The following is a 63,861-nucleotide window of genomic DNA, read 5'->3' on the forward strand; positions in this document are numbered from 1 at the left end:
TCCCAGAAATATGTAAACTAGATGTGCCATATTCTCATTCCTGATTCTGAAGGTACCACATGCAAATTACAATTTCTTTCATCTCATGTGCGTTTTGTGACAGTATAGGTACTTGCATCAATAGGTAGGTATGCTACAAAATTTCTTTTGCGCCGTGTTGATTCTCTGGTTCAAAGTTGTTTTGCATCAAAGTGGGTTAGAATATCATATTAGTCGTAATTGTATTTCTAGGTTTATCAGCACCGTACCCGTGCTCGTGGGTTTCACTAAAGTAGTAAACGTCCTCATCAAATATCCACATACCGTGACATAACTGTCAAACTGTTTAGAGTTTGTTAATCAAATCTCACTCACACTAGATACTGAATCGTCATCGTCTTCAAGCAAATGGGTATTTTAGAAGCACTCATAAAATCTAACGTCATATCCGAGTTGAGATCTGCCATGACATGTTTGATAACTGCAAACAAGTTTTACAATGCCTCAGACCCGTGAAGATCAGATTAGAATAGGTCTTCAGCAATCAATTCTTGCCATAAAAGAGGCGACTAACCTGATCGCCATTCCAAAAGATGTTAAAAGATGGTACTTGTTGTTACCCTGTCTGGTGCTCGGCATTAAGGGGATTAAGGGGCTCAGAGTCAGTATACTGTGTCTGAGTAGGGTATTCATGTTAAACTGCGGCATGGTATCTCAATGAGCTAGCACTATAAAATCGGCATTAGCCCGGACTAGTACACACACACACACACACACATGCATGTCGCTATAGAAGTGTAATAATCTTGGACGTGTCGTTAAACCCCATTTCACCTCACTTCATTTGCGTGGATCCTTGCTCGTGAAGTCATTCACTGGATTGTCTTGTCCAGACGAGGCCGCAGTCATATAGCTGGAATATTGCTGAGAGCGGCGTTAACTCAACAACAAACAAGCAAGCAAACCATGCCGCAGCGTAACAGGATAGATACCCAACTCAAAGTTAGACGAAGTGTCACCGAACCGACCATGTGAACACGTGTTATATCTTATGACACATTGTAACAGAACCCGTGAAGGTCCGGGGTAGACTAGGTCTTCAGCAACCCATGCTTGCCGTAAAAGGCGACTATGCTTGTCGTAAGAGGCAACTAACGGGATTGGGTGGTCAGGCTGGCTGACTTGGTTGATGCATGTCATCGATCCCAATTGCGTGGATAAAAGCTCATGATATCAATCACTGGATTGTCTCGTCTAGACTCGATTATTTACAGACCGCCGTCACATAGCTGGAATATTGCTGAGTGCGGCGTTAAACAACAAACAAACATGATAACAGTCATGCGCAGTCGCCGCTTCTTTCTTCCCAAACAAGTGAGTGGGTGACTGTATATTCTTCCTGCTCAAACGTACAATGTATCTTCTAAATCGGCAGGGGCGTCGGGTACTCTAGTGCTTAAAGCGTTCGCTCGTCACGTCGAAGAACCGGTTTCGATTCCCGACGTGTGTACAATGTGTGAAGCCCATTTCGGGTGATCCCCCGCCGTGATATTGCTGGAATATTGCTAAAAGCAGCGTAAACAATACTCACTCACTCACTCACTCTAAATCGATAAATGTTCAGTCATAAAGTTCTTCCATATAAGGATCATAGGTTTGACAGCTATGTTTATCGCGATTACACACGCCTTGACGGGGGGTTAGCATCAAACAGAAATTTAAATACTCAAACGATGGCTTGTTTTAAGAGAAGTTGTCTTTTAGAAGTGAACGAGATGTTTTACAGTTGTTACATTAGAGAGAAATCACGATTGTTTCTTAAGCGTCCGAAAACCCAAACACTTTGTACTATTTAACCATGTTAACAATAAAAGTAACAATAAAACAGTATGGCAAAAAAATTTATGTTTAGAAAATGTATGTATGAAACAATGTGCCGGAATGTGGGCATGGTCTGAGAAAGATATCGTATACAAATATATGTCACCACAGGAAAGTTACATTACGCGACAAATTGCCAGACAATAATTAATTGCATTGCCTGACTTTATAATTACATTTACATGTAGGACAGTTTGAAGACAGAAAACACACCTTAGGCTATTTTCTTATTAGTTTTATATCACGAAAGCCCTTTCATCTTCTCAATGCAGCCTTCTATATTGATTTACATGTTTTACTTCGCGCTGGTGCTTCAAAGAATGTTTGTTGTTCGGCGATAGGCAATGGTTAATCAATTGAATGATAATTAAGACCATTATTTTGATGAAGCGCTTGACAGTTTTCTGTGTAACAAGGTTCAATATGAATGATTTGTGGTACAGCGATCGATGCTGGGGTTTAAAGGGGCCTGTCGCACCTGCTCGGATTAACCACGTGACCAAACCCAAACTGGATTACTAAACGAACAGCGTATGTGAGAGCGGAAGTGAATCACAGGTGGGCCTAGCTTTGCCCGCTTTTGCAGTGCATCTGTGGATTTAGATGAAGAAAATGATATTTTGGACGTTGACTGCAAGGTAAGTGGTTTCATAGTTATTTGCTTCAAAAACGAAATTAAGATTCTGTTTGGTTTGTGAATGACAATATATCGAGAGCATCGCAGTCGTTATGGCCGCACATCGGCTTGACTACATTGGAGGGAAATGTTTTGACAGGAAGAATAAACAATACGGTGGCAAGCGTGCTTGAACAGACAGCAGCCGACACTCGAAACACACCTTGTCAGTAGTACATGGCCAAGGTTGAATTAAGAGACTTGATTCCATTTGTTAAGAAATGTAGCCTGTGCACGAGCAGGTCCCGAGTTCGCTAGATCTAGACCTAGTGGTGTAGCACTACTGGCGAGACAAGTGAATGAGATGCTGTCTGTATCTTCTAGGCCTATATTTTCCACAGCGTTGAAATATCTCGTTTAATCCTTGTTCCTATGAGGATTTGTTGCTAAGGAAAACCTTTTGTAATTTTTATTCAGTTTTATTAAATCATAACCTACTTTTTACCTTGGCGCATCTCATCTGTGGTGGAGTATGATGTCACTTCAAGCTCACATTTCTTAAACAAGAAATTTGCTTAATTCAGCAAACTACACCGCATCTAGTAGACAGGCCATGGGGTAGCCTTGTGGTTAAAGTATTTGCTCGTCATGCCCGGGTTAGATTCCCCACATGGGTACAATATGTGAAGCCCATTTCTGGTGTCCCCTGCCGTGATATTTTTAAAAGCGGCGTAAAACAATACTCACTCATATAGTAGACATTTTAGTATTCTATGAAATCGACATTCCAACATCGTCTGGTGGTTGAATCACATACAGTGAGATATTAGCATTGGTATCAACAGCCTCTATATTCCACACTATGAAGGAAGTGTTATAGTATCTAATTTAGTAATTGGTGGAAAATCATTCATAAAGGTTAAAAACTCGCATAGTGATAAGGAAGTGATTGTGGGGATTGAAAAGAATCTCTGTTTGTTCTTTTCAATCAACCACATTCACCCCTTTTTTGCATTGTCATTATTTTCCCAGATTTTCCATGACAACAGTAACTTCCATGTGTGCTTACATCCTTGTTATTTCATTACATTAGGCCCTACTTAAGGTCGAGCATCAGTGGTCCGGCTTGGGGACTTTGTCGAATGTGAGTCATCATTTCCCAATGATTTGGATCATTGCTCATGTGGGACCCGTGAAGGTCCGGGGTAGAACAGGTCTTCAGCAACCCATGCTTGCCCTAAAAGGCGACTATGCTTGTCGTAAGAGGCGTCTATCGGGATCAGGTAGTCAGGCTTGCTGACTTGATCAATGCATGTCATCATATCCCATTTGCGTTGATCAATGCTTGTGATGTCAATCACTGGATTGTCTGGTCCAGACTGGATTATATACCGCCATCATATAGGTGGAATATTGCTGTGTGTTGCACTAAACAACAAACAAACAGTCGCAATGGTTTGCTGGCACCAGGCTGGAATATATACAGGCTGTGATGGGGCTGTGATGCTGCTGACAAGATGACAGCTAGATCATTATTCTTTGAAATGACAGTATAATTCCATGTTTGAAAATATCCTATGATTATTCAGAGTTTTACCATCATAATGAATGCACCTTAATGATTGGTCAGTTTCCCTGTACTGATGCTGGTTATTGATTGTAAGTATCTAAAATCAACAATGATCAAGTGTGGAGAAAAATGCTATTTTATGCACAATTTTTATTGAAAATTTAAATTATTACAGGTAAACATATTCAGTTTCAATATGCAATCAAACAATGTTTGCATCTGTGGAATTAGATTACTGCATTCGATGTAATAAGCACCCTGCGTTATTAAGTGCCCACGGCGATATATGCTAATATATTGGCAAGTGAACAATCCCAATTAGCACCCCTTCCGATTGATCAATATTCACAAGACTTGTTTATTTGTGTATAATACACACTCGTGTGATATCTTAATTATGGGCAAATCTGGAAAAATATATGTCGTATATAAACATTTCAGGCCTAGGCTGTTAGCATAAACCACGAAATTTACAATCTTTCAACTGTTTTTTATCATCAAAATTATATTCTAACAAGAGCCCCGTATTACTTTGAGAGTGCCCTGGACGCTTATTACGACAAATACGGTAACTGCATGTGAACATATTTGGCTTCAATATGCAATGAAACCATATCTGTGGAATTTGAATATTCATATTTCAAATCAAACTCTCATACAATTTCTGAAAGATATGGACGAGAACATGCATAACGGAATAGTTCATAAGACTTGGTGATATTTGCTCACATTCAGTGATCAGTGATAATCATTCTGAACTCTCTTGCTGATATATATAGGACTGTTTGTACCATATATTTTTTCTATGGACCTATTTCCTGTAATAATCATTCATGGATTATTTATTTCATACTCTTTTCATATCGACTTAGTTAAAGGGGGCAGGTCACCCAGTTGTCCAAGGCGCCAAATTGGGCGGTGCAGTGGTGCATCCCATAGGCCTGCCAAGAACCCATCGCAGGTTCAAATCCCCATTTGACTTGATTATGTTTCTAAGTTTGGCTACACCAAACCTGTGCCCAGGGGGGCAGAGGGGTAGCCTACTGATTAAAACATTAGCTCATCACACCAAAGACCCAAGTTCAATTCCCCACATGGGTACAATGTGTCAAACTCATGTCTGCAGTCCCCAGCCGTGATATTGCTGGAATATTGCTAAGAGCGGCATAAAACCATACTCACTCACTCACTGTGCCCGTGGGTTTCTCCAAACTTGTTATTATGTTAACGTCAAACACCTGCATCACTTCTGGCTGTCCTGCCACATGTGCCATGATATAACTTCTTATATGCCTAAAATACAATTCAAAGGAAAATTAATCCAAATCCACTCTCTCTCACTCACTCACTCACTCACTCACTCACTCACTCACTCACTCACTCACCTATATAATTGATCCCCTGTGAACATGTGGGTTAGAATTGGTCTACTGCAATCCAGGTGTGGTTGGTGGATCGAAGGGTCAGACTTGCTGACTTGGTTGATGCATGTCATTGTATACCAATTACGTAAATCAATGCTCACAATGTCTATCACTTGATTGTCTTCTTCAGACTCAATTATTTACAGACCATCATCATGTAGCTAGAATATAGCTAAGTGATAATTGTGAAGGTTTGAGAGTAAATAAAACAAAGCAAAAAAAATTATAATTGAATGAAAAATGATTACAATACCGTATTCAACATAATAAGCGCCCAGGGCGCTCTCAAAATTAGAAATAGGGGGCCCTTATTAGAATATTATTTTGGTGAAAAACAACAGGGTTAAAAGATCGTAAATTTCGTGGTTTATGCTGACAGCCTGAAATGTTTATATACGACAGATATATTTTTCCAGAATCTAATTTCCCACAATTAAGGATGCATATAACACACGTATTATACACGAATAAATAAGTCTTGTGTACATTGATCAATCGGAAGGGGTGCTAATTGGAATTTTTCACTAGCCAATATATTAGCAAATATCTCCAGGGGCGCTTATTAGAGCGGGGCGCTTATTACGTCGAATACGGTAATGATCTTTCAGTATTGTCCAGCATTATCCAGTATCCCTTCTGCCTGTATCATTCCACAATATACATGCACAACAATCATGGCAACACACTTAATTTGATAAAAACATGGACACAAGCAGCCTTTCCCCTCACAGCCTCATTATGTGTGCCCAGATGCCTTCCTTACCTCAGTTGACCCTTGCTTCACAGTGGGTGATGTTGCAGTCATTGATTGGACATTGTTATCACAGTTGGTGCCTAGCTATGTGTACATGGTGTAACTGAGAATGTATCTCCTGGTACTAACAGGGATATTTCTAGGGTGGAGCCTGGTCCTTTTAGACCGTAAATTTTTGAAAAAATCAAATACAATGGGTCATTATAACATTGTGCTGTATGTAAGTGTGGGCGTACCTCTGGAATATTTGAAATTTTCACATACAGGCCCCATGTCAGAAAATTCCTAGAGTGAACCATGTAATCAATGGTAATTAGAGTACCATATTCACCATACTTGGCACCCCATTCCAACAAGTGCCCCTGACCAACTTCTAGACCACTCTGGTAAGTAAACTCTATAAGTGCACCTTCTAAGATTGAAAATTTACATGACAGTCCATATTTTCTGGTGTGCATTTCTGATGTTTATTTACAGAAAACAGCAGTGTAGAATGAGTATAAATATTGCCATGTTACTATTATGATTGTCTAAAACGTTTTAGTTTCATTAGCGTTTGAACTTAGTTTGTTCACCGCCACTTGATCTGTTCAAACAAATTGAATTTGTTGTGTATGGATTAATAGACACCCCCTTTGTCAATTTTCTAAGTGCACGGGGTGTTTATTACAGTGAATGCAGTAACCATTAACTGCTAGATTTGTAAATGTATGTGTAAATAATTTTGAGGAAGGAGAAATGAAGAGGCTGCTTGAGGAAGTTACATCAAACTTGCTAGGAAGGGCAAATGGCCCATTAGAAGTGTTATTAAACCTTGTCAGGGCAAGCATACTCACTCCCCTGACCTCTATCGGTCGTAAATCGTATCATGTATAACATTTATGACAAGTTTATTAGAATTTTTTTGATGACGATCTTATTTTCACCTGTCTGTGAACATTACCTGCTACAGAACAGCCATCTGCCTCATCATGTTAATGATAAAACAGTGGTCTGCAAGGTAACGTCACTTGTCCCAGCAGATTTATGTTAATTTCAAACACTGATAATATCAGTTGTAGCAGGATCATGAGGTGTACATGGGGTTTTATGTGTACCACGAGCCAAGGGCATAAAACCCCATGTACCCCGAGGACAATGATTTTATCTTACCGACAATGTTTTAATGTGAAATTGTAAAATAATTAAAACAAATTCAAAATTGATAGAAAACAGCTGTTCGATTGAGCTGAGGTTAGCGTGTGCTATGTCACGTGACTTCCATTGACTCGGGAAAAGCGTGCAGCTTTTTGCTTAGCAGGGAAATAGGGATTTATTCTGCCTCTCAGAAATACATGTGCGGCCTGACTTGCTTGGAGCAGGGTATAACAGGTTTATTCCCCACTGAGAAATTTTACCCAGATCACATGGACCAATCAGATCTCATCATTCTGACATGGAGGTATGATAATCATGTAAATTGAACTTTACTTTCTGGTGGGGTAAAGGGGAAGTGGGGTAGCCTAGTGGTTAATGCGTTTGCCCATTACACCAAGGGCCCAGTTCAATTCCCAACATGGATACAATGTGTGAAGTCCATTTCTGGTGTCCCCAGATATTGCTGGAATATTGCTAAAAGCAGCTCTGGCATGGTACCCTGCATTATCCTTACACTGCCATGCATTGTATCGTGTTGTATTACAGAAGTTATTTTGAAAATTACAAACTGTGATGTTCTCCTCTTGCTTTAGAAATACTAAGCTCTAGTACAGTCATTATCGAACAGGTTTTCCTGTAAACATAGGGGGCATGGGTGGCCTAATCGTCTAATACACCGCAATTCGCTGTGCAGAGTTGCGTCCATTGGGCATGCAAGAAACCCATGATTGTGGGTTTCGAATCCCGGTCAAACTCATTAAAATCAGATCTTAGTTTTCGCTACCGCTAAGCAAAGATCTGAGGATATCCTATTACGGGTTGCATCAGAACGACCTTTCGCGAATTTTGACCGACAAATGAAATGACTGACAAGAAACTGACATTAGCCAATCAGAAGCCAGCTTTCTTGAGCTTTACGACAGTAGTTTCAAACTGGCGACTGCACTTCGAAACGTATTCTTGATTAAAATTTTTTAATACTGATATAAAGAACATTCTGGAATGAGTTATAGAATGCCTAGATTGTATGGATATAATCATAAAACCTGTAACTGTTGTTCAGAGTTCCCTCTGTTAAATATTTCGAGGTTGCATGATCAGAAAACACACTCCGACTGTCACTTTCATGATCTGGTAAGCCTTGCTCTGATTGGTGGATTAAAGGTCATTCTGATGTGATCCATAATGGGATGTCCACAGATCTATGTTTAATGGTAGCGAGAACTAAGAGATCTGATTTTAATGAGATTGGAATCCCGGTTTGCCCAAAGTATGTTTCTAGGTTTGTCAGCACCATACCCATGCTTGTGGGTTTCACCGAAGTGGTAAACATCTGAGACCTGCATCACTTTGGGCTTTCCTCCCACATTAAGCTGACACACTAAGATATGACTGGAATACTGTTAAAAGCAGCGTTAAACCCAACTAACTACACACTCCTGTAAACATGGTGAAACAAGCACTACTTTTCTTAATACTCAACATTTGATTGACAGATGATTGACAGCTACACTGTGGTAGGCATCTAGACATCAACATGTCGGAGTCTTCAAGGCCAAGGCCAAGGCCGTTCCACCCCAAGGCTGCATCAGCAGGTAGGTCAATTATTCATACTACCTTTCCTGAAGTTTCCATGTTAATCCCTAACAGACTGTGCTTGTCTACATTGTTGCCCTGAAACCATGGGATTCTGATCATAATGTCAATCAATGGACAGGGGGCTGTCGGGTAGCCTAGTGGTTAAAGCGTTTGCTCGTCACGTCGAAGACCCGGGTTTGAATCCTGACATGGGTACAATGTGTGAAGCCCATTTTTGGTGTGCCCAGCCGTGATATTGCTGGAATATTGGTAAAAGCGGCGTTAAACCATACTCACTCAATCAATGGATATCTGGTACATTTTCAATTATTTACAGGCCACTGTCAGAGTCCAAAATAACTGCCTGCCGGCCGCCCGTAGCACTTAACTTTTCTGTCGGGCTTCATGAACTTTTGCTCCACCTGCCTGACAGTCTGGCAGGTAATTTTAAGACCACTTACGTATTCAGTTTTAAACTAGCTGCTCGTAGATTCAAGTAATTGTTTGCGTTATTTCAAATGAATCCAGATTTCTCTCTTTTTTCACGATTTCTCAATATTGATAATGTCTGAATGTGGGCAGGCATCTTTGAAGATGGACAGGCAACATTAAAGGGAGACCTGCCTGAATGTTTTTCAAACACTGGCCACTGTCCTATGGCTGGGATATTGCTGGAATATTGCTTCAGCATTAAAAAACAAACAGTCAGACAATCATTTTCCTTGTCTCCTCATTGCCAATACTTTTAGGTCTTCTTTACAATACAATCGTCCATCACCCGGGCTGAAGTACAGTCAAACATCACTTATCCGGATACCTGTATTTTCTCAAATATTTTCAGGATAAACAAGTTTTCCTATATCCGAACTGACCATGATTACCTCCCCTTCCCAAACTCTACCTCAATGTCACATGACAAAGACTGCCCAAATATCGATGAAGACGTGACTAATTAACACAGTGATCGCGTGACACCAGGCTCTTTGATGTTTTGCAAATGATGATGGTGAAAACAAACATCGTCAAGAGGCAGTCGCTGTCTGGCAAGTGGGACACAATAGTCTGAGTTTTTACACTGTTGGTGTTCGAAGTTCACTGTCCGTTATCCAGAAAGAAGCATTCTATGTTAAGTGTGTATTTTGTTTCAATATAATTGATAAATTATCTTCCAGTAGGCAAGGTTCCTGGGATCTGAATAAGCAGGTACCAGTGATTTTGATGATAATGTCCCTTGTAAGGATTTAGAAGCAGCAGCTTTACAATTTTGAAAAAAATATTAAGACTAGTCCACATGTTACATTGGACTATTGTAAAACCTTATAAGACTAGTCCTCAGAGTTTGTAGCTAGTCCTTAAATTGAAGCAGTGAGAACTGGTTCAGAGTTATAGCCCTTAAATGATTCTAGTCAATGCGGGCTACCACCATTGCGTTTTAACTTGTCCTCAGCACAAATCAGTGGCTAGACCTTGCAAACTTAAGTAAATGTCAAAATCTGATCAGAATAGGCCTGAAAGACCTCTTACTACTGAGTTTCAAGAGCAGACAAATGAGTTCCTTGCTCATGCTGTCTGCCATTGGTTTACTGTGATATAGTTGTAATATAGCTGTATTAATGCGTATTTGTAATGTTGTGGCGGGAAAAAAACCTACCCTCTCTCACTGATCAGCAGAATAGAAAATGACTGCTATCATTGCTTATGTGGGGAGTGGAATACACAAGCCAAAAAAATGATACATTCAACACGTTTAAATATTTGTAAAATATATTAATATGTTTGTCCTTTCACCATGTTTACAAATAGTGAGACAGTAATGATCTTTAGGTTTATGGAACTGCTTTACAATGTCGACTTCAGCTGATACTCTACTTTGTCAGCACATGTATGTATTACTTGTTATAAATCATGTAGCTCTAGTAGCTATTTGTAAATATGCTATAAAAATGTTTTCAGTTCAATGTCAAATACAACCTGACACCAGATATGTGTCTGTTGATTGATGCTGTGTAAACATATTGGAGTGGCTGATATGTACATACATCAGTATGGTCAGTGTGCATCAGAGAGACTGCGTGACATCTAGATACCCCTCAATATGCATCTCAGCGGTTGTTATATATATATATTTATCATCCAAAACTGGCTCCCACAGGAGATATCGCTTGGATGAGATCAAGCGTTATCTACACTGTAGATATCGCTGCAATGAACTTACATCACAATGTTTTGCAGACCATTGTGACGTCACTGGTTACCATGACGTCACAATCAAATGACATCACTAATGGCTCTGCTACTGAAGCTGGTAGCAGTACTTTTTTCTCTAAAGACACTGCTAATTACTGTCTACAAATTCAAAAAGTTGGAAGAATGATGTTGGATGATAAATAAAATCTCACCCTCGTGTCTTTTGATATCAAATATATCAACACTCGTTGATAAAAGTGGCAAAAATCCTCGGCAAGCCTCGGAATTTTTCCACTTTTATCAACTCGTGTTGATATATTTGATATCAAAAGACACTTGGGTGAGATTCTCTATGTAAATACTTTAAAGTGATTAATATGCATCTCAGAGGTTGTTATATATATATATATGTAAATACTTTAAAGTGCTCAATATGCAACTCAGAGGTTGTTATGTATATGTAAATACCTTAAAGTGCTCAATATGCATCTCAGAGGTTGTTATATATATGTATGTAAATACCTTAAAGTGCTCAATATGCATCTCAGAGGTTGTTATGTATATGTAAATACCTTAAAGTGCTCAATATGCATCTCAGACGATTACTATTGATATTGAAAGAAACTATTGCGATAACTATTGATATTGCAAGCAACTATTGCGATAAATATCAATAGTTTTCAGTGTATCATTTTAGATGAGTTTTATTTTCTTTAACATAGTCAAAAGACTTCCAAACACTCGATTTACCACCCAAGTTTGTCACAAACTCCCTTTACTTGTTAACATCATGAATGCATGTTGTGTTTTGGAGAATGCTAAAGGTCAAGTATTCGGACCACAGCAACTTCGCAGATTTTAATGATTTAATGAAACATGGAAATAACATATTCAAGATGATAAAAAATGAAAGCCTAAATCATCACCAGCACAAAACAATTCGCCACTGGGGTTAAAACGTGTTCCCGGGGTTTTCGCACTGCGCAATTCCCATGATAAGGACTGTGTGCAGTCTGCCTACTTCCGCCTCAGATTTTTTAATCGCATTATGTGGCTTTTCTGTCTGCTCTTCCGTTTGATTACCGTGTCCACAACTTATGCCAAGATTAGTAACAGCATAGAAGATGCCTTCTGTTGCCTACTCAGGGGATTAATTCAATGTATCTAGGGAAAATGATATTCTCAACAAAATCACAATCATTTTTTTCTTTATATTTACCCCTTACAGACATCAAACTTGTTTCTAAATGAAAACGTTAAACAGTTGTGAATCTGTAGGACATATAATATTCTGGCGCTAATTCCAGAGCTCCATCAAGCATTGCTTGTTATTAAATACAAGTCGGTTGTTGCATGCACAGCAGCAATAAAGGACCCCTGGTTTATAGCAGTAATCCCATTGATTTCCTCAATCTCAAGTTTATTTATGACAGTAATAATAGAATAAATCCTCCACTTTGGCTCTAAATCATGTTACATTGTGTTCTGTGTTTCTTGACATGATATGGCGACAACTGTGTTAGAGATTGTCAGGAGGCTTGAATGGAGGAAATGTCTATTCTGGTGGCACAGTTAGGATTAGCATCGTCAGACTGTATCGTTGAGGAAGGTGAACCCTTGGTGCTGATATGATGACAGACTGTCTGTCAAGTTTTGGCGTTGTACTTTAAGCTCATTTATACAACTACTTATGTTTATAGGGGTTGGAACTACACATTGTCAGGCGTGTCGTGACCTACATTCAGTACATGCAAATATATCCACAGTCAACATTGAAAACAATTAGTGCCTAATACTTTGGAGTCTGCTCTGAATAAGGCTAAAAAAATCATTTTCAGTAGATTTTAGTGTTATTTTGTTGACTACTGTTAACAGCGATATGAGACGGAGCAGGATGTTACCAGACTTGGGCACTCAGACAAGTGGCTGAGGTCACAGCCTTGAGAAAATGTGCATTTTCCAAACTTTGAACTTATCCATGTTTATTCAATTTCTAAACATGCTGAACAAATGGTCTAGAATTTGTCTTTCTGACTTAATATTGTTTATGCTGAACAAACATTAAGTAAAGGTTTTGATGTTTATGAATCCCAACATGCAACATGTCTACAGTTTGTGAAGCCCACTCAGGCTCTCGCCAGCTGAACTAAACCCCCATTGTTCAAATCCTGCTTTGGAAATTCTTATGACAGCAAAAGTTGTATGAACTCTATATCTGTCAGCATAAGAGTGAGTATTGTTTTACGCCGCTTTTAGCAATATTCCAGGAATATCACGGTGGGGACACCAGAAATGGGCTTCACACATTGTGCCCATGAAGGGAATCAACCCAGGTATTTGGCATGACAGGCAAACGCTTTAACCACAACGCTACCCCCTGCCCCCATCAGTTTGAGATGCAGCATATAGTAGAAATACAAAGTGAGGAGGTATATAATTATTATTTTTGTTACTGATTATAGTTTTTTAAGTGGGTGACACATCAAACCCATGTGGCGAATCAAACCCAGGCATTCAGCATGATGAGCAAACACTGAAACCACTGGACTATGCGATCGCCCCAAGTACACATGAAGTATTCAGTGAACATGGTGAACTGTTGCTTCTTGTATATTCCACATTCCTTTTATATTTACAATTTTACCTGCACTTTTTGTATTGAAAGCACATGTTTCTTCCACAAGAAGGCCTTAAATATGGTGACTGAATTTAAGATTTTTGTATCATATGAATATGTACATAAGTTCAGATAAAATAAACAAAAACTGAATAATCATGATACACAATTAAATAAACAAATAAATAAACAAAATTCAACAGGATGTTGAGCAGAGTAAACAAATACCACATGCCAGCAGGCCAACAATAGGTAATACCAGGTTAGGGGACCACAGTGGGCTCACTCACCACAAGCAATTGATTAACCATGCATGGCCTACAATGATGAATTGCTGCTGGCTTGCTATCAGTGGTTGAGATTACTCTGTGTCCGGCTGGGAGAGAGTGGGATCGGTGAGCAGGTAATGGTGGCTGTGTTATGGCTGTGTTTGCCTTGTATTAACGCTAATGTAATGGCCGCCAGATGCTTGTCATGTCCGAGTGGAGGATCTGGAGGGAGGGGGAGACAAGCTGATTGGGACTTTACATCAGGAAGTACCGAGGGATCACCTGCAGAGTTTATTGTTGCTGTGTGTGTTGTTAAAGTTTGACAACCTTGGATCTTGAGGAATTTGACTTTCAGTTGATGCTCATTTGGTCACATGATAAACCGACTTAGGAGACATTGTGATTGTGTTTGGGGAGTTAGAACACTGGTGTATGGATTATTGTGGATTGACATTGAAAGTGGACTATTTGATGTGCCAGGGCCATGCTGACACAGTTGACAGTGGATATAGTTCTTGATCAGATTTATCTGTTGTGTATTGATCTGTGTACATTGATCTTTGGTAGACTTTCAAAACATTGATATATTGCTTTGAAGGAAGAAGAAAGTCAAGCCTTGGATAAGCAGGACTGAAACGTTCGGATTATTGATGAAACAGTCTGGTGATTGATGAGATTGATATGCTGAAGGTCATTGATCTGAAGCTGATTTTATGAAACACAACTCTGATGCATGTGTTGGATCAGATGAAGTGACACAATCGAGGAAATTCCTCACACAGTAAGCAGTGGACAACGGCCGCCATCTATAGAGCCACTGTGCTGGTGACTTGGGGGTCCTGATTGAGACCATATATTTGGGGGTCCTGGCTCTACAGAATGTGGGGGGCGTACTCCAGCACGGCCACTGTGGAGGAGGGGTGTGTCGTCCATCTCCGGTCTGACAGCGCTGTCACGGACACACCTGGTGAGTCTAGATTGATACTGTTAAAAAAGGATTGAGGATATGTATGTGCTGAGGTAAAATTGGGTTTAACATCACGTCCAGGATTATTGCACATATATCATATATATATGTGTGTGTGTCCACTGAGATATGATGCTGCATTTTTACATGAATATCACCCTCAACCACTCTGAGCCGACCAGTCCTTGTTTTATACCCTTAATGCCATGGCATGACAGATAAACTCAAAATATAAAAGAAACGGGTGTCCTTTACTTCTTTTTAGTAGTATATTCTAACCGATTCCACAACAACATAGTGGAAAGTACAAATTCTGTGTGAGTTCCACAACAAAACACCCTGAATAGTGAGTGTTTGTTTGTTTGTTTGTTGTTTAACGCCGCACTCAGCAGTATTCCAGCTATATGACGGCGGTCTGTAAATAATTGTGTCTGGACAACACATCCAGTGATTGACATCATGAGCATCGATCCACGCAATTGGGATCGATGACATGCATCAACCAAGTCAGCGAGCCTGACCACCTGATCCCGTTAGTCGCCTTTTAGTGAGTGAGTGAGTTTGGTTTAATGTCACCTTGAACAGAATTTCATTTATGTCACAGTGTTGCGTCTTGATGTGGGAGGAATTCCAGAATTGAAGCAGATCCTAGTTGTTAACTACATTTGATACCACAAACAGACCTAGAAATCAGGACAAATCTGGGATTCAAACCCATAATCATAGACTCCTGGCATGCCTAAGGGATGCAACTCTGCACAGCAGTTCCTTTGACAGGTGAAGAAAATCTGAGACAGTACATACTACTACTGTAGTAAAACATGTCTGCAGGTACTGATACTTCAGTGAATCATAGCCTATTTCAGGTACTGATACTTCAGTGAATCATAGCCTATTTCAGGTACTGATACTTCAGTGAATCATAGCCTATTTCAAGTACTGATACTTCAATGAATCATAGCCTATTTCAGGTACTGATACTTCAGTGAATCATAGCCTATTTCAGGTACTGATACTTCAGTGAATCATAGCCTATTTCAGGAACTGATACTTCAGTGAATCATAGCCTATTTCAGGTACTGATACTTCAGTGAATCATAGCCTATTTCAGGTACTGATACTTCAGTGAATCATAGCCTATTTCAGGTACTGATACTTCAGTGAATCATAGCCTATTTCAGGTACTGATACTTCAGTGAATCATAGCCTATTTCAGGTACTGATACTTCAGTGAATCATAGCCTATTTCAGGTACTGATACTTCAGTGAAAATTCATAGCCTATTTCAGGTACTGATACTTCAGTGAATCATAGCCTATTTATAGAAACAGTATTTATTTGATGTACAAAAGTAGGAACCACCAATAATTTATTTCAAGGGCCCCTACAGGAATTATGAGGGTCATGTAAAGTAATGAAATGGGTTTACTGTACTGAAAGATAAGACAATTACATTAATTACAGGACCTATATATATATATTGTTAAGAATTGGGTACAATTAGGAGATAAACATACTGTGTTTTCAATGTAGAGCTTGGTTACCTGTAGATTTAACCGCGCTAGAAAACAAAGCAAGCTTTGCCAGGCTTTCGCTCTACATTGCACATCACCATTATGACGTCATATCGTTTATTGTGACGTAAAAAGATATGACGTTAGTCGTACATAGAAAAGCGCCAAAATTCCAATCTCTGTCGTCTCCAAAACGTAAATACATTCCCTTTATAGATTACTATCATGTTTTTTGCACGAAATGTATTGCCACACATCCTTTGATTATTGTAGTAACCGCATCTGTGCATTTTGTAACCTGTAATTGTAGATATAATTATTAAATATGAAAAAAAACGTGCCTTATGCTGACAGCCTGAAATAATACAAAAGAAAGGTATGTGTGTATTATACACGACAGATATATTTTCCAGAATTTAATTGCCCATAATTAAGGGTGCATATAACACATGAGTGCGTATTATACACGAATAGATAAGTCTTGTGTACATTGATCAATCGGAAGGGGTGCTTATTTGGATTGTTCACTAGCCAATATATTAACAAATATCGCCGTGGGCGCTTAGCACAGCGGGTCACTTATTATGTCGAATACGGTACCTTGCCATGTTTATTGACGGCCACATTTTAGTATTGAAATTGCACCAAAAAGATCTAGATGCAGGTATTTATCACAGGATGTTAAAAAACATGCCCATGGCAGACAGACTAGGGGAAACATTACTTTGTAACTATTTGGGAATGCAGTAATCTTGATAGAAAATTAAGAATCGTTTTCAGGTGACATTACCATGGTTACTCCTGGATGGGGAGGTTATGAACTGGTTTCTAGACTAAATGTACTGAAAGTAATTGGACGAGACGTGTTGGACTCTAAGAAGTGGTTGCAGTCTCTATATTCTTCTACTGTACGCGACAACAAAGCAGTGTGTTTGCTGAACCTCTTATCAAGTACGACTGATAACCTGGGGTTATTTTTTGTTTTTTATCAAGACCATATGATTCATATGCACCTGCTTAATTAGAATGCTTCGTAAGAAGAAAAGATAGTGCACCAAGGAAATATCTCTGACCTCATCGTGATCTATGATAAGGAAGAACATACAGAGAAACATACCTTACTCATCATGGGAAACATTGATAACATAATTTAAATCTCCTGCCCAACACTGAAGCACATGTACCACATGTGGTGTCTCCTTAGGCAAGTGACTTTGTTCAAAATGTGGCTCTGTTCACCCGGCAGTGAGTGGGTACCCGGTCGTATGAGATGGTAATGTGTCTGTTAACCTTCTAGCACCTCACAGGCAGCTTGGGTTGTATACTCCCCAGGGAGCTGAGAATGTAAATCGAGTGCTCACTGATCCATTGACCGGGGTAATAATAGTGTAGCGCTATGAGCATCCACTTGGTAAATGGAATCTGGCGCATATAAATGCACTTATTATTATTAGGTAGGATAAGTATATAAATATACAATTTTTTGTAAAATTTTCAATTTCCATTGCTGAATGGTACCGGAAGTGTTTTATCATGTTTATGTCCAGGTTTCTCATCATGGGTTTCTAATTCCAGTGTTCTGGATTCAAAAGTAATTAGACCTGTGAATATCCAGGCGAGAAAGGTCTCCAGCAAACCATGCTTGCCGTAAAAGGCCACTATGCTTGTCATAAGAGGCGACTAACGGGATCGGGTGGTCAGGCTCACTGACTTGGTTGATCCATGTTATCGTATCCAAATTGCATGGATCGATGCTCATGGTGTCAATCACTGGATTGTCTGGTCCAGATTTAATTATTTACAGACTGAAACATATAGCTGGAATATTGCTGAGTGCGGCGTCGCCTTTTACAGCACGAATGGGTTGCTGAAGACCTATTTTACCCCGAATCTGCATGGGTCTATAAGTGTAATGTACTATGTCAATAGGGGTGGGTCACGAAGACAATACATGTTTCAAACTGTGAGTTGGTTAATGCTGCAGTCAGCAAGATTCCCACCATATCACCATGATCACGGTGGTTTGTAAATAATTGAATGTTTCAACACAAGGTCCCCACAGGTATGTTTCAACACAACATCCCCACAGGTATGTTTCAACTCAAGGTCCCCACAGGTATGTTTCAACACAAGGTCCCCACAGGTATGTTTCAACACAAGGTCCCCACAGGTGTGTTTCAACACAAGGTCCCAACAGGAATGTTTCAACACAAGGTCCCATCAGGTATGTTTCAACACAAGGTCCCCACAGGTATGTTTCAACATAAGGTCCCCACAGGTATGTTTCAACATAAGGTCCCAACAGGTGTGTTTCAACACAAGGTCCCATCAGGTATGTTTCAACACAAGGTCCCCACAGGTATGTTTCAACATAAGGTCTCAACAGGTGTGTTTCAACATAGGGTCCCCGCTGGTATGTTTCAACACAAGGTCCCCACAGGTATGTTTCAATACAGGGTCCCCACAGGTGTGTTTCAACATAGGGTCCCCACAGGTGTGTTTCAACACAAGGTCCCCACAGGTGTGTTTCAACACAAGGTCCCCACAGGTGTGTTTCAACACAAGGTCCCAACAGGTATGTTTCAAGATAAGGGCCCCACAGGTATGTGTCAACATAAGGGCCCCACAGGTATGTTTCAACATAAGGGCCCCACAGGTATGTTTCAACATAAGGTCCCCACAGGTATGTTTCAACACAAGGTCCCCGCAGGTATGTTTCAATATTAGGGCCCCACAGTTATGTTTCAACATAAGGGCCCCACAGGTATGTGTCAACATAAGGGCCCCACAGGTATGTTTCAACATAAGGGCCCCACAGGTATGTGTCAACATAAGGGCCCCACAGGTATGTTTCAACATAAGGGCCCCACAGGTATGTTTCAACATAAGGGCCCCACAGGTATGTTTCAACACAAGGTCCCCGCAGGTATGTTTCAATATTAGGGCCCCACAGGTATGTTTCAATATAAGGGCCCCACAGGTATGTTTCAACTCAAGGGTGTCACTATCTATATCAAAGTAAACCACCTGTATTCCTAACACAAACATGATTCTTGTCATACCAACAAGGTGATACCCTATAACACTGTAGTGCCCCAGGGACAAGCTGTACGTATCCATCCAAATACTTCTGTCACAAGATCCCCCGCAACCACACAGTCACTGCTATCAAGTTTTATTTCAAATTAGGTTTAAACATGCAATTCAGTCTCTTTTGTACGGTATAATTGACCTCGCACAGCCTTATTATAGACAAAACATTCCTCAAGATAAAGACATTTGTAAACCCACTGTGTGTTCAGGGCTGTGTCGGTTTCTGTGAAGTCAGGGTCTAGATATGATCTATTGACTGATGAACTGGTAGCATATAGGGGGCGTCCTGCTCACACGGTCTCGTATCTCACCTGGGGGTTGTGGCAGTCACACCTGACCCAGGCTATATTGTCTATAATCAGGGTTTTATGTCTTGAATCGGGAGACAGAGCTTATACAGATTGGTTTTAGTGTTGGAAGCCGATATAAAACAAAGTGGGCTCACAGAGCATTCGATTGTTAGTAATTCTTGAGTTAACGGCATGTTTGTATATATTTTATTACCTTAACTTTCTCAGCGATTTGAGTAGGTTGGGGGTGTTTGGAGAAAGAAATGAAAACTGTGTTGAAAGCGTATTCACAATGTGTTTTGATTGGGATACACATGACAATACATCCCGGGGCCCCAAAACACTTTGTTATATATTTATTTGTTGTTTATATCTGGCTCGACGAGGTTTTGGAGGAGATTTGAGTGTGGAAGTGTATATATATTTGTACCGTTCAGAAAGTGAAATGAATTCAATTCTCTTTCTAAACCTCGTCAAACCAGATATAGACAACAAACACACAATGTGGCTTCCCCTGTGGAACTTGGCAACGTATTTACTCTGGATTGAAATTTACTTTACAAACCCTGTCACATCACGGGCTTGATCCATTTCATTTGATAAAACCATGCCAGTCCCTGACACAGTAAGATCTTACTGTAACATCTTACTGTAAGATACATGCATGTACCAGGTACCATCCATGCTTTTTGGTTCAGAACCATATTCGTCTCTGTGACGACATTTGTCTTGCAGCAAGACTGCCAACTCCTGACAACAGAAAATGATCATAACCATAATGCACAGGTTTGTTTGTTTGTTTGTTTGTTTGTTTGTTTGTTTGTTTGTTTGGGATCAGGTGGTCAGGCTCGCTGACTTGGTTGATGTATGTCATCAATCCCAATTGCGTGGATCGATGCTCATGATATCAATCACTGGGTTGTCTGGTCCAGACTTGATTATGTACACAGACCGCAGTCCTATAGTTGGAATATTGCTGAGTGCGGCGTTAAACAACAAACAAAATGTAATCAACATCTGGGTCATGAACTCCTGCGATGATTTCGGTGGATTGTAGGATTTGCAAAGCATCTGTACCATCATGAACATTAAGTCAGCGTAAAATGATATTTTCCAAATCTTTACATGTTTTTGATCAAGGTGATGCACTTCGCTACGTAAAACAATTTAATTACAATAAAGATCTTGATTGTTTTGGGGGTGGTCGGGTAGCCTAGTGCTTAAAGCGTTCGCTTGTCAAGCCGAAGACCTGGGTTTGATTCCCGACATGGGTACAATGTGTGAAGCCAATTTCTGGTGTCCCCCACCGTGATATTGCTGGAATATTGCTAAAAGCGGCGTAAAGCCATACTCACTCACTCACTCAGATTGTCTTGACTAGTCACCGACATTTTGCTTGAAGCAAGTGATATGAGAGATGGAATCTGATTGGTCAGTAGGAGGGACATAGAAGTGACATAACTCGTAATAGCGCCTGGTGGCGCTGCTAGAGCCCAGAAATTCCGGCTTAGTAAGGCAAGGGTGGCAACTGGACTTATATAGTCAGTTAACTCCATTACCTCCGGAAGATGGGATAATATAAAAATAATAATAATTATATTAATAGTCTTGTTGTAAAGCACATAAGAACATACACAATGTATGCTCAAAGCACTGCACATACACATTATTTTGTTACCTTGTTTGAATCCAGCAGATGGCAAGTATTGAATCATTCTTTCAAATCTACATAATTACGCTACAGGAAAAGGTCCAGCCAAACCCCAGTGTTCAGCACGAGCAGTGAACGTTTGGCCCAATTCATGGAAATCAATATGAAAGAAGACATGGGTGTAGGTAGACGGTGTTAACATTGGGCATTAGGGCATTGAAGCAGCTGTCTAATGAAATTACAGACAGGTCAATATGTGAAGGTGATAATGGCTCCCGACTGTTGCCTCTCCTGTAACAAGACACTCGTCTCTTGACTTTCTGACAACCATCAACCTCCATCACACTTCTGTGTAACACAGTCAATACAGCTATACACTGGGACTCCCATATGGCACATACTGGATTGATCTATGGAAATGTGTGGTTATTTTGTAAAGGATTCTTTATTGATATTCCAGTGACAGAATAGTTCCTGATTTGTGCAACGTTGTTGACCTTTATATATATGGTATAGTTTCAATGGAAACAATTATGATTTAGTCAAAATAGGAATTGTAACTTTATCTAGGGACTCGCTGACTTGGTTGATACATGTCATCAATCCCAATTGCATGGATCGATGCTCATGATATCAATCACTGGATTGTCTGGACCAGACTCGAATATTTACAGACCGTCATCATATAGCTGGAATATTGCTGAGTGCGGCGTTAAACAACAAACAAACAAACCAACCAGAAATTGCAAAATAGTGATGATAATTATCAGAGCATTGTGACATCAGAGCTCACTTGCACAAAGTGATCTTAGTGCTACTACTATTGTAAAGTATGGGAGTTACGATCATCTTAGCGCTAAGATTGCTTTGTGCAAGTGGGCCCTGGTGTTCAAGGAAGTAACATGTCATTATGTAAAACATAATCCTCACTTCACTGAGTTCAGCTGCACAATGCACACAAAGAAATTGTTCCCGTCCTTGCTGTATATAATTTATCTTATGACACTTGCATGATGTTTTTTATGTATTATTGGACGTTCTTTCTTTCAATTAATAACAAGGGGCACGTCTCAGGCGCTGCAATTCACTGTGCAGAGTTGCGTCCCTTGGGCATGACAGAAACCTATGATTGTGGGTTCGAATTCCGGTTTGCCCCGATTATGTTTCTAGGTTTGTCAGCACCATACCCGTGCTTGTGGGTTTCACCGAAGTGGTAAACATCTAAGACCTGCTTTCCTCCCACATTAAGCTGACACGCCGTGATATGACTAGAATAATGTTAAAAGCGGCGTTAAACCCAAAATCACTCACTCACTCACACTTAATAACATTTACAAAACGGTTGAGGACAATTTGGAAGCTTAACTGTCAGTGGCCTGAAATACAATCTCATTAAAATCAGATGTTTAGGTGCTCGCTACTACTACACAAAGATCGGAGGACAGCCCTGATAATTATGGGCCACGTCAGAATGACCTTTCATCCAACCATCCTCATCATCACTTACGAGATCCCGTTATCTAAATCATGCAACCTCGAAAAGGTTAAGACATGGCATTCTGAACTACAGTCATGTGCTGTCAATTGATACCGAATGCTAGACATCAAGTATTTCTCACTTTAATGGGATAAACATCTGATACGGAAGAGACTTTCCCTCGCCCGAGGGGAGGTCTGACATACAATCTCAGCCATCTATTAGACACCCAGAATTCAGTTCAGTTTTCAAATATTTAATTGAGAACTGCGTAAGAACTTCCTGAATGGAAGTTGTCATTGTGAAACTAGTGCAGTAAAATCAAGGAATCTGTATTCTGTCTGGTGATCATCACAATGATTGACGGAGCAATGAGGCAGCCTAGTGGTTAAAGCGTTCGCCCATCACGTCAAAGGCCCAGGTTTGATTCCCCACTTGGGTACAACATGTGAAGCCCATTTGTGGTGTGCCCGCCATGATATTGCTGGAATATTGCTAAAAGCGGTGTAAAATTCAACTCACTCTCAACATGCTCAAGGAATAACAACAAATAACTTTCTCCCTCACAGTGGGAATGCCAAGGCTGTGTTGACTCGGTCACCAGGATTCCGTTCCTCAAACGATCTTTATAAGATGGTCATAGGTCTGTTAAAGAATGGGAGTTACAACTGTAGACATCATAGATGGCTTTGGACCCAGAATCCAGTATTGACACCTGACAACAATGAGATGACAACTACTACCATGTGACGAAGTCATGTTCAGTGTGTCACGTTGCTGATGTATGTCATTGTAACCTGACTACAATCTGCTGCAGCTTGGCCAGAATCACAGGCCATCATGACATGGCTTAAATAGAACTAACCATGCTAAATAGAAGTTACTCACTAGGGCTGCAATGAATACACTATGAGGGGAATACAATTCGTATCATGAGTATAGGGTAACGAATATGAATATTTATTCATGAATACAATAACAAGTCAGCAGTTGATTTATTATTTGTTATATTCAGTGTAACAATAACAACATAAGTTATTTGACATGGTTTGTTAATTATTAATATATTAAACATTTACATGCTTCACTTGTCCAGGTACTAGTATCTGCTCAAATACGACAATGACCAGTGACAACAATACTGTCAAATTAAATATTATAAGAGTGCTGACTTTGAAGAAATCTGTGCATACAATGTTCTTATTGATATTATTAGGTACAGGGTATGTAAATGCACATGACTGCATATTCATAAATATTGGAATCTTGTGGCCATGAATAACGAATTCAATTCATGAATGGAAACATTTTGATTCACTGAATACACGAGTGAATCGTAACCCACCCAACAATTCAAATTACACTAACATGACAGCTTGGCAGTTTCTAGCACCTGCTGATCACGAAAACACATCAAATCACACCAACATATTACACATTTCTTTCTAATTGATCAGTTCAGCCACACATCCCAGGTGTGAGGAGGCAAGTGCATCCCAGAGGTGTGAGAGGCGGTGGGGTAGCCTCGTGGTTAAAGCACCTGCTCGTCACACCTAAGTCGCGGGTTCGATTCCCCACATGGGTACAATGTGTGAAGCCTATTTCTGGTGTCCCCTGCCATGATATTGCTGGAATATAGCTAAAAGCAGCATAAAAACCATACTCCGGGAGTGAATGAGTGAGTGCGTGCGTGTATGTGTTTGTGTAAGTGTATGTGTGTGTGTGGGCGGGGGGGTGTTCAAACTGTTAGCAATGTTTAGACACCCCTTCAAAACTTCAATGCAGAGCCAATATCAATGCTCTCAACCTTAACAACAGACACTGAGGTTATCAGAGAGAGATTTCGATTGAGCTTATTGGGAAGTGATATTGTGGCTGTGTCCAGTGTCTGAGTGATAAGACCTGAATGGTACATGTCTCCCTGACCCCCATTGCTGTTGACCTTGTACATTACTCTAATGAAGGCGTAATACCCAGGTCAATATTTGATGGTCTCAGGCAATACTCTCATTGCTCCTCATTGCCGTCTCACAAAGTTTGTTTAAACTTGTTAATTTGTCTGTCAACATGTGGGGACAAAGATGATCTTGGAATACATTTGTAGAGCACACATTTTCAAAAAAGGGGATATTAAGGTGCATTGTTGTTGTGATCAAGCTGTGAATGCTGGTAATTAACAATGTAAAGAGAACATGGAAGTAGAATCTAAGTGAAATGACATTACGTAAAAGATCCAATAGTTTCAGATGTGTGAGTTGACCTGCTTACAGAAATACACTACAGTTTGTATAACAGACTTTCATCAAATCCGAATGCTGTCAGTCAGCATGGGCATTGATGCAAGAGAATATTCACTTTGAAATGGACCGATGAAGATCCGGGTTAGAACAGGTCTTCAGCAACCTATGCTTGCCACAAAAGGAAACTATGCTTGCCGTGAGAGGCGACTAACAGGATCGGGTTGGCAGGTTCGCTGACTTGGTTGATACATGTCATTGTATCCCAATTGTGTGGATCAATGCTCATATCAATCACTGGATTGTCTGGTCCAGACTCGATTATTTACAGACCGCCGTCATATAGCTGGAATATTGCTGAGTGCGGTGTTAAACAATAAACAAAGAAACAAAACTTTGAAATAACTTCCTTATGCAGCATGTAACCTAGGCCTATCCCACTATTTTGGGAGTGCTATGTCCTTGAGAGCTTCAGGACTATATCATCACAAATCGGAAATGAAACTGTATAACATTGTACATCACTGGGCATCACTATACAAGGGCTGGGAAAATAATTAGACAGTTGCCAACACAATTTGCCCAATGATATTGGTGTCCTTCGGCTGGTTCGGGCAGGTGATAATTTCTGTCTTGACAGTTTGCCTATATATTATCGTGATTACCATTATCCCAATATTTGGCTAGTGCTGATGGTACTATGAGGAACAGTGTTTTGCTTACATTCGCAATGAGATACAGCCTTCGAAGGTCAAACGTAGTCCGCTAGGCTGTGCTGATGACAAGTCAAAATCCAATGACGGTAGTCGTCATTGACTGAGTAAAGTATCATTTGAGGGCCATAATTCTAAAATAGTTCTGGATTCTTCAATTTTGCAACAAACTGGAACTGAATAAAACGGCAAATGTGAACCTAGTGACCATGTTTGTCTTGTTTTAGCTTGACATGGTACAACTTGGAGGACTCAGTATAATTGATAATTAATAATTGATAAGGTTTACTCTAGTCCTTAGGACTAGTCTTAAATAAATGAATTTCTAGGGCTAGAGATACATTGTATTTCACAGTTTGTAGTGTGGAAACTTGCAGTAACTAATTAATTCAAACCAGATCACCAGTAGATTACAATGATGAGTAAGTCAGCTGGCTACGTGTAATAGTTTTGAGTGAGTATGGCTTTACGCCGCTTTTAGCAATATTTCAGCAATATTACGGCGGGGGACATCAGAAATGGGCTTCACATATTGTACCCATGTTAGGGATCGAATCCGGGTCTTTGGCGTGACGATCAAACGCTTTAACCACGAGGCTACCCAACCGCCCCGTAATGGATTTGAAAACTGGCCTCTCGGCCATAAAGACAATTTTATTTATTTATTTCCCATGCACAAAGTTCACAGCATCAAGTAAATCACAATCCATCAAGAGAGTGGAGCATGTTTAAAATTAGTATCCTTCTCTTTTTAGTATTCCATGCTACTTTTAAAGTAAGAAAGTGCTCTGGTTCATGATCTAGCAATTTTGTCTGATGATTGACTTGAAACGTTCTTTTAAGTCTCTAATATTTGATATTAGATAAGGCCTTGAATTAAAAGGTCAATCATGTGTTTGTGAAGAGGGTTTGGCGTGAAGCATGAGACGTATCGTCTATACATTTGCCTGATACACACAACATTTGTTTGTATACATGGGGGTGTTGAAGCCACTGCTTCAGGTCGCCGGTGTTGATAGCACTGTGTTTGTAGCCGGTAACCTGGCCTTGTAACAACTGATGGGGCTGCTGACACAGATGGGGAATCAATTGATGATGGGGAAATGAAAGCCTCCGATAACATCTATTTCCAGAGGTGTGAGGAAATCAATGCATCTCTAATGAAATTCTCAACCTGTGTGAGCTTCAAGTTGCTGTACCGAATCCTTGCTTGGTTAACTAAAGGTACGCAAGGCCAACTGGAAGGAAATGTAGTGTTCGGCATCTTGTGGTTGCGCTAACTTACGGTATCGTGTTATGAATAACAGAGAGGTCCAGTTGCCTAGCACTGTGTGAAATGATCACCTCACCTAGGATGTCAGTACCACATGAACATTGTTAGCTAACTGTGTTAGGATTTCACCAATAAGTGTTTTTGGTTTTTTAATTTAAAGTATTGAGTGGAAAACTATTTTTGTAACAAAGAATTGTGTAGTTTAAAAAAGCTATGTCAAAATACCTGCTTACCGTATTTGACGTAATAAGCGCCCAGGGCGCTCTCAAAATTAAAAATAGTGGATCTTATTAGAATATTATTTGGGTGAAAAAAAGAGAGTTGAAAGATAAATTTCGTGGTTTATGCTGACAGCCTGAAATGTTTATGTACGACAGATATATTTTTCCTGAGTTTAATTGCCCATAATCAAGGGTGCATATAACACACAAGTGCATATTATACGGGAATAAGTCAGTGTGTTCATTGATCAATTGGAAGGGGTGCTAATTTGGATTTTTCACCAGCCAATATCTTAGCAAATGTCGCCATGGGGGGCTTATTAGAACGGCTAGCTTATTACGTCGTATACGGTATATGATGATTTGTATTTCTAAAATATTATTTACTCCCCAAAATGTCACATTGTTGTATTTGATGTTGAGAGTGTAAGTATGGAAAATTTGTTTTGTATAGTTAGGCTACACATTTTTTATTTTCCGTTTCACCGGTCTGCCGCCCCTACTGAAAAGCAGCTGGAAAAGAAATAAAAATTATGTCTCCTGCTTGTAATATAGACCCTCTTATACAATATAGAATGTTCCATATAAATTACATGTCTACGTCACGATTATGATTCAACAAGCCAGCAGCAATTTTAACTCCACGGCAGAATGACTTTCATATAAATAAATAATTAAATGACTGACATAGCTATTTATTTTTATTTCGACCGACCTTGTGTGGAGAAGCAGGTATAAATCTGCGAAACATAAAATTGAAAAAGTATATATCTGTTATCATCCTGATCATGTTATTTTGTATAATGAAGAAATCATAACAATCTGTTGATACCGGGAGTTGATTCTAATTTCTAAATCAACAAATTTGGGTGATTTCTCCCAACCATGTTATGGTTGATGAATGATTTCTCTAATTTTACATAATGACCTTTAGTTGCATCATTTGTTCAAACGCACGTTTAGAATGGCCAGTGAAATCCCGGCTCAGCATCACCTGCAAGAACAACTGCGTCATCATAATGGTTTGAATCATTTTATTGAATATGTCGGGATGATAGGAGTGGTTATAGCATGATGCATAGAGAAAGGTACCAGGGTTCCACGTGACGCAGTAATTCTGCATTTTTGATAATCATCCAAAATGCTCCTTATCATGTTTTCAGTGAGATGTTTGACCCAACCTATTTTCATCAGTCAGGTCAGGAAATGTTTGGTGTTACGTTCATTATGGCATGCTTCAATCGACAGGCTGTTCCATATCTTTCCGTCTTGCATTTCAAAACTCTTCATGGCAAACCAGTCGTGAGTTGTGTTTTGTTGCCGATATGTTGTTGACGAACCATTCTAAAGGTGATGCATTGTGCTGATGACTCGCAAAAAATTTGTTGTCATGGCGACTCCATTTTCAAGTAGGCTTGATGAAATGTTTTGTTTTTTTTGCAGAATACAATAAAATATTTATTTTGCTTTCATATATACTGGTGGTGGTAAGGCTCGCTGACTTGTATGATGCATGTTGTCGTATCCCAATTGTGTAGATAGATGCTCATGAATTTCATGCAAACCGACGGAAAATTTACCAAACATTGGCAGGCAGTTATTTCGACACTGCCAGTCACCCACAAAGATCAGAGACACTACGCCCAAATCTTCATATCCCAGCTAGGCTAATAAGACCCTACCCATAAAGATGCCCTTTAAGCCCCACAGAGGACGGAGATACTGTCTCAGCCCATACAACTGAAGGTATTACACGAGTCTCCTGTTGCTGTACCTATGCACCCATCCCCATTCTTTCTGAGGTTATTGATGGATAAAGCTCTACTCGTTCTCCAAGCCTTTATAACATTGCGCCATTTTGTTTGTCTGCAATTCCTTGTTCACTCAACAAACAGATAATTAGTTATGGAACAAAATGTTGAACTTTCTGCCTAACAACAGAGGTGTGATTGTTTACACAGGTGAAGACGGTTGTCAAGGTGTATCACCTCGCTGTTACATCAGAGCGTCATCCACTGAGTTAACTCTTTATGTCCCAGGTGTACAATGTTTACCTTTTGAAACATCCAGATTCACTCAGGAAATTCCTCAGTAGCATCTCTGAAGGCAAAATAATCTGTATTCATGTGAATGTTGTGACAACTAAATTAGGGCTGGGACGATACACCAAATACGTATCCCGATACACTTGCATGTGCTCTTCTCTGTGGTGCGTAAGCCATCTTTTTCATAGAAGGGATGGCCAAGTACCTGGCACACAAACGATATACAGTATGGTGCGTGGGTGAAAATATTTCGCTACTCATTTTCACTTGCAATTAGTGTTTGGTGTAACATTTGTTAAAGAACACAAGTAAGGTAAGAATCGGTACTTTTTACTCAGTGTTTGATTGACAGTGTGAGTACTTTTATTGAGAAGTAAAAAATTGTGATCCACTGATGCATCGGTGTAGCATCCCACTACTAAACAGAATAAAACTAGAACTGAAGTGTCTTTATTGTGTTACAAACTTGCAACCTTGTCTGAAAATATCACCAACTTTGAGAGGAGTTACGTCAAATCATTCGTAGTACAACTAGTCCTGTTGATAATACAGTTGTGTCGCTATGTGGGCCAGAAATATCAGGTCTTCGATGTTACCAGTTTGGGAACCGGCAAGTAGGGGTACAGTGCTGACAAACCTAGAAACATCAGGACAAACTGGAATTCAAACCCAGGATCAAACGGTTTCTGGCACATCTCACGGATGCAACCAGATGCAACCGAACTCTGCTCGGTGAATTATGGCACCTCAGATACCAGGGCTCCCATGCTTCCTTTGTTTAACTGATTGTTGCCTCGTGATGTTGCTATAGCAGATAAGGGGTTAACTGTGATGGCGAGGTTGATCAATCTTTGCGGCAAGTTAGGTGGGAGATATACATAGTGAACTTCTCATGGATGACGTGCGTGCTGCACCTTCATGCTTCTTGTGAGTTAAAAACATTTAAAGTTGTTTTACATTAATATTTAAGGGATTTTCATGTGTTCTATATGCAAGATCAGGATATGATCTTTGTTCAAATTATGTTCTTGTGAATATATGCTGTACTCATTTTTTAACATTTTGTGTGGAATATTTCTTTTTGATATTTCATGTGACACCAACATGATCAAGATGTTATATTTTGTGAATTATGTCGTTATATGAAGTTTGCAAGATTTTCAGCCACTTAATTTGCTTGTGTTGTGTAGTGAAACAATTAGACTGTTTCAGATGGTTAAGGTGTGCTAAATGCATTGCTGTTTAGGAGCAGTTACCGTATTTGACGTAATAAGCGCCCAGGGCGCTCTCAAAATTAGAAATAGGGGGCTCTTATTAGAATAGTATTTTGGCTGGAAAATAAGTGCGTATTATACACGAATAAATAAATCTATTATACACGAATAAATAAATCTTATGTACATTGATCAATCGGAAGGGGTGCTAATTGGGATTGTTGACTAGCCAATATAGCCGCTTATTAGAGCGGGGCACTTATTACATCGAATACGGTATTAGTGATGGATACTGGACAGATGTTACTTGAACTAATGTAGCGTTTCTAGTTCTTGAAGCCGAGAAGTCATGGTGATGATCACATTGATCAGGTGGTCATGTATTAGTGAGCAATGTGATCGAATGGTGGAGGTTCCGGGCAAGGATAGGTCTCCAACAACTTATGCCGGTCGTAAGAGGCGACCAAATGGTTTGGGTGGTCAGTCTCATGCCGTGATTTCATTGATTGTGTGTCATTGTACCACGACGATAAGGGATCGTTGCTCACAATATCAATCACTGGATTGTCTCGTCCAGACTCAAATTTTTACAGGCACTGTCACATAGTTGGAATATTGTGGAATAGCTGGAATAGTTAGGCATTAAGCATCAAACAAATAAAAATGGAATGGTTGATGGACATCTTGTTGCACTGTAATAGAAGTCAAACTTAAAACAGTTTGGAACAATATTCAGGTATTGATAGCAAATGTTGTTGAAAAAACAGCAAATAATGACAGTAAATTGAAATACCTGCACACAAATATGATTTGATAGTCATTTTCATGATACGATAATTTCTTCAAAATGATGACCTTTAAGATTACAGGAAACTATGTTTATAACAAACACGCTAATAACGAACTGACGGATATAAAAAACTTAATTTTTAGTCCCGACCATTTGCTGTATATATGCTGTATATATATGCTTATAACGAACTACGGTTATAACGAACTAAAATTAGTGGTCCCTTTGAGTTTGTTATACATGTTATAACCATAGTTCGTTATACTGTATATATATGTAACTGTTGTTTACTGTATAACTTTTGGATGGATTTTAACTCAAATAAATGACCAGTGACATAATCCGGAATTCAAACCCACACTGCCAGAGTGAGGCACCTAATTGCCAGCACACAAAGTCAGCGATCTAACCCACTCAGTGACCATCACAAAATCTTACCATGTCCAACAAAACAAAATGTCTACTTTTCAACAACTCACTTCCTAACTGATCTTCGCCTTCCTTCCTACTATTATCAGCATCAAATGTGCACAGAGCACCTATTATTATCATGATTATGTACAGATTGAAATATAAAAATGCAGCAAAGATGGTTTGGGTGATCATGGCATTAAAAGGCATGCTGGTTAAGGCTCATCATCAGCTCAGAGCCCTTGACCCCTCTACATTCATCCCAGACAGCGATGCCTAGCCGAACCCACCCAGAGCTTTTCGGAGAATGTGCAGACTCCCCGACACTGCAGCCTTCTGCATTACCCAGATTGTCAGAAGGGCTGAAATACTGAAGTTACATGAATAATATTTTGCATGCTTATCTAAGATTTTAAGACGGAGTTCGAGAATTGATTACATTAAAATGTATTTTTACAGAATTATGGCCCTTGAGCCATGTTATTTTACTTCATGCATAGTGTTTGTTTGTTTGTTTGTTTGTTTAACGCCGCACTCAGCAATATTACAGCTACATGACAGCAGTCTGTAAATAATCCAGTCTGGACCACACAATCCAGTGATTGACATTATGAGCATTGAACCACGCAATTGGGAGACGATGACATGCATCAACCAAGTCAGCGAGCCTGATCAACGGTTCCCATTAGTCGCCTCTTACGACAAGCATAGTGGCCTCTTACTACAAGCATAGTCGCCTTTTACGGCAAGCATGGGTTGCTGAAGACCTATTCGGGTCTCTAGCATAGTGTGTGCAATAAGGACAAGTTTTTTCAGAAACTGCTGAAATGGCATGAATGAAAGTTGCATACTTATCAAAGAGATACATGTCAAGTCTGAGTTTGAAAATTGGTCCAATAAATTATTTATTTACAGTTATGGCCCTTGATCCATGTTATTTGTGTAATAAGTACACACTTTCTCAGAAACTACTGAGGCAAAAAGGATTTGGGTGATCCTGGCACAGTCAGGCTGGTTAAGCTCATGATCAGCTCAGTGCCCTGGCCCCTCTTCACGCAGCCCTCTACACCCCTCTAGACTTCTCCCAGGAAGCGCTGCCTTAGTCGAACCCACCCAGAACTTTTCAGAGAATGTAAAGACTCCCCAGCACTGTAGCCTTCTGCATTACCCAGATTGTCAGTAGGGCTGTCTGTATTCCTGGTAGCAAATCCAGGTACTCTCCCAATGTCAGTCCACAGATTGGGAGACCTGTACCAAACCTAAGGCTCCAAGAACAATGGGGAGTCGAACAACTTGGTACTGATTATCATCATCATCATCATCATCATCATTATTTTTATAGATCTGTGATATATCTGGAATAATGCCTACTGCAGTGGCACAGACCACAGTCACACGCTGTAAATCCATCTCCCCCTGGACTAGTCTGCTACCATAGCACCAGCACTTCCTACCAGTTGAAACCTTGACACCTGTCCCAGCAGAATCCACATAGAATTGAAGTTGATTAATAATAGACAATGACAAGGAGATGGATGGCAGTACCCACTTAAAAATAATAAAATCCCAGGACTGTAATGTCATTTGTAATGTGGCCACAATTCATCCAATCCCTCATGAACACTTTGGGGAAGAGATTACACTGAATGACAAGAGATTGTCACAGGGATTTGCAGTCAGGTCCCACTGGACTCCGTGTGGCAATGATACATTGTCTCCCATGTCGCTCTGCTGCCTCTCTGGAGTCTGTTGGTAGCTACACGATTTGAACTGCCTCAGACTCGGAGCATGTCAGACTGAATGCAGAACTACATACTTAATTAATCATGATTATCTTCTGGCCAGCTTCAAGCAGCCCTGTGGCTCCCGTAGCCCAAACCTACCAGTAGTGATCAATTGTAAGTGGATAAATGGGATTGGTGGAAAATATCATGCCTTGGAAGATTTTCATGGACCACACCATTGTGAGTGAGTGAGTGAGTTTTACACAGCTTTGAACACAGTGAGTATTTTAGTTAAATCATAGTGTCACAGTGTTAGAAATTGGCATTAGTCCTGTAGTCGTTGCCAAATAGCCCAGTGGTTCAGGTATCATAAGGACTAGTAGATATTTGCCATTTTTAAGGGGTTTGTTACATGTTATCATTATAAGGACTTGTAGACTAAAGTGTCTGCATTTTTCTGTGGGAGGGAAGCCCAAAGAGTATTTACAGACAACCATCATATAGCTGGAATATTCTGATATCCTCTTCAGATCAGACAAGGGTCATACAGCCCTAGTTAGATACTGTATCACATCGATACATCCCTTTTAAAAGGATGCATTCTTTTTTATGTAAAGTCACAGGATACAGCCCTTGTGAGATAATACATTCATCATGATCAATGTGAAGTCAATACTGCTTTTTGGGGGTCCATAAAAAAACGTATTGACTTCATATTAATTCTGTAATTGTATATAACATTGATGTGGAGTATCTTGATACACATGATACACCCCTTGTAAGACAATGCATAATATTGATGTGGAGTCAATTTTGCTTTATTTTTGGGCCTTAAAAACAGGTATTGATCTTATACTGTCTGTAATTGTATAACATCGAAGTGGAGTATCACAATACACCTGGTGTAACACAAAGCATCATATCAATGTGGAGTATCACAATACAGCCTAGGGGGGCACGGGTGGCCCAGTCGTCTAAGGCGCCGCGTTTCGCTGTGCAGAGTCACGTCCCTTGGGCACGCCAGAAACCTATGATTGTGGGTTCGAATCCCGGTTCGCCCCGATTATGTTTCTAGGTTTGTCAGCACCATACCCGTGCTCGTGGGTTTCACCGAAGTGGTGAACGTCTGAGACCTGCATCACTTCGGGCTTTCCTCCCACATTAAGCTGACACGCCGTGATATAACTGGAATACTGTTAAAAGCGGCGTTAAACCCAACTGACTGACTCTCTCACTCACTCAATACAGCCCTGTGGCCTTTGTATACAAACACACTTCCTTGTTTCTGCTTTCATGTGAACTTTATCAGAGTTCTACATGACTGGTCACATAGGTTTGATTAAAATCGCTCAAATGCAGCAATAACATTGAAAAAAACAGCAATGTGTGAATATCCATTCGATTGAATCTTCAGCTCCGTTCTCGTCATCTCCTCCCTGAATAACTGTGCCAAACAGATGCATCCAGCATAACAGTCCACCTTGGTAAACTCCGCTCTAAGCTTTTAATATCTTAAAAACAATTTGGTAGGGAAGATCATGTAGGTCAACCTCTCTGCTGGCCTGGTGTATATATATATATATATATATATGCCATGTATTACGATCGCTGATGCAACACTGGATCCTTGTACTCTCATGGGTGGAGGTAGGGAAGTCAGCCTTATGCAGACATTGTGTTTCTTCTCTGTCAACTTGACTACCAGTACTTGCTGGCTGAATGACCTACCTTGTTAGAACTTGTTTGTTTTCAATTAATTTGGAAGTTGAAATTTCTTTATCAATTATTTTAACTATGTATTATGCCTATAAATCAACTGGTGAAAATACAAGGCTTTGCCATGGTTACGGAAATAGATGTGTTATGCTTATGTCAGTCGCCTGTAAAACTGTGACTTGATGTAATTGTCACAGCTCAGCTTCTCAAAAGAAATTCAGATTTCAAAACTTTCGTGTTTTTGACTGGATTTGACATTTTGTTGATTTTTTTTGGACCTTGTATTCTTTTTCAAGTAAAGTCTGGTAATCAATTAATTGAAGCAAGTGAAATAAATGAATATTTCCCAGATGTTTAAATGATTAAATTTCTAATACCTTGAACTCTTTGAAGTCTCAAAGTGGACACAATTTATGGATAACAACTTCTTTATTTACATGTCAATAAACATAAAGAAGTTGTTATGAATTAATTGTGTCCACTTTGTCATCTGTCAGCTTCTTAGTAATGCCTTTAAAAAGTGAAGCAATTCCTTGAGGTCTCTCTGAACTGTTTTTTGTGATAGAAATTAATGTCATTTCTTGCTGAGGTTTTGCGTTTTTTTATATTCAAAGTACTGTAAAGTATCATGAGTCCAGAACATTCATTTTCCATTATTGATGTTCCCAGGGGGACTTAGCGTAGAACAGGTCTCAGACAACCTGTTCTGGGTATAAGAAACGATTGGGTGATGACTGCTCTGTGACTTGGTTCATTGTGTGTTCTCCTACCGTGAGGGCATGGATCACAACATCGATCACTGGATTGTCTTGTCCAGACTTGATTATTTGCAGACTAATGTCTATAATAGCTGGAATGTTGCTTGAGTTATGGAGTGTGCTATTAAACAAACAAACAAACATTTGTTAATATTGTTACACAGCACATCAGTTTCAAATAGAATAGAATTGATTGTTTGGAATTAAAAATCTATTAATTCTGCTTTGTAATCAATTATTAACTACTGATGAAAAAAACAACATATTGAGCTCTGAGAAACTGACATGGAATTTTAAATGATGTTGATATGTGTCACTGCTGTGTGAATAACTGTCAAAAGGTGAAACCTCCATTGATGGGAGACAGTTGAAGTCAACTTTAAATGATTGAGCTCTATCATGTGGAAAATGAGACATCAGTCATCACAGGAAGACATCCAGCACAGCTGGCAGGCAGTCATCGTGACCCACCTGGGAAGCAGGCCACAGATAAATCTCAAATACCTGGTCTAATTGTCACTTGTAACCACAACCTCAGCTGCAGGAGATTTGATTTACCTGGCTGATTGTGGGGCTGTGAGAAATTATGTCACGAGTGATAGGATATATGCTAATGGATGATCCTGATGATGACGTGTGTGATGGGAACTTGATACCCAGGTGTGACAAGTTGAAATATATCTTGTGTATATTTATATTGCTAAGAGGATTTATCAGTTTATGAGAGGTGGAATTCATTTTGGCATTTATCAGGAATAAAAAAGTTCATTTCTTCACTATACCATGTCTACACAAGTATGTTTTGTAAACATGACAAATGATATTCAGAGATTAGGTGTTCCTACAAAGAAACAAAGTATGCTTGTATTTGAAGCCTTATGCAATATGCATCGGTGTATGTGTCTGTGACAAGAAAGTGCTGACTTTATCCGAACTGCTTCGAATGCATGGAAACATACATTTACTGACCATGACCAGTGTTCCCACGGGCTTTGGAAACTTCTTAAAATTACCAGTCCTATCCAATTTTTGTCAGTCCCATCTTTGAAAATACACTTCATTGATCATCACCATGATCACCAATCTTTTTTTCAACAACAAAGATTTATAATGTATTTTATTTCCCGGTCCACAGGGACTGACAGTCACATGACTTAACGGTCCAACCCTAATTTTACCAGTTAAAAACTGGTAATTATCGGTAAACGCGAACACTGCTATAACATATGTCAGGCTAAGTTGTAAGAGTTTAGCCATCTACAATGACCAGTCAGTGAAGTAGGCAACACTTAACAGCCAGATTGATTCTTGTCATGTATAAACAATCTAATGGCCAACATGGGCGGAGATTGCTCTCTGTGTATCGGAAAATCAAAACAGGGTTGGTGTCAAGTGTTTAAAGATGCAATTGCGTTTTTTACCAAAACAAAGACGGCAAAAGCTGACTTTCCCATTCCTAAACTTGGAGATCAGCCAAATTCCATGTGAAAGAGCAAGCGGATGACACAAGTGTTATTCTGAAAAAGTCATTTTGTCAACTGGAAGGAACACTGGCTGCCTTGACATTGCTAGAATATTGCTGACTACGGCAAGTAACAACATTCACTCACTGACCATATGGTATAAACAGGGACAAATTGTTCCGACACACTCAGAGGAAGTCGCTCCTATGAAGATCTGGGGTAGAATAGATCTTCAGCAACCCATGCTTGCCGTTAAAAGGCGACTATGCTTGTTGTAAGAGGCGACTCACGGGATCAGGTGGTCAGACTCGCTGACTTAGTTGATGCATTGTCATCGTATCCCAATTGTGTGGATCGATGCTCATGATGTCAATCACTGGATTGTCTGGTCCAGACTGGATTATTTACAGACCGCCGTCTTATGGCTGGAATATTGCTGAGTGCAAACAAACAGGAAGTCCACCTCTTACAAAGGAACACCAATTGAGGAGAACTGTCTGACTTATTCAGCTTAGCTGATACAATAATCTTCAGGTAGAGCTTGTGCATACTTGGTGCTTCAGGCCCCATTGATATTCATGAGGGAGGGACCCTCTGTTTGGTATTGGTGTGGAATTACCATAACCCAGCTACCGTATCCGACGTAATAAGTGCCCCGCTCTAATAAGGGCCCACGGCGACATTTGCTAAGATACCAATTAGCACCCCTTCCGATTGATAAATGTACACAAGACTTATTTATTCGCGTATAATACGCACTCGTGTGTTATATGCACCCTTAATTTTGGCCATTTAATTCTGGAAAAATATATCTGTCGTACATAAACATTTCAGGCTGTCAGCATAAATCACAAATTTATCTTTCAACTCTGTTTTTTTCACCAAAATAACATTCTAATAAGAGCCCCCTATTTCTAATTTTGAGAGCGCCCTGGGCGCTTATTACATCGAATACGGTATATAAATATTTCAGAACATATATACAGCTTAAGCTGGTTCACGGAATACTTAATTATTAAATACTGTGTGGTTTATCATACCCTGCTGTTGCCTGCTAAAGATTAGGATAGATATAAGTGGAGGGTATGTTCAGGCTCTGTAGGAATAATTGGGGCTTTTGAGAGGCATTGTGGATTTATCCCCATTGAAGTTGGAGATCATCGCAGACATTGACAGCAGTGGAGACTTGTGTCCACTTGTGTCCACTTGTACTTGAGCTGGGTCGACACAAGGAGGTAACTGAGACTATTTGAGCAATGTTTAGATGTTCTGTTTAGTGTAATGGAATGTCGTAACTGGACAGGTTTTGGACATGTATAGTTGTGCTGGAATGCTCAGTGACCCAATTTGACCGGGGGATTAATGTAGCGCTTTGAGATATAATGCTTTAGAGTGTGGATTTGGAGTATTTTATATTTATTTATTTATTTATTTATTTATTTATTTATTTATTTATTTATTTATTTGTTATGGATGATTGGATCATCACAATCCATCAATCTCTGAGCGTCATGTTGCTGTGCTTAGTGTTATTTTCAGTAAAATTAGATCACACTTACCAAAGTGCAATTCAGCTTAATCAATTACTGCTGCCTTGCTGCCATAGTGATCTTCATGGTGAGCATTTTCATTAAAATACTTTTGCAATATATTGTATAATCTATTTTCTTGAAAATTAGAAAAAAATAGAGTTGGTTTTCAGCAACCCAGGCTTGTCATAAGAGGTGACTTATGAAAGTTAAGGTGGCCTGACAGGCATGGCTGATGCATGTCATTGTATCCCAATTGCATGGATTGATGCTCATCACTGCACAATCATTGGATTGTCTGGTCCATACTCAATTACTTACAGACCACTGACATATAGCTGGAATACTTCTGAATGTGACGTTAAACAACAAACAAAGTTCATAAAGATTAGAACAGTTGAGAACTGCGAAGGGGCAGAATAATCTGAGTTGGATTGGAAATGCGCTGGAGTTGTTTGGATCTTCTCGTCAATCTTCAACTGTTTCAGTTAATCAGAACACCGCTAATGTTCTGTGAACACCTGCATGGGTTATGATATTCATATAGTTCCAGTTATCCCACCTGTCAAATACTTCAGCCAGTTTATATGCAACTCGTTGTTTATGTGTTACTCATTTTTTATACACATCCAGCGGACATGTAACCAGACGAAGCCCATATATTTTCTCTAGAGAGACGACATATTCTGACTACACCAAAATATTTTATATCATAATTCTGTGTTTGATTGAAAGTAATGTTTTCTTCATCCTTTTGTAAAAACTGTTATTCAACATGTTTTAACCTGTAGCTTTTTTTAAACAACCCAGAATTACCAACGTTACTTGTTTTTGTTTTTTTTGTTTTCTTTTGTGCCCCTTCCTCTTTGGGTATCGTCAACTGTCAAAGAAAATTATAAAAAAGTAACACGACCTTGACCTTTCTAAAAATAACAGACCCTAATGTTGATACCCTGCAACGAAAGTTACATTTTCTTTGAAGCAAACTTGACTACAGTCTGTGATTAACTGTTATTCTGTGACACTGATTCACTCATCCAGTTGGGGAGTCTAGTGAAAGAAAGACTTGGGTAGTCAGATGACAGGCTTTTCACATCCTCCTTTGAATAGTTTCAGTGATTGTGTTTTTTCTATATCCATGTTGGAATTTACTAAAGCATATTTTGTTCTCACAATTATGAAGCATGCACTTCCTGTCGTGGTGTAAATTTATTGTTTGACCTTTTTAAGTTTGTTTGTGTTTGTTTTGGATGTTTGCACATGGCTGAGCTAATCTTAGCAGGTCTGTTTACGGCTTAGGCTTGGCAGACCCACTGTCATGCTGTCACTGAACATTTTCATGTCGACCTTCAGTATGCTAGTCAGGTAATACTTGAGTTGCCACTTGATGGTAGGCCCAGCCTTCCTTGTTCTTGTTTATGTCTGCTAGCCCCAGACTCTCTCACTCACTCACTCACTCACTCACTCACTCACTCACTCACTCACTCACTCACACACTCACTCACTCACTCACTCACACACTCACTCACTCACTCACTCACTCACTCACTCACTCACTCACTCAAACATTGATTGTAGTGTTTGAAGTTGGGGATGTGTTTAGGTCCGATGTTTAGTTGACAGTAGAAATCTGTATGTGATATAGAGTGGTGTGGGTCAAGGCCCAGCTGAAAGTGGCCAGATAGTACAGATTGGGGTTGGGATGTTTTCACACAAATCACGAGAAGCAGTCCACAGTTTAGGTCCCTGTCAGGAGATACAACCTAGTGTTTTAGTTTACAATGTTTACAGAACAGAGATTTTCTAGAGAATATGCAATCCTCTTTGAAAATGGATGAGAATGTCTTTTTATCTGTCAACAATTTCGTATTTCTTTTTCATTCAGCGTCAGAAAACGTCACATGTGTTTGTCATGAATTATTCAGGATGATGGTTTTAGCTTGTGTATGTAAGGGACAGCTTGTATAGATCCACTCCGTTGGCGTCAGTCTCATGTCAACCGTATCGTGTATCACACACATTATCAATGCGCATTAATCCATCACGCAAGCTATTTAATTATTTGATTTACCATTGCAACTAGATTTCCACTGTGGAAAAACACAAACAAGGATGTTCTTTTGCCTTGTTTCCACAATTCAAACTAGGTCAAACTGACATTTCAACCATGTTGACATCTGATGATGAGAAAATATTTTCCTCATCAATGGAACTATTTTTAGCCTTGAATGTTTTGTTAGGAAATTCACTTGTTATTCTGTCGATGGCTGGTAGTTGATGTGGTGGATGTAGATATGCTTCAGATGGGGGCGTGTCAATATACACAATGATTATATGATCTGCATTCTTGCTGAACGTGGGAGAGAAGTTATGCCATGAGCTGGGCTGTGCACCGCTGTGCACATGATGTTATATTTGTCTTTTCTCTCAGATTTGTTATATAAACAATATGCAAAACAGGACCTTATCATTTGACAGGGAAAAGGGAATGTGTAATGAGATTCATGTTTTCAGTGTAGAGCTAGGTTTCCTGTAGATTTTACCATCGAATCAGTTGTTTCAATCAGAGGTTGTTATTATGGTTTGAAACCTCTGAGTGACCAATCAGTATTTTCCACATTCTTGGTTAATTGGTAGGATTTCTTATAACTGACTTGCTAGTGATGCTAACTTGTGACATTTATCCCTTTCTTGTTTATCTTGTGTGGGAAGTGACTCACAGTGTACCTTGATCACTGTTGATGCAGTGGAACAAATGTGTTGTTTCGGGATGCCTCTTTAAATGACAGTCCTGTGAAGATTGGGGTCAGAATAGGTCTTCATCAACCCATGCCTGTCGTAAGAGGCGTCAAACGGGATTGGGTGGTCAGAATCGTTGACTTGGTTGATGCATGTCATAGTATCCCGGATGTGTAGATCAATGCTCATGATGTCAGTCACTCGATTGGCCTGTAACTCGATTATTTACAGGCTGCTGTCATTGATAGCTTGAATACTCACAGTGGCGTTCAACAACAAGCAAGCATAACATTAAACACAGCTATGTGTGTTTGTAAGCATTCTGTGGTAAAACTCGACTATAACATGCTCCTGATAGTTCAAGTGAGAGAGGGGTCGTGGGTGGCCCATTGGTCTCAGGCACCAGAATTCACTGTGCAGAGTTACATCCCTTGGGCACGGCTGAAACTGTGGATCATGTTCCAATCCCTGATTTATGATCCTAGGTTTAAGAGCACTATACCCATTCTTGTGGGTTTCACCAAAATGGTAAACTCCGAGCCCAGTGCATCACTTCGGGCTTGTGAGGGAATGTTTTTATGCTGCAAGTCAACAATAATCCACCTATAACATGGCAGCTAGTAAATAATAGGACCAGATATTCCACTAGTTGGGCATTTACCAGGGATTAATGCTGCGCCAAGACTGTCGTAAGTTCATGTTAATGTATGGGAGTTACGACAATCATAGCACTAAGATTGTTGTATGTTCATGTTAATGTATGGGAGTTACGACTATCATAGCGCTAAGATTGTTGTATGTTCATGTTAATGTATGGGAGTTACGACAATCATAGCACTAAGATTGTTGTATGTTCATGTTAATGTATGGGAGTTACGACAATCATAGCACTAAGATTGTTGTATGTTCATGTTAATGTATGGGAGTTACGACTATCATAGCGCTAAGATTGTTGTATGTTCATGTTAATGTATGGGAGTTACGACTATGATAGCGCTAAGATTGTCGTAAGTTCATGTTAATGTATGGGAGTTACGACTATCATAGCGCTAAGATTGTTGTATGTTCATGTTAATGTATGGGAGTTACGACAATCATAGCGCTAAGATTGTTGTATGTTCATGTTAATGTATGGGAGTTACGACAATCATAGCACTAAGATTGTTGTATGTTCATGTTAATGTATGGGAGTTACGACAATCATAGCACTAAGATTGTTGTATGTTCATGTTAATGTATGGGAGTTACGACAATCATAGCGCTAAGATTGTTGTATGTTCATGTTACTGTATGGGAGTTACGACTATCATAGCGCTAAGATTGTTGTATGTTCATGTTAATTTATGGGAGTGAAGACTATCATAGCGCTAAGATTGTTGTATGTTCATGTATGGGAGTTACGACAATCATAGCGCTTAGATCATGTAGATCATTTTGTGGAAGTCGAACCAGGTGCCCATGATTGGTGTATGTCTTGATGTAGTGATGAGTCCACCAGAGACATGGTCTCTGTAAATCAGTGTGACCATCAACAGCCAGGTATATAGTCATCATAGGTTCTGCATTAGCCGACAAACAACGTGGGGTTTTAATGACTTGAATCAAATCTGTTTCCTGGTTTGAGCCCAGTCCCCATTTAAAACAGTGGAGCATCAATCAAAACCGAAGCCTGGGCAAATGAGTGATGACCGAACGAGGCGACTATATCGTGCCGGTGCTGCAGACAATCTGTAGGAGAGATGAGGTGCTCATGATGTATTGATCAGCCAATAATGCTATACCTCGGAACAGGTTGTTTCCCAATCTGTGAAGCCAGACAGATTTCCCTTCTTGTAATTAGGCCTGCAAGATTAGCTGGACTTGTCAGCGTGTGTTCTGTGACCAGGCTCTGAAAGGTGCTCCTGTTATACACTGTTTTCATGTTTAACTTAGGTTTTGTTGGCATATTTCATCAGGAAATGTGTTGTTGTAAACTGTATGTGTAGAAATGATGTCTCTTTTATCATGTGTATGAGATTCAACAAAATATACTGTTTACATGGTTCTCGACAGTATAGGGGTGACTATTGGTCTGGAAATCACTATTGCGATAACTATTGATATTGCGTGCAACTATTGCGATAAATATCGATAGTATTCAGTGTATCATTTTAGATGGATTTTAGAGTTGAATTAAGCCTTGCAACTGAAGTTTCCTTTGAATGTGATAACCATAACAACAAATAAATAGTAAAGTTTGAGATATGACTGATTTGTTTTTTCTTTACCCTGATAATTTAAGAAAAAGAAACTTCCACATTAATTACCATGTGTAAATTACTACCACTCATGAATGGTCAAAAGAAACACAAATTTGAACAGCATTGCATGTATTTTATTATTACGGTAAATACAATCGAAACTATCAATATTCCTAACTGAAATCGATACTATTGATCGGAAACTAATTTAACAATCGATTTTTTTTACTTTAAGTGCTTACCAATAGCAATATATCGATATTTCAATTTATCGTGACACCCCTACAACACTATACAGTTGTTATGACAATTGACAATTGTTGGTGTGATGTTGATTAATGTTATTTACATACTCGTATATGCACTGGGTCGGCGTATGGCTCTCAGTAGGAAGTGACACCATCTAGTCGAGTGCTTGCAGTATATACAAAGGTAGATTCCTACAAGAAGCACTATGTGCAAGGTCAGCACATAGTGGTAGTGGTTGTCTTGGTGACCCCGAGCACCTAGCCTGACCCTAGCTTGGCTGAGGGTAAGACCTTCTCACTCTGATTATATAGCCACGGTCACCTGACATGGATCAAGTCATAAATATAAACAGCAGTAATTAATCAATGACATCGTTGCACAGCTCGTTCAGGGTGGCTGACATGCTAATGCCGTAAAAGGTGACTGTGCTTGTCGTAAGAGGCGACTGACGGGATCGGGTGGTCAGGCTCGCTGACTTGGTTGATGCATGTCAAGATATCCCAATTGCGTGGATCGATGCTCATATCAATCACTGGATTGTCTGGTCCAGACTCGAGTATTTACAGACCGCCATCACATAGCTGGAATATTGCTGAGTGCGGCGTTTAACAACAAACAAACAAACAAACAATCAAACAAACAAACAACAAAGGATGGCTGGCAGTCAATGTACAGTACAACAGGGACTAACAAATGGGATTAGCATCTCATGAATAACGACAGTTAAGTGATTCAAGGCAAATACATGTCATGACTACAGGGTAATTAGCCTTTGGAATTAAATGTTCTTACATTCAATTCTGTCCCAAATTGTACGCTATGACAACTTTCCACAAAATATATAGTTGTCAAGACTCGCTACAACATGTTACAGTGTGGAGTTTTGTCAAGGGCAATCAAATTTTCTACAAATGATTATGATTATTCTTTATATTTAACAGTCACTTCATCAATCACTGAGTGCATGTTGTTTTATGCCAGCCTTGTTCAAGGTATATCATGGCCGGTTAATAATCCAGACTGGGCCTGGCAAACCAGTGGTTGATAGCATGAGCAGTTATCTCCAACTTATGAGTATGATGCCACACAATCAGCCAGGTCACACATTGTGAAAACCCGTCCTTATCTTTGTCACCTGGTAACAAGCATAGAGTGCAGGCAGCCTACTACCAATATCCTGCCTTGGAAGCAGGCGAATCGGTAATCAAGTGTGGCGTTCCAACAGCTCTTGTCAGTAACAATCTTCAAAGTTATTCTTTATCTGATCATCTAGGTCTAGTGACCATCTTTCCAATAAGGAGCCATGCTTTCATGTCTAAAGCTGTTATAATTTCTGTGTTTTATAAAAACTAGTGATGTTCACTAAAGCTGAATGGCAAACAAGGAAGAGCAAAAGGGGACTCTGTTTTTTACCAAGTGTAAACTGCTCTTTTTTATTACCTCTGTGAAGGAAACTGCAGTTCTTTACCTGTATGAAGGAAACTGCAGTTCTTTACCTGTATAAAGGGAACTGCAGTTCTTTACCTGTGTGGAGGAAACTGCAGTTCTTTACCTGTATGAAGGAAACTGCAGTTCTTTACCTGTATGAAGGAAACTGCTGTTCTTTACCTGTATGAAGGAAACTGCAGTTCTTTACCTGTACGAAGGAAACTGCAGTTCTTTACCTGTACGAAGGAAACTGTAGTTCTTTACCTGTATAAAGGAAACTGCAGTTCTATACCTGTATAAAGGAAACTGCAGTTCTTTACCTGCATGGAGGAAACTGCAGTTCTTTACCGGTATAAAGGAAACTGCAGTTTTATGTGTTTTGACAGTCTCATTTTCAAAAGTGACTCATTTGTTGTGATATTGACTATTATCTGTTCATAACCATAACAATATGGCTGAACAGACATCAAAAACTGTTTGTGTATTTTGTTTCATCTTTCATTTCTCCGCGCCCCAGCATGTACCATCGTGCCCCAACATGTACCATCGTGCCCAACATGTACCATCGCGCCCCCACATGTAGCATCGCGCCCCAACATGTACCATCGTGCCCCAGCATGTACCATCGCGCCCCAACATGTACCATCGCGCCCCAACATGTACCATCGCGCCCCAGCATGTACCATCATGCCCCAACATGTACCATCATGCCCCAACATGTACCATCGTGCCCCAACATGTACCATCGTGCCCCAGCATGTACCATCGTGCGCCAGCATGTACCATCGTGCCCCAACATTTACCATCATGCCTCAGCATGTACCATTGTACCCAACATGTACCATCGTGACCAAACATGTACCATCGTGCCCCAGCATGTACCATCGTGACCCAACATGTACCATCGTGCCCCAGCATGTACCATCGTGACCCAACATGTACCATCGTGCCCCAGCATGTACCATCGTGACCCAACATGTACCATCATGCCTCAGCATGTACCATTGTGACCCAACATGTACCATCGTGCCCCAGCAACTACCATTGTACCCCAACATGTACCACCTTGTCCTAACATGTACCATCGTGCGCCAGCATGTATCATCGTGACCCAAGATGTACCATCGTGACCCAACATGTACCATCGTGCCCCAAAATGTACCATCGCGCCCCAACATGTACCATCATGCCTCAGCATGTACCATCGTGACCCAACATGTACCATCATGCCTCAGCATGTACCATCGTGCCCCAGCGTTCCTGTTCCTGACCAATCAGATTTGATTATTTGCTTGCTGGCATGAAATTGCTGACTAAGCAACGAACAAACATAATTATAATATATTGTGAGACGTTTTTTACATGTATAAGTTCAGACCATCAAACATAAGCTGATTTAACTCTGAGATGACTGGATGTGGATTACATGTATGTTTAGCACATAGACAAACAAGTTAATTTGACACTGTAAAAAAACAGCAGTTTACTGTTTTTAGGTAAAGATAAGTGAAGTAGGACATAGTGTCTATCTGACAGGAAGGAACTCCTTTGATACACACCAGAAACATCCTTTAACTCCTCTGGAGCAGATTTTTAATAAATCATTATTTCATGGAGCTACAGAGTTGTCAGGTGTGATGCTGGTGTAATCACCAGACTCCTCCGTGAGAGACATGCCTGTACTCTGTCGCCAAAAGGAGGATGCACAGTGTTATGTGTGCATTTGTCTCGTGACAAGTATCTGCTGGATGAGAGGGGAGAGGGTGACTGGACAGAATTACTGATGATCACAGGGTTAGACACAGCCCTGGTCTCAGAGTCTCGAGACTTGTGAAGGCCTGGAAGACTTGTTTTCTTTCAAAAGTCTGTAATGGTCCATCAAGCTTATTAGTGTGAGCTGTGGACTTGTTGAACTCATTCAACTCCAGGGACTACTTGCCTTTGCTGTTAGATTGATGATGATGTGAGAGTGAGTTGGGAGCTGGAAGTCACATGTGCATGGGGTATGGCCAGCAGGTATGAAATGTGTTCTTTGTCTGCTACAGGTGTAGTTGAAACCAGGATGTTAAATATTATCGATAACACAATTTTCATATCGATAGTCGTTAATATTTCTTCCCATCGATGATAATTCTGATTATCTTGTTGACTTAGTTTATGGTCATTGCTCATTATATTAATCACTTGATTTTCTGGTCCAGACGTGATTTATATTTTGGCCATCATGTCGTAGCTTGAATATTGCCGACTGCAGCAATAAGCAACCTTCACTCACTCACTCACTATCATATTTGTAATAATGGTGTTGAATATCTGATGTTAAGTGCCAAGAAGGGGGCAGCCTTTGAAACTGCTTTTATCCCAGAGCTTAATGGAATCCTGCTGAAAGCATTCTCACCTTCTATTTACAGTGTACAGGGTGAGGTATACAGGAGGCCCCATGAGGGTGTGTAGGTGTCTGTACAGGCAAGACAGGCAAGGTGTTCTGTCCAGACAGTGTACTAACCAGGCGGTGTTGTTTTCCAGACTTGACCTATGACATGATGGAGGATGAGCTGACCTGCCCGGTGTGTCTGGAGCTGTTTGCTGACCCCCTCATGCTGCCCTGCTCCCACAGCATCTGTAAGAAGTGTCTCCAGGACATCCTAGACAACAGACTCAAGCTGGGAAAGGAGGGTGAGACATTCAGCTTACATGCTTCAGGATATCGGTTAATAGAGGATGTACAGACTTATTTTTATAAAAATCTATATGCTTCAGGAAGGTGCATGTTTTGCCAAAGGAAAGAGGCATGTGTGGCCAACTTTAGGGTGCATGTGTGGCCAATTGAAGTAATAGCATGATTATGCAAGCTGAATGGGTTTTTTAACTCAGAGACTGAAGACAAAGGTGGACACAATTTTATGGATAACAACTTCTTAATACTGTAAAAAGTGACGTTTCGGTATAGATCCTTATATTATTGTCAAGCAAGGTATAAGGATCTATACCAAAACATCGCTTTTTACAGTATTAAGAAGTTGTTATCCATAAAATTGTGTCCACCATTGTCACGGTATAAGGATCTATACCGAAACGTCACTTTTTACAGTGTTAAGAAGTTGTTATCCATAAAATTGTGTCCACCTCTGTCATCCATGAACTTCTAAGTAATGCCTATCAAACAATTTCAGACACTGAAGGACAAAGCTTCGTAATGACAGGTTACATAGATTTCTTTTCAGGAATGTTTGTGCGCAAATAATTTGTAACTTTGGTCCTCATGCTCACAATTGAATATTTTTCTTGTCCTGCTGAAGATGTGGAGTGTCCGTCTTGTCGCAAATCAATGGCTGTGGCCAACGAGAAGTTAGTGAGTCTGCCAAAGAACCTGGCTCTCGAGAACATTGTGTTCCGGTTCCAGGAAATACAGAGCTCGAACCTCACGAAGAGCAAGAGCCTCGACCTAGGAACAAACTTTCAACTCAACACCTCCTCTGATGACTGTGATGTTCCCGTGTTCCCAGAGTACATGAGCAAGGATTGCGGACTTTGTGATTCCAAATCCCCAGCCAAAGCCACCTGGTTCTGTCAACAGTGTTCTGTGTTGTATTGTCAAAAGTGTCTCCAGACGTATCACCCCAAAAGAGGACCTTTGACACACCATCGGGTGCGGAAACCTTCCAAGGTGGAGGTTGAGGAGAAACCGGTGTTCTGTCGCGACCATGACTCGGAGACGACCAGTATATTCTGTGATACGTGTAAGGTGCTGGTGTGCCACCTGTGTGTGTGTGAGGGAGTAGGCAAACATTCGGGTCACAAGATCCTGGCGCTCGATGCCGCCTGGAAGCATCTCAGGGTGAGTTGCCACTTTTCTATTTTATAGAGAAAAACGCATTAATCCTTCAATACAGTGTTTAACAAAAGGTTAACCAGTTGCCTCAGTTTCTTATTGCACCAGCAAGAAGATAGATTCATCTGGGAAAACTGGTTAGTCGTAAACCTTTTCAAAATTCACTATGAAAGTATTCCCAAAGACATAAACAAAAGTATATACACATCACTACATTTGGGATTAGAGGGCAAATGTCAAGATTGTTGTAATGGCCGCACCCACACTGATGGCAGCGATGTTACCGAGAGTGTAACGAAGGTGTCGCGCGCTGGGAAGGAGCTTGGGAGTGAGTGAGTGTATTATGACAAGGAGAAAAATGGCAGACTTTAACATACTCGACATCTTTTGAGAGCTGAGTATTGCCTTGTACCTTGAGATACAATATGTATCACGATACAGACTGACCATACCACTCATATCACGATACACCACCAAATAGGAAAAAAATAGGAAATCACTTAAATATGACACTAAAACCTCTGGATTCAACGTTTACTTATTATCTCAAAAAACAAAAACTTGTCAACAAAACAACAAGAACAAAACAGGGATGGTTATTAAATGTTATAGTTTCATAGCCGGCACGTCCTCTAGCACCACGGCCTCGTGCTCCACCATGCTTACATGCTTACATGTTGTGCTACATTACTTCGGCCATTACGAGAGATGAATCTATTAGTTTCTGTTCTATATCTGCATATCACAATCACACAAACTGACGAATCAAGTATCAGATGTACCTTCGTATCAATGATATCGTAGGTAGCAGTCAATCTGGCATCATACTTTATTCATTTCTGTTACATTAATTAATGTAATTATCAATCCTTAAAGTTGGTTTAATACCATCGCAATACATTTGCAATAGGGAAAATAGTCACCATGAAAAGGAAAGCGAATAGGACTGTTTGTTTTTTTGAGCATCAAAACTGATTTTGTGAGTGCCAGATTGATTTAAATACTCATGTGTTCAGTAACCATTACCTGTGAAAATATGGGCAGGAATGCCATCTTACAAAAGCAGGAAGGTCTAAAACCTAAATCATGAACATTATGTTTATTTATACACTTGAACATTACGTAAAACATCATTCAGCCAATCAGTATCTGAACTTGGGAAAATGAAGACATTGTGCAGGTGATTAGAATATTAGCAGTACTTGCAAAGTTTGTACCTTAGGCCACCGCTTACTGCAACACATCTCCTGAACAAGGAGTGAGTGAACCAACCCATTGATGTAGACCATGGAATTATGCTACGGCACCAGAGAATGGCACCACAGGGGTGCTTTTGTTTGAGGCATCTCTGGAGCTCATCCCAATTGTTTTTTTTTTCAGGAATCTGTTGTACATTCCAAAGAGAGGCTGGAGTCCATGATGACCAACTTGACAGAGCAGAATACTCGACTGGACGAAGTCACAGATGAAATAGAGGTATGATCAATTCTTGCGCGAGACCAATAGTGTCAGGACATTTTCAAGGATTTTTAGGGGTGTTCGGGTAACCTAATGGTTAAAGCATTCGCTCGTCACGCCGATTACACGGGTTCTAATCCCTTACATGGGTACAATGTGTGAAACCCACTTCTAGTGTTCCTCGCCGTGATATTGCTGGAATATTGCTAAAAGCGGCTTAAAAACACTCACTCACTCACTCACTCACTCACTCACTCACTCACTCACTCACTCACTCACTCAAGGATTTTAAAATTTGAAGAAGTACCATATATATTTTTAAGGACTAATCTTTAACTGAGATTTATGCTCTTAACTAAATTGATGTCAGGATGAATCACAAGTTTCAGATTGAGGGAAAAGTAGTGAATGGTCCCAACTTGATCTTTTCCACAATAGGTTAAACACTGTGACTAAACAGAAATACTTTTTTCCCAACTCACTCAGAAATGAAACATTGCTGAGAATGTGCGAATTATTCCTGCCTCTTTCTCCCCAACATAGCTCCTCCATAAACTCGCGAGAGAGAAGATCGAGAGGCAGCATCGCCGTCTGCTGCTAGAAGTCACGCAGGCCCTGGACCTCCAGAAGGAGGTTGTCCTGGCCAGCATCGGGAAGCAGCAGTCGCAGGCCTCACTGCAGTACCACTCCCAGTGCGACGCCAACAAGGCGCTAGTCAAGTCCATGGAGAGCCTGGCAGAAGCTTGCAAGAAACTCCTTGATGAGGAACATACCAAGGAGCTCCTCCAGAAGGCCAAGGATGTCAGTCCCATCGTCACCAAGGTGGACCAGTTGTCCAAAGAGTGAGTTGCTATGTTTGGGCATTGGGGATTCTTGCTCAGCAAATATTGTTTTTCTGACACTTTTTTCGTGAAAACAATAAGACATTTGCTCATGTATTAATCTCTTATATATACCATCCCTCTGTTTATGCTTATCTTATGTCATGTACATAAGGCAATCAGGACCAATACCTAGTTTTGGATCCAAGCATTATGTGGCTTCTGAAGTAAAGGTTCAATCAGTTTTGAAAGAGCTGCAATGATCATTGTTTGTCGGCACTTTATATTTTCCTGTTTCAGTACTCAGAGTCGTGATGCGTCCTTCAAGAGTCTGATCACCCATCAGTCTGCCCAGCAGGACATCCGCACCTCAGTGCTCAGGTTCCGATCGCTGGCCTTCGACAGCCTCAAGTGTTTTACAGGTACACTAATTCTATGGCACTTTAGGGTTTGTGCGGTGGAGGGGTTGGCGGGTCGATGGGTAATTTCGCTGTTCAGAGTTTCCTCCCTCAAACGCACCAGTAGCCTATCATAGTATGTTTCGAGGGTTTACGGCACCAAACGTGTGCCCGTATGTTTGATAGTGGTGACTGTCTGAGACCTGCGTGACTTTTCCTCCCACATCAAGCTGACACATGATATAACTGGAGTACTGTTCAAAATGTTCAGGGTAACAACATACACTGGACTGCAGTCAGTAGAGGAGTAACATGTCATTGTATTTGACCTGAGTCTGTTTGGCAAGGTGGCTCGACAATCTTTACTTGAAATATAGTAGACATTTGTCTAGGTGTTCTGAGACGCCGGTATTAGGCTGGTATCTACAGCAAATGTTAGTTTAACTTGAAATAACAAGTGTCTGATCTTGCTATTTTCAGGTTATTATAACTGTACCTTAAGCTTCTTTTTTTAATTTCCCTTTTCAAGGGTGACTGATTAAAATACAAATGAAAAGAAACAGGTTTCAGTATTTAGTTTCAGATTATTGCATGCAAAATTACCTCCAAATTGAAGATGGTTGGTTGGTTGGTTGTTTAACGCCGCACACAGCAATATTCCAGCTATGTGGCGGCAGTCTGTAAATAATCGAGTCTGGACCAGACAATCCAGTGACTGACACCATGAGCATCGATCCATGCAATTGGGATCGATGACATGCATCAACCAAGTCAGCGAGCCTGACCACCCGATCCCGTTAGTCGCCTCTTATGACAAGCATAGTTGCCTTTAAGGCAAGCATGGGTTGCTGAAGACCCTTTTCTACCCTGGGTCTTCATGGGTCCCAAATTTCAGAAGATAACATAATGTAAAAATCCAAATTTGGACATGAGGGTGTTTTTTTTCTTCCAAATTTGAATGTCATGGGCTCTTAATTAGCTTAATATCGAAGAAGAAACCCTGAGCAACATCTTCCTGCTGCTGCATGATAAAGGCCAGAGGAGAAACTTCAGTACGGCCTGATGAAGACACAATTCTGAACTGGTTGTCATGGCGATTACATTTGTGTATTTCAGGTGACGACAGCGAGAAGTGTGTGAGCCTTGTGCCAACAATCCGGTCAGTTGCCTCCCCTGGCAAGAGTGACGCCCCTCGAGTACAAAACAAAAGTCTAATAACATGGGGCTTCAACTCCACCACCTTCACAGCCGAAAAACTGGAAGAAAATTCACTGTGGACAATTACAATTGAGAAAAACACAAACCAGATACGAGATATAAAGACGGGCTATTTATTCGGAGTAGGAATATCTTCAGAAGTGCTAAACTACAAGGATCAAGTAGGCATGAGTAAAAGGTCTTATGCAGTTGTTTGTTCAAATGGGAATTTACATTTTTCTCACAATGGGAAAATGGAAACGTTGATGCCGTTGGACACTCTCCCCATGTCTGTTACGGTCTCTGCTATCACTGATCAAAGTGCACGCTTGATTTTCACATATACCCTGACCAGTGCGGTGTGGGGAGACACTCTAGTCGGAAAGAGGATAATAGAGGACGAGGCTTTCAAAGACTGTTACCATCCTGTGTTTACAGTGAGTCATAGGGTGAAGATGCAGTTCCCTACACATGTGTAGTGATCTCTGATTGGATGGTAGCAAGAGTGGAGATGTTAAACGACTGGCGATTGGTTGAAGAAAGAGAAGATTGATCTGAAGCATCCAACTAACAAACAATCAAAGACAAGTTCATGTAATGGAATAGTAGTGCTTTTGCAACAGACCGCCAATGTCAAAACTTGCATTTGTTTTACTGTGCAAGTGTAAAATCCAAAGGGGCCACATTGAATGAAATGTTTCTAGGGACTGATTTGGATGGAGGGAATCGGGTAGTACCAACATACAGATTCACAGGAATAGTCACTACAGATTACATATCATCTTCCCAGGTCATTGGCGTTAACCGACTATGAAAGACCAGTTTCCACCCTTGCCAAACTAGGCCTGAATTTCCAGGCTCGATAGTAGCGCCACCAGTGTCTGTTACGAGTTATGTCCCTTCTATGTCCCTCCTATGGACCAATAAGATTCCATCTCTTTTTCGCTTGCATTTGCTTTAAACACAATGGCGGTGGCCAGTCAAAACGATCTGATCGATAATCAAGATCTATATTGTCATAAAACGGGTCTTACCCTGCGAAGTGCACCAAATCACTTAAGCACCTTGATTAAAAGTTGACGGTAGACATGGTTTTTAACCTTGCAGTCGACCGAAATCTGCATGTTAAAATCCATGTTGTTTATGAACCGGATGTCTAGTTCGTTACACGATTTTGATTAGACTATGCATAGACTCATTTGTCCAGCCAAAATGTAACTCCATAATTCCAGCATAGTTCGGCACACATGGGAACTGGATTTTTATGGTCATTTAACTCCCTTGCCTCAGGAAGATGATTACACACGGATGTTTTAAAGGTATGGACATTATGTTGTTAAAGTTTCAAGGATGTCCGGTTGATGACGTAACCATGGTAACAGGTGACAAGGACATCCTGGATGACAGTAACCCTCTGCACGACAGTTACGCATCTCCCGGAGATGCACCCCCATACTTGAGGTTTACAGGTGTGTTCTGTAGCGTTACTGAGCATAGGTCAGAATTCCAGATGTTATATTCATTGCAATACTGTCATACTGGTGAATCTTTTATTGTACAGAATCCTAACAGATGGCTTCAATTCCACACTGGGTGCAATGTGTGAAGCCCATTTCTCGTGGCCTCCTCCATGATATTGCTGGAATATTGCTGAAAGTAGCGTAATATCCTACTCACTCACTCACACTGGATGATATCTCACGTATAGAATACTGTTATCAACATTGATTTTCTTAAGACTAGCACGTGTGTCAGCAATCTATTATTTACAGAAAATGAAATGGATCTCATTTTGACTACACTGAATTCCCCCCCTCCCCCAATGACGATGTGATCTTTGATATTATTTTCAGAACTCATGACTAATATATTACACAAATTCACGATCAATTATTTCACTTTGTTTGAGTTGTTGTATCCATGATGACAGATTGAAATTAAAATTAAAAGCAGTTTAATAAAAACACGTGCATGAAAAACGTAGTCTGCATCAGATTACACACAACCCAGTGTTAGCTTAGTAGGTAACACAGAGTTGCTTCCCTTACCTGCCAGGCAGTGACGAATGTGGCTTCAGATCTCACATTCCCAAGATCTTTTGTCCATCTATAAAGATGGTTATCAGTGTATCAGCAATTGTATTTCACTATGGAAAACTGTTCTACAAAATCATTTCAGCCAAAATGTGTACTCATTAGAACACCCGGAATCCACCTTCCTGGTGGGGAAGTTGCTAAATGTACTGTGTATTGTTGATATGTCATGCTTTGCCTTCATGGTGACACCAGCCAGTGTAGGAAATTAAGGCTGGTCCTAGAGGTCTTCTACGGTATTTGAATCAGGGACCCCCTAGTTCTGTAACTTTTAACATTAGGGTTATAACAAGGGCCTCTTGACTACAGTACTTATTTTCGAACTCTGCCAACCTTTTCTGATTATTTGAATCACAGATCTGCCTTCTTTATGGTTTTAAAAAATTCAGATTTTAAAAAACATATTTTTTTATTGAAATTTGATTTAAAAAAGTATTAAAAATCTCAGTTTTACAAAACCTTAAAGCAGGCAGGCTATTTTTTTAATCCAAAAATCAAAATTCATTAAAAAAAATAAGATATAAAATGTGTTTGAATTTGTTTTGACCTAAAGCAGGCAGACCACAAGACACACCTCTTGATGCCTCTTGTTAACTGGTGTCAGGCAGTTTCTGCGTTATTTCTTGTTCAAATGATGAAAAGTTAATTAACAGAACCCAGTAAATTTGTTAAGTGATTTTTGGTGCTGTTTTTTATGCTTGTATTACCTCCAGTAGTCCCATGTTAGTCCTCTACCCAAGCAGTATACCAAGGTTGATCAAAGATTACAACTAGTCTCTTGGGTTCAGGGCGGTCGGGTAGCCGAGTGGTTAAAGCGTTCGCTCGTCACGCCGAAGACCTGGGTTCAATTCTCGAAGTGGGTACAATGTGTGAAGCCTATATCTGGTGTCCCCTGCCGTGATATTGCTGGAATATTGTTGAAAGAGGCGTAAAACCATACTCACTCACTCACTCTTGGGTTCAACAGGGTGCTTCATAATTTAATCAGTAGAAATGGTTTTGAGGAAATGACCAATTCTCTATGTCATTATTCATATAATTATGATGATAATAGGATATTGAATGGTTGTGACAATTTATTTTACATTATCGGTTGTGAAAATATTAAGGCTATGCTGTCAGAATAGTTTTGATATGACCTTGCATTTCTATGGATATTTTCATGACATATCAATTCATTGAAAGAGACCACATGACCCAAGTTGTACGATATATTTCATTGTTTGTGTTGACTGTCTGTTGAAATGAATCTTATGATGTATTATTGTGAGTTACTAAGACAGAAACAACACACTGATGTTCCGTGATATTAAACATCATGATATAGAGATGCTGCACACTATCTTAGTACACATCATTCTACAAAGGGTTGTCAAGTGGTCCACAGTCTGGTATTGATTGACATTTAGGCATTATCATGAAAAGCCCATTATTCATTGTACATTAGTGCAATTGTGGGTCAGCAAGGTAGCCTTGTGGTTAAAGCGTTTGCTCATCATGCCAAAGCCTGTTCGAATCCCCACATGGGTCAGTGTGAAGCCCATTTAAGATGTCCCTCGCCATGATATTGCTGGAATATTACTAAAAGCGGCGTTAAACCACACTCACAAGTGCTATTGTTTCAAAATAACATTATTTGGCAATTGAGGTTTGCTTTCCTCTGTTCCACTCAGAATTAGGTAATACCAATCTATGCTTTCTCTGTAAAGCGTATTACATGTATCATATCTTGAACACATTGTGACTTCGGTGTAGCATGTCAGGCCTACCGTATTCGCTGTAATAAGAGCCCTGGGTGCTTAAAAGGGGCCAGTTCATAAAAACACAAGTTAATTTATTGTCAGGGATTGAACAGCAGTGAACAACCTTAGTTCAAACGTCAATGACACTAAATCATTTTTGATAATAGTTGCCTGGCAATAAAATACCACTTCTGTGCTGCTGTTTTTTTTATGATATTTGTTATATAGACAAAAGATATATAGACAACTTGTACATGTTTGGACTTTGTAGTGGAAGCTCATATAGGCTAAACTTACATATTGGTTTACAAGCAGGGTGCTTAGTACGGCGAATAAGGTATTAATAATACCCTTGACATTAAGACTTTGACACTTTGTGTAAATATTACAATTGTTTGACTTCAGAAGTGTTAATATCAATGATATTGCATTTCTTTATTCTGTTGAAAGCTGGGATGGCCTAGTGGTTAAAGCATTCGCTCATCACGGTCAAGGCCCGGGTTTGATGCCCCACATGGGTACAAAGTGTGTAGCCCATTTCTGCTGTCCCCAGCTCCGATATTAATGGAATATTGCTGAAAGCCATGTAAAACCATACTCACTGTTGAAGGCCACAAATAGTGACATGTCTGTTCCTTGTCAGTTGTAAAACAATATCTGTATATCCAACCAACAATGTTGGCTTCTTTTCACATTGAAACATGATTTCTATTATTTATTTATGTACATTTGGATATGTAATATCCTGGCCAATGATTTATAAATGCAATGCAAACATAATAGAGTAATAATGTCAGATTCTAGTCAGAGTTAGGGAGCAGTTTGCAAGTATGATGTACGATAAAAGATGTAATGCCTTTATTTGGAGATATTCACAAAACGTGCACACACTGTACACCACATGCACATGCACCACACACATACACAACGCTCTCCACATTACACACCTACACATCACACACCACACCACACCACACCACACCACACCACACCACACCACACCACATCACATCATACCATACCACACACAACCACATCACACCACACACATCACATCACATCACACCACACCACACCACACCACACCACACCAAACCACATCACACCACATCACATCACATCACACCACACCACACATTCAGAGTTAGTAGGATTATATGAGCTGTTATTTCTTCTTGAATCTGAAATAAGATTTTTATCAGACATCAAATTTTAAGCTGCTCCCGTATGTATTGGATTATAGTAAGCATGTTGTTCCAGAGTCATGTAAAGGGTGCATCTGATGATACATGTTCCCCTGCAGCATCTCATGTGACCTGTGTCCCCCACGCCACAGTAGCCAGATCTCATCCGGGGCAGCAGGTGCTTCCGCCTCAGTCATCATCTGTGCGATGGGGTAGCCTAGTGGTTAAAGTATCTTCGTCACGCCGAAGACCCGGGTTCGATTCCCGACATGGGTTCAGTGTGTGAAGCCCATTTCTGGTGTCCCCTGTTGTGATATTGCTGGAATATTGCTAAAAGCGGTGTAAAACCTTACTCACTAACTCAGTCATCATCATCAGTCTGTATATGTAACATTTACTAGAAATATTGAGAGAAATGGATGGCCCATTGATCTTAGGCTCTGCAGTTAGGTGTGCAGAGTTACATCCCTTACTGATACCAGGATCTGCCTGATAATGATCCTTTGTCTGCAACATATCCATGTGGTAAGGGTCCATGCCTGGACCTTTTTAACTTTCCTCCCACATTAAGCTGACATTGTCGTTATTGAACTGTTAGCCTTTGAGTTGTATGATTGGCATTACTTAGATGTTGACGGATTACAAAGTAGACACATTTTATGGGTAACAACTTTTTTAATTACTGTAAAGGGGACGTTTCGGTAGAGATCCTTATACCATTGTCAAGCAGTTGTTATCCATAAATTGTTTCTACTCTGTTAACATCTGTTTGTTAAAGACAATTTGATATTGAGTTGTAATAATCAAATCTTTTCGTTCAAAGACAAATATTGTCAATTTTCTGTCTGAAATCTACTGAGCACACAGATCTTGTATACCTTGCTGCCCAGTTTTCTTTGTATTGTAGAAGTGAAGACAATGGCCTGTCCTAATAGGTTTTATCTAGAATCAGCAAATATCAGCACCTGATGCTGTCTATCTGGTAACCATGGTAACCCCTCCAACATTGTGTAATTTGTGACATTCCTCCTTTTCTGCCTTGTAAATATGTTGTCACTTTCCTGTGTGAAATCCTGCCAAAATGTTGCCATGGTAATCTGATAACTGACCTATGTCTGTACCCAGGTACATTGTCCGCCTGTCTTGTTTCTGTGCCAGTGTACATCTTCTGACTGACTTATTTGTGGGCCAGTGTCCATCTGACTGACTACGTGTCTGTACTGTGGTACTTCTGTTAACAGACCTGTATCTGGACCATTGTACATCATTTCTGTGTCAGTCAGCTGACTGAGCTGTGAATGTACCATGGTACATCTGCTACCTGACATGTTTCTGTATCAATCAGCTGACCTGTGAATGTATCATGGTACATCTGCTACCTGACCTGTGAATGTACCATGGTACATCTGCTACCTGACCTGTTTCTGTATCAATCAGCTGACCTGTTTCTGTACCATGGTACATCTGCTACCTGACCTTTTTCTGTATCAATCAGCTGACCTGTGAATGTACCATGGTACATCGTCTGACTGACCTGTTCCTGTGTGAATCAGCTGACCTGTGAATGTACCATGGTACATCTGCTACCTGACCTGTTTCTGTATCAATCAGCTGACCTGTGAATGTACCATGGTACATCTGCTACCTGACATGTTTCTGTATCAATCAGCTGACCTGTGAATGTACCATGGTACATCGTCTGACTGACCTGTTCCTGTGTGAATGGCACGATGCTACATATATATACCTCATCCTCATCTATCCAATCAAAGGGATTAAGATTTCTGGTCTGGTCAGTTTTCCCAGCAATATTTGACTCTCTGTGTTATGTCTACTATACTAGATGTAATTTGCAAAAAAGAAATCAATTTTCGTTTTGTTGTTGCATTTTGTTCGCTGGCCTTAAGATTTAATAAAAAAATCATTTGTTATAAAGTATCTTGAATTTCAGACAAGTGTATTTGCCGTGAAAACGTTTTTATGATAAAATGTTATCTAATATTGCAATTAGAAGACATCCAACCTTATGGAAGAAAAATTATTGTTTAAGCGATGTTTGATGCAGAACGTGCAAAACTTTGCTTATGCTAAAAACCAGAAGTCATCCACAAAGTTGTATGTCTTCTTATTGACTCACAAACATCTAGAATGCCAGTCAACAGTTGATATTACCAAGGTGCTAAATGTTGAAACTGTGTTGTATCAGTTTATCAGTAACAATTTGTTCTGACCACTTTCTGAATCGCCGGAAGCAGACTTAACATGAGGTTACGAAAGAATTTCGGAAAATCTTTCTTTTAAATAATTAAATAAATTCTTTTGCTTTTCTTGGTATTTTATTGAGTAAATATGAGGTAGCAACATCAATGTTTTTGGCTGAATTTTCCAACATAATTGTGGTTTGACATAGTGATCAATTGGTTGACATTAAACTGCTCTCTGGTAGGCGAGATACAATATTGAAATGAGAAATATTGACAATGGCCTTTCCCTACCTCTTGAAATCCATGTCTGTACTGTAACCTTGTCACAGTTGTACTTACACTCTGTAGTTGGTGGTACGTCTCAGGGACATAGCAACTGTTGTTTAACTGCACTACTGGGATTGCAATGCAAGGACTCACCATTAAGCCAGTGTTGCAAAGTAGCGTAGTGCTTTATCACGATGTTTTTAATCAAAGCAAGTCAAGTGTGTTTTGATGAGAATTATTTCTTTGAATATCTTTAACAGCAATTTCCATATTATTGTTTCACCTCTTTCCAACAACACTTAGCAGGTTTCGTAAACAATGTCACACAAACAGGAAAAATGTATGGGGAATATAGTTACCGAGCCATTTGAGATGTGGCTGACACAAGTACAATGGAGTCTCGTCATTTCGGTACCCGAGGGGGTCAGTGATAATCTCAGAGATGCACCAGGGAGGACTTATAATAAACTTTGAGATAAATTTGGGATGATTAATGATAACTTTGAGATAAACTTTGGAGGACTTGTCATAATTTTGAGATAACCTTGGGAGGAATTGAGAATATTACCACCTTTTCTTGTGTGTAAAACACAGTTTGGTTGTTCATTTCGAGGGGAAAATGTTTCTTTTTCTTCAAGTGAGCACAATAGAACAGTCAAATTGTTATTGTAAATGTTGAGATAAAAGGTACAGGACGATTATTTTCTGATTCATTGGCATCCTTCTCTTATTAGATGGTTAGAAAATATGATAGACTTGCCTCAGAAGCCTGATTCACAATATATCAGTAATTCACATGCTTTTCTGATGATTCAACCGCGATATCAAGATAGGATACACATTTATAGAGAAATGCATCATTAACACTAACTCACATGTTCGGGGTATCAAGATGTACTCAAGTTCAAGATATTTTTTGTCTAGATATATATATATAGAAGTCAGTCTGGCTTGCCGATGCAATACAGTGAGATACATGTAGTCCCAGATAACATGGCTGATGTGTTCTTGGTTGTCTGTACAAATGTCTGTGTATTTACTTCACTGTATAATCTGAAACCTTTCATCATCACTGACCACAGATATACACATGGAAAGAAGTTAAGCACCACTCTCCATATATTTTGATGTGAGAATAGGGATTTATCTAGGCCAAATTAGAGGCTGATATTCGACCACATGTCGGCAGCAAATCTAAAAAAAATATCATGTGGAATTAGGATTTTCCTAATTAATGTTGATCATGTTAATACTGTTGAAACTGATATTATGGCTTTATAGAAGTAACTTGGGGCACGGGTGGCCCGGTCATCTAAGGTGTCGCAATTTGCTGTGCAGAGTTGCGTCCCTTGGACACGCCAGAAACCTATGGTTGTGGGTTCGAATCCCGGTTCGCCCCGATTATGTTTCTAGGTTTGTCAGCACCATACCCATGCTCGTTGGTTTCACTGAAGTGGTAAACGTCTGAGACCTGCATCACTTCGGGCTTTCCTCCCACATTAAGCTGACACGCCGTGATATAGCTGGAATACTTATGAAAGCGGCGTTAAACCCAACTCACTCACTCACTGTAGAGGTGACTTGTATTTCACTGATAACAGGACCAATAGGCAACCAAGTGTTGCCCTGGATACAATGTTGCAATGTTCCAAAAATCAACTTTAAAATATTCACAATGTTGCACAATATTGATGTTGTTCCCAATTTGCCTTTCAAAGACACTTAGTTTGGAATTCAGTTAAATCCCTGGAGTAATCGGTTTTGTGTATCATGGAATTATCAATGATAATCAGAATGTAAAGCAGAGTTGAATATTTGAAATAGAGTGAAGTCTTTGGGACCATTGACAGTATGTCGTAGTTGGGGATGAGTACACATTTCAGGAAAGAGAACTGATAAAACTCTGCCGGTTTGAGTGGATTGACAAGGTTCACTGACCTGCTTGGATTAGTGAGTTGTTGGTCTGGCCAGGTTATCACAGTGCTAATTAACCTGTATGTAGACTACTCAAAAGAAGTAAGGAACATGATTCTTTCATATCACTAGTCTGTTATGCCATGACAGTTTAACTATAGTAATATGAAATAATCCTGTCTTCTTTTACTTCTTTTGAATAGTATGCTTGAAAGTTTTGTTACATGTATCGTTCTATTTCTGTTTGTTTCACCTGTTCCTGTTTTGTTTTGTTGATGACAGTAAACATGAAAGTAACATGTTCGTGTTTGTGTATGATGCATTTTGTTGAAGTCGACTGGCCCTTCTGTCGGGAGCCTCAAGGGACGATATATGATATACTAGGATATATGTATAGTATATCCTGCATAGGGCTTGGTTATATGCAATAAAACCACCTTTATATTATGTTGTCATTTGTTTCCTTTCATTTTGTTTGTTTGTTTTATGCCACACTCAGCAATATTCTAGCTTTATGACGGCGGTCTGTAAATAATTGAGTCTGGTCCAGACAATCCAGTGATTGATATGAGCATCAATCTACGCAGTTGGGATGCAATGACATGATTCCTGTCTACATCATCATCTTACTGCCAGTGTGGGGTAGCCTAGTGGTTAGGCGTTGGCTCATTACGCTGAAGGCCCGGGGTTCGATTCCGCACATGGGTACATTGTGTGAAGCCCATTTCTGGTGTTCTCCGCCATGATATTTGCTTGAATATTGCTAAAAGCGGTGTAAAACCATACTCACTCACTCAGGTGTCCCACATGAAGATATTGCTGGAATATAGCTATAAGCAGTGTAAAACTGCACTCACTCACTCACTTCAGGTGGGATCAGTTGTCATGTGATGGAAGTTAATTGTGTCGACACCGAGAGGACATTATGATGATTACCTGGAGTTTCAGGTGGTTGATAGTGTTTTACACTCAGTGGTAACCCAGCTGTGTTACACCA

At 40.0% G+C, this 63,861-nt stretch overlaps 1 protein-coding gene across 3 annotated transcripts; it reads left to right on the plus strand.

Annotated features, from left to right (window-relative positions):
- The first annotated feature begins 2,408 nt into the window (after positions 1-2,408).
- LOC139454486 (E3 ubiquitin-protein ligase Midline-1-like) lies at positions 2,409-55,459 on the plus strand. 3 transcript variants are annotated; one of them, XM_071236227.1, is made up of 8 exons: positions 2,409-2,498; positions 8,858-8,956; positions 48,281-48,430; positions 49,054-49,592; positions 50,967-51,062; positions 51,588-51,886; positions 52,166-52,287; positions 53,380-55,459. In XM_071236227.1, the coding sequence occupies exons 2-8, from the start codon at positions 8,899-8,901 to the stop codon at positions 53,937-53,939; spliced, it is 1,824 nt and encodes a 607-aa protein (XP_071092328.1). In that variant the 5' UTR covers positions 2,409-2,498; positions 8,858-8,898; the 3' UTR covers positions 53,940-55,459. The 3 variants fall into 3 exon arrangements, with proteins under 3 accessions (XP_071092328.1, XP_071092327.1, XP_071092329.1); XM_071236226.1 differs by lacking the exons at positions 2,409-2,498; positions 8,858-8,956 and adding an exon at positions 14,592-14,979; XM_071236228.1 differs by lacking the exons at positions 2,409-2,498; positions 8,858-8,956 and adding an exon at positions 30,386-30,420.
- The last annotated feature ends 8,402 nt before the right edge of the window (positions 55,460-63,861 follow it).

Source organism: Haliotis cracherodii, unplaced genomic scaffold (genome assembly GCF_022045235.1).
Source record: "Haliotis cracherodii isolate W230 unplaced genomic scaffold, xgHalCrac1.p SCAF_10, whole genome shotgun sequence".
NCBI lineage: Eukaryota > Metazoa > Mollusca > Gastropoda > Lepetellida > Haliotidae > Haliotis > Haliotis cracherodii.

What these genes read in the sequence shown, in the direction of transcription:
- LOC139454486 (XM_071236226.1), top strand. Translation starts at nt 14,892, where the DNA reads ATGTGGGGGGCGTACTCCAGCACGGCCACTGTGGAGGAGGGGTGTGTC. An exon ending in CGCTGTCACGGACACACCTG is followed by an intron (nt 14,980 to 48,280) that starts GTGAGTCTAGAT and finishes GTTGTTTTCCAG; the next exon opens with ACTTGACCTATGACATGATG. An exon ending in CAGCCTCAAGTGTTTTACAG is followed by an intron (nt 52,288 to 53,379) that starts GTACACTAATTC and finishes TGTGTATTTCAG; the next exon opens with GTGACGACAGCGAGAAGTGT.